General features: G+C 44.1%; 2 non-coding genes and 6 pseudogenes across 2 annotated transcripts; all 8 read right to left on the reverse strand.

The window, feature by feature from the left end:
• Positions 1-17191: 17191 nt before the first annotated feature.
• On the reverse strand, positions 17192-20426 carry LOC149573832 (25S ribosomal RNA). Its single transcript, XR_016361079.1, has one exon. It is a non-coding gene; the product is annotated as a 25S ribosomal RNA (ribosomal RNA).
• Positions 20427-20645: 219 nt separating this feature from the next.
• Positions 20646-20799, reverse strand: LOC149573833 (5.8S ribosomal RNA). The gene has a single exon (XR_016361289.1). It is a non-coding gene; the product is annotated as a 5.8S ribosomal RNA (ribosomal RNA).
• Positions 20800-21642: 843 nt separating this feature from the next.
• LOC149573834 (18S ribosomal RNA) lies at positions 21643-22685 on the reverse strand (annotated as a pseudogene).
• A 1247-nt stretch (positions 22686-23932) lies between these two features.
• On the reverse strand, positions 23933-25153 carry LOC149573835 (25S ribosomal RNA; annotated as a pseudogene).
• A 651-nt stretch (positions 25154-25804) lies between these two features.
• On the reverse strand, positions 25805-27607 carry LOC149573836 (18S ribosomal RNA; annotated as a pseudogene).
• A 17329-nt stretch (positions 27608-44936) lies between these two features.
• Positions 44937-46401, reverse strand: LOC149573837 (25S ribosomal RNA; annotated as a pseudogene).
• Positions 46402-46620: 219 nt separating this feature from the next.
• On the reverse strand, positions 46621-46774 carry LOC149573838 (5.8S ribosomal RNA; annotated as a pseudogene).
• Positions 46775-47478: 704 nt separating this feature from the next.
• On the reverse strand, positions 47479-49276 carry LOC149573839 (18S ribosomal RNA; annotated as a pseudogene).
• Between the last annotated feature and the right edge of the window lie 11672 nt (positions 49277-60948).

Below are 60948 nucleotides of genomic sequence, written 5' to 3' on the forward strand. Positions count from 1 at the left end.
TGATGAACGGACTTAAAGAGTCAACTTGGTGAGAGTACTTGGTGGTGTGACCTGATGAGAAGACTTCAAGAGTCAACTTGGTGAGAGTACTTGGCAGGGTGAACTAATGAACAGACTTAAAGAGTCAACTTGGTGTGAGTATATGGTGGGCCATCATTGTTGGGTGACTTGATGAACAGACTTAAAGAGTCAACTTGGTGAGAGTACATGTTCTAGTGACTTGATGAACGGACGTAAAGAGTCAACTTGGTGAGAGTACTTGGTGGGGCGACTTGATTAGAAGACTTAAAGAGTCAACTTGGTTAGAGTACTTGGTGGGGTGAACTGATGAATCAACTTAAAGAGTTGACTTGGTGAGAGTACTTGGTGGGCCGACCTAGTGGGGTGACTTGATGAATCGACTTAAAGAGTCAACTTGGTGAGAGCACTTATTTAGGTGACTTGATGAACGAACTTAAAGAGTCAACTTGGTGGGGTGACTTGATGAAAGGACTTAAAGAGTTGACTTGGTGAGAGTACTTGGTGGGGTGACTTGATGAACAGACCTAAAGAGTTGACTTGGTGAGAGTAGTTGGTGGTGTGACTTGATGAAAAAAGTTAAGGAGTCAAATTGCTAAGATTACTTGGTGGGGTGACTTGATGAATGCATTTGAAGGTTCAACTTGGTGGGTTGACTTGATGAAATAACTTAAAGAGTCAACTTGGTGAGAGTACTTGGTGGCACGACGTGATGAGCGAACTTAAAGAGTCAACTTGGTGAGAGTACTTGGTCGGGTGAACTGATGAACGAATTTAAAGATTTGAGTTGGTAAGAGTACTTGGTGGGCCAACCTGGTGGGATGACTTGATGAATGGACTTAAAGAGTCGACTTGGTGAGAGTACTTGTTATGGTGACTTGATGAATGAACTTAAAGAGTCGACTTGGAGGGGTGACTTGATGAAAAGACTTAAAGAGTTGACTTGGTGAGAGTACTTGGTGGGGTGACTTGATGAATGGACTTCAAGGGTTGACTTGGCGGGGTGACTTGATCAATGGACCTAAAGAGTTGACTTGGTGAGTGTACTTGGTGGGGTGAGCTGATGAAAAGACTTAAAGAGTCAACTTGGTGAGAGTACTTGGTGGGGTGACTTGATGAATGCACTTGAAGAATCAACTTGGTTAGAGTACTTGGTGGGATGACTTGATGAATTGACTTAAAGAGTCAACTTGGTGAGAGTACATCGTGGCTTGACTTGATGAGAAGAGTTAAAGAGTGAACTTGGTGAGAGTACATGGCAGGGTGAACTGATGAACGGACTTAAAGAGTCGACTTGGTGAGAGTACTTTTTTTGGTGACTTGATGAACGAACTCAAAGATTTGACTTGGCGAGAGTACTTGGTGGCTCAACTTGATGAAAAAACTTAAAGAGTCCACTTGGTGGGGTGAACTAATGAACAGACTTAAAGAGTCAACTTGGTGGGAGTACTTGTTGGGCCGACCTGGTGGGTTGACTTGATGAATGGACATAAAGTGGCAACTAGGTGAGAGTACTTGTTCTGGTGACTTGATCAAAAAACTTAAAGAGTCGACATGGTGGGGTGACTTGATGAAAGGACTTAAAGAGTTGACTTGGTGGGCCAACCTAGTGGGGTGATTTGATGAACGACATAAATAGTCAAGTTGGTGAGAGTACTTATTTTGGTGGCTTGATGAACGGACCTAAAGAGTCAACTTGGTGGGGTGACTTGATGAAAGGACTTAAAGAGTTAACTTGGGGAGAGTACTTGGTGGGGTGACTTGATGAACAAACTTAAAGGGTTGACTTGGCAAGGTAACTTAATGAATGGACCTAAAGAGTTGACTTGGTGAGATTACTTGGTGGGGTTACTTGATTAAAAGACTTAAAGAGTCAACTTGGTGAGAGTACTTGGTGGGCTGACTTGATGAATGCACTTGAAGGGTTAACTTAGTTGGGTGACTTGATGAATGGACCTAAAGAGTTAACTTGGTGAGAGTACTTGGTGGGGTCACTTGATCAACATACTTAAAGAGTTGAATTGGTGAGAATACTTGGTGGAGTGACTAGATGAATGCACTTGAAGAGTCAACTTGGTTAGAGTACTTGGTGGGGTGAGTTGATGAACGGACTCAAAGAGTCAACTTGGTGAGAGTACTTGGTGGCTCAACTTCATGAGCACACTTAAAGAGTCAACTTGGTGAGAGTACCTGGAAGGGTGAACTTATAAATGGACTTAAAGAGTCAACTTGGTGAGAGTACTTGGTGGGCCACCCTGGTCGGGTGACTTGATGAATGAACTTAAAGAGTCGACTTGGTGAGAGTACTTGTTCTGGTGACTTGATGAATGAACTCAAACAGTTGACTTGGTGAGAGTACTTTGTGGCTGGACTTGATGAGAAAACTTAAAGAGGCCACTTGGTGAGAGTACTTGGTGGGGTGAACTAATGAACAGACTTAAAGAGTCAACGTGGTGGGAGCACTTGGTGCGCTGAACTTGGTGGGGTGACTTGATGAGCAGACTTAAAGAGTCAACTTGGTGAGAGTACTTGTTCTGGTGACTTGATGAATGGACTTAAAGAGTCAACTTGGTGGGGTGACTTGATGAAAGGACTTAAAGAGTCGACTTGGTGAGAGTAGTTGGTGGGGTGACTTGATGAACAAACTTAAAGGGTCGACCCTATAGGGTGACTTGATGAATGGACCTAAAGAGTTGACTTGGTGAGATTACTTGGTGGGATGATTTGATGAACAGACCTAAAGAGTCGACTTGGTGAGAGTACTTGGTGGGGTGACTTGATGAACTTACTTGAAGAATTGACTTGGTTAGAGTACTTGGTGGGGTGACTTGATGAATGCACTCAAAGAGTCGACTTGGTGGCTCGACTTGATTAGCAAACATAAAGAGTCAACTTGGTGAGAGTACTTGGTAGGGTGAACTGATGAACAGACTTAAAGAGTCGACCTAGTGAGAGTACTTGGTGGGCCAACCTGATGGGGTAACTTGATGAATGAACTTAAAGAGTGGACTTGGTGAGGTGACTTGATGAAAGGACTTAACGAGTTAACTTGGTGAGTGTACTTGGTGGGGTGACTTGATGAACGGACTTAAAGGGTCAACTTGGTGGGGTGACTTGATGAACAGACCTAAAGAGTTTACTTGGTGAGAGTACTTGGTGAGGTGACTTGATAAGAAAACTCAAAGAGTTGACTTGGTGAGAGTGCGTGGTGGGGTGACTTAATGAACACACTTGAAGAATTGAATTTGTTATAGTACTTGGTGGGGTTACTTGATGAACAGACTCAAAGAGTTGACTTGGTGAGAGCACTTCATGGCTTGACTTGATGAGCAGACTTAAAGATTCAACTTTGTGAGAGTACTTGGCAGGGTGAACTGTTGAACTGACTTAAAGAGTTGACTTGGTGGGAGTATTTGGTGGGAGGACTTGGTGGGGTGACTTGATGAACGAACATAAAGAGTCAATTTGGTGAGAGTACTTGTTCTGGTGACTTGATGAATAGACTCAAATAGTCAACTTAGTGGGGTGACATGATGAAAGGACGTAAAGAATCAACTTGGTTAGAGTACTTGGTGGGGTTACTTGATGAACGGACTTAATGGGTCGACTTGGCAGGGTGACTTGATGAACGGACCTAAAGAGTTGACTTGGTGAGAAAAGTTGGTGTGGTGACTTGATGAACAGACTTAAAGAGTCGACTTGGTGAGAGTACTTGGTGGGGTGACTTGATGAATGCACTTGAAGAATCGACTTGGTTAGAGTACTTGGTGGGGTGACTTGATGAACAGAATTAAAGAGTCAACTTGGTGAGAGTACTTGGTGGTGTGACTTGATGAGCGAACTTAAAGAGTCAACTTAGTGAGAGTATTTGGTGAGTGAACTGATGAATGGATTTAAAGGGTCAATTTGGTGGGAGTACTTTGTGGGCTGACCTGGTGGGGTCACTTGATGAACGGACTGAAAGAGTCAACTTTATGAGAGTACTTATTCTAGTGACTTGATGAATGGACGTAAAGAGTCAACTTGGTGAGAGTACTTGGTGGTGCGACTTGATGAGAAGACTTAAAGAGTCAACTTGGTGAGAGTACTTGGTAGGGTGAACTGATGAACGAACTTAAAGAGTCAACTTGGTGAGAGTACTTGATGGGCCGACCTGGTGGGGTGACTTGATGAACAAACTTAAAGAGTCAACTTGGTGAGGGTACTTGTTCTGTTGACTTGATGAATGAACTTAAAGAGTAAACTTGTTGTTGTGACTTGATGAAAGGACTTAATGAGTTGACTTGGTGAGAGTACTTGGTTGGGTGACTTGATGAAAAGACTTAAAGAGTTGACTTTCTGAGAGTACTTTTTGGGGTGACATGATGAACGGACCTAAAGAGTTGACTTGGTGAGAGTAATTGGTGGGGTGATTTGATGAATAGACTTAAAGAGTCGACTTGGTGAGAGTACTTGGTGGGGTGACTTGATGAACGCACTTGAAGAATTGACTTGGTGAGAGTACTTGGTGGGGTGACTTGATGAATGCACTTCAAGAATCGACTTGGTTAGAGTACTTGGTGGCGTGACTTGGTGAGAGTACTTGGTGGCGCGACTTGATGAGCGGCCATAAAGAGTCAACTTGGTGAGAGTACTTGGCAGGGTGAACTAATGAATGAACTTGAAGAGTTAGCTTGGTGGGAGTACTTGGTGGGCCGACCTGGTGGGGTGAATTGATGAACAAAATCAACTTGGTTAAAGTACTTGGTGGGATGACTTGATGAATGGACTTAAAGAGTCGACTTGGTGAGAGTACTTGGTGGCTCAACTTAATGAGCAGATATAAAGAGTTAACCTGGTGAGAGTACTTGGTGGGGTGAACTAATGAACGAACTTAAAGAGTTGACTTGGTGAGAGTACCTGGTGGGCCGACTTGGTGGGGTGACTTGATGAACGGACTTAAAGAGTCGAGTTGTTGAGAGTACTTGTTCTGGTGACTTGATGAACAGACTTAAAGAGTCGACTTGGTTTGGTGACTTGATGAAAGGACTTAATGAGTCAACTTGGTTAGTGTACTTGGTGGGGTGACTTGATGAACAGACCTAAAGGGTCGACTTAGTGCGATTACTTTATGAACGGACCTAAAGAGTTCACTTGGTGAGAGTACTTGGTGAGGTGACTTGATGAACAGACTTAAAGAGTCGACTTGGTGGGAGTACTTGGTGGGGTGACTTGATGAACGCACTTGAAGAATTGACTTGGTGAGAGTACTTGGTGGGGTGACTTGATGAACGCACTTGACGAATCGACTTGGTGAGAGTACTTGGTGGGGTGACTTGATGAATAGACTTAAAGAGGTGACTTGGTGAGAGTAATTTGTGGTGCAACTTGATGAGCGGACTTAAAGAGTCAACTTTGCGAGAGTACTTGGTGGGGTGAAATGATGAAAAAACTTAAAGATTCGACTTGGTGGGCCAACCTGGTGGGGTGACTTGATGAACGGACTTAAAGAGTCAACTTGGTGAGAGTACTTGTTGTTGTGACTTGATTAACAGACATAAAGAGTCGACTTGGTGAGAGTTCTTGGTGGCGCGACTTGATGAGCAGACTTGAAGAGTCAACTTGGTGAGAGTACATGGTGGGCTGACTTGGTGGGGTGACTTGATGAATGGACTTGAAGAGTCAACTTGGTGAGAGTACTTGTTCTGGTTACTTGATGAATGGAATTAAAGAGTCAACTTGGTTGGGTGACATGATGAAAGGACTTAAAGAGTCGACTTGGTGAGAGTACCTGGTGGGGTGACTTGATGAACAGACTTAAAGGGCCAACTTGGCAGGTTGACTTGATGAACGGACCTAAACAATTGACTTGGTGAGAGTACTTGGTGGGGTGACTTGATGAAAAGATGTAAAGAGTTGACTTGGTGAGAGTACTTGGTGTAGTGACTTGATGAATGCACTTGAAGGGTCGACATGGTTAGAGTACTTGGTGGGGTGACTTAATCAACATAATCAAAGAGTCAACTTGGTGAGAGTACTTGGTGGCATGACTTGATGAGCAGACTTGAAGAGAAAACTTGGTGAGAGTACTTGGCGGGGTGAACTAATGAATGAACTTAAAGAGTCGACTTGGTGGGAGTACTTGGTGGGCCGACCTGGTGGGGTGACTTGATGAATGGACTTAAAGAGTTGACTTGGTGGGGTGACTTGATGAAAGGACTTAAAGACTCGACTTGGTGAGAGTACTTGGTGGGGTAACTTGATGAATGAACTTAAAGGGTCGACTTGGTGGGGTGAATTGATGAACAGACCTAATGAGTTGACTTGGTGAGAGTACTTGGTGGGGTGACTTGATGAACGCACTTGAAGAATTGACTTGGTTAGAGTACTTGGTGGGTTGACTTGATGGACTGACTCAAGGAGTCGATTTGGTGAGAGTACTTGGTGGCACGAGTTGATGAGAAGACTTATAGAGTCAACTTGGTGAGAGTACTTGGCGGGGTGAACTGATGAATGGATTTAAAGAGTTGACTTGATGGGAGTACTTGGTGGACCGACCTGGTGGGCTGACTTGATGAACGGACTTAAAGAGTCAAATTGGTGAGAGTACTTGTTCTATTGACTTGATGAATGGACTTAAAGAGTCAACTTGGTGGGGTGACTTGATGAAAGGACTTAAAGAGTCAACTTGGTGAGAGTACTTGGTGGGGCGAATTGATGAATGGACTAAAAGTGTCGACTTGGCGGGATGACTTGATGAACGAACCTAAAGAGCTGACTTGGTGAGAGTATTTGGCGGGGTGGACTGATGAACGAACTTAAAGAGTTGACGTGGTGGGAGTACTTGGTGGGCCGACGTAGTGCGGTGACTTGATGAACGAACATAAAGAGTCAACTTGGTGAGAGTACTTGTTCTGGTGACTAAATGAATAGACTTAAAGAGTCAACTTTGTTGGGTGACTTGATGAAAGTACTTAAAGAGTCAAATTGGCAAGAGCACTTGAAGAATCAACTTGGTTATTATACTTGGTGGGGTGACTTGATAAATGGACTTAAAGAGTCAGCTTGGTGAGAGTTCTTGTTGGTTTGACTTGATGAGCAGACTTAAAGAGTCAACTTGGTGAGAGAACTTGGTAGGGTGAACTGATGAACGGACTTAAAGAGTCGACTTGGTGGGAGTACTTGGTGGGGTGACTTGGTGGGGTGACTTGATGAACAGACTTAAAGAGTCGACTTGGTGAGAGTACTTGTTCTAGTGACTTGATGAACGGACTTAAAGAGTCGACTTGGTAGGGTTACTTGATGAAAGGACATAAAGAGTTGACTTGGTGAGAGTACTTGGTGGGGCAACTTGATGAATGAACTTAAAGGGTTAACTTGGTAGGGTGAGTTGATGAACAGACCTAAAGAGTTGACTTGGTGAGAGTACTTGGTGGGGTGTACTAATGAGCTGACTTAAAGAGTCAACTTGGTGGGAGTACTTAGTGGGCCGCCCTGGTGGGGTGACTTGATGAACAGACTTAAAGAGTCGACTTGGTGAGAGTACTTGTCCTAGTGACTTGATGAACGAACTTAAAGAGTCAACTTCGTGAGGTGACTTGATGAAAGGACTTAAAGAGTCGACTTGGTAAGAGTACTTGGAGGGGTGACTTGATGAAATAAGTTAAAGGGTTGACTTGGTACGGTGACTTGATGAATGAACCTAAAGAGTTGACTTGGTGAGAGTACTTGTTGGGGTGACTTGATGAATGAAATTAAAGAGTCGACTTGATGAGAGTACTCGGTGGCACAACTTGATGAGCGGACTTAAAGAGTCAACTTGGTGAGAGTACTTGGCAGGGTGAACTGATGAATGGACTTAAAGATTTCACTTGGTGATAGTACTTAGACGGCCAACCTCGTGGGGTGACTTGATGAACGGACTTAATGTGTCGACCTGGTGAGAGTACTTATTCTGGTGACTTGATGAACAAACTTAAAGAGTCAGCTTGGTGGGGTGACTTGATGAAATGACTTAAAGAGTCGACTTGGTGAGAGTACTTGGTTTGGTGACTTGATGAACGGACTTAAAGGGTTGACTTTGTCGGGTGACTTGATGAACAGACTTAAAGAGTCAAACTGGTGAGTAATTGTTTTGGTGACTTGATGAATGGAATTAAAGAGTCAAGTTGGTGGGGTGACATGATGAAATGACTTAAAGAGTCGACTTGGTGAGAGTACTTGGTGGGGTGACTTGATGAATGGACTTCAAGGGTTGACTTGGTGGGGACACTTGATGAATGGACCTAAAGAGTTGACTTGGTGAGAGTACTTGTTAGGGTGACTTGATGAACAGACTTAAAGAGTCGACTTGGTGAGAGTCCTTGGTTGGGTGATTGATGAACACACTAGAAGAATTGACTTGGTTAGAGTACTTGGTGGGGTGACTTGATGAACAGACTCAAAGAGATAGTACTTGGTGGCTTGACTTGATTAAAGAGTCAACTCGGTGAGAGTACTTGGTGGCTCAACTTGATGAGCATACTTAAAGGGTCAACTTGGTGAGAGTAATTGGGAGGGTGAAATGATGAATGGACTTAAAGAGTCAAATTGATGGGAGTACTTCATTAGCCAACTTGGTGGGGTGACTTGATGAACAGACATAAAGAGTCAACTTGGCGAGAGTACTTGTTCTAGTAACTTGATGAACAGACTTAAAGAGTCGACTTGGTGGGGTGACTTGATGAAAGGACTTAAAGAGTCAACTTGGTGAGATTAATTTGTAAGGCAAATTGATGAATGGACTTAAAGGTCAACTTGGCAGGGTGACTTGATGAATGGACCTAAAGAGTTAACTTAGTGAGAGTAATTGGTGGGATGACTTGATGAACAAACTTAAAGAGTCAACTTGGTGAGAGTACTTGGTGGGGTGACTTGATGAACGCACTTGAAGAATCAACTTGGTGAGAGTACTTGTTCTGGTGACTTGATGAATGAATGTAAAGAGTCGACTTGGTGAGAGTACTTGGTGGCACGACTTGATGAGCGGACTTAAAGAGTCAACTTGGTGAGAGTACTTGGCTGGTTGAATTGATGAACAAACTTAAAGAGTCGACTTGGTGAGTGTACTTGGTGGGCCGACCTGGTGGGGTGACTTGATGAAGGGACTTAAAGAGTAAACTTGGTGAGAGTACTTATTTAGGTGACTTGATGAATGGACTTAAAGAGTCAACTTGGAGGGGTGACTTGATGAGAGGACTTAAAGAGTCAACTTGGTAAGAGTACTTGGTGGGGGGACTTGATGAACAGAACTAAAGAGTTGACTTGGTGAGAGTACTTGGTGGGATCACTTGATGAACAGAGTTAAGGAGTCGAATTGGTGAGATTATTTGGTGGGGTGACTTGATGAGCTCACTTGAAGGGTCGACTTGGTGGGGTGAAATGATGGATGGACCTAAAGAGTTAACTTGGTGCAAGTACTTGGTGGGTTTACTTGATGAACAGAGCTTAAGAGTCGACTTGGTGAGAGTACTTGGTTTGGTGACTTAATGAATGCACTTTAAGAATTCATGTGGTTCGAGTACCAGGTGGGGTGACTTGATGAAAGAACTTAAAGAGTCGACTTGGTGAGAGTACTTGGTGGCACGACTTGATGAGAAAACTTAAAGAGTCAACTTGGTGAGAGTACTTGGTGGGGTGAACTGATGAAAGAACTTAAAGATTTGACTTGGTAAGAGTACTTGGTGGGCCAACCTGGTGGGGTGACTTGATGAACGGATTAAAGAGTTGACTTGGTGAGAGTACTTGTTATGGTGACTTGATGAACAGACTTAAAGAGTTGAATTTGTGGGGTGACTTGATGAAAGGACTTAAAGAGTTGACTTGGTGAGAGTACTTGGTGAGGTGACTTGATGAATAGACTTAAAGGGTTGACTCGGCGGGGTGACTTGATGAACGGACCTAAAGATTTGACTTGGTGAGAGTACTTAGTGGGGTGAGTTGATGAACAGACTTAAAGAGTCGACTTGATGAGAGTACTTGGTGGGGTGACTTAATGAACGCACTTGAAGAATCGACTTGGTTAGATTACTCAGTGGGGTGACTTGATGAATGAGCTTAAAGAGTTGACTTGGTGAGAGTACTTGGTGGCTTGACTCGATGAGCAGACTTAAAGAGTCAACTATGTGAGAGTACTTGCTGGGGTGAACTGATGAACAGACTTAAAGAGTGAACTTGGTGAGAGTACTTGGTAGGCCGCCCTGGTGTGGGGTTAAAGAGTCAACTTCATGAGAGTACTTATTCTGGTGACTTGATGAACGAGCTTAAAGACTCAACTTCGTGAGAGTACTTGGTGGCTAGACATGATGAGAAAACTTAAAGGGTCCACTTGGTGAGAGTACTTGGTAGGTTGAACTGATGAACGAACATAAAGAGTTGAATTGGTGGGTGTATTTGGTGGGATGACCCGGTGGGGTGACTTGATGAACAGACATAAAGAGTCAACTTGGTGAGAGTACTTGTTTTGGTGACTTGATTAATAGACTTAAAGAGTCGACTTGATGAAAGGACTTAAAGAGTCGACTTGGTGGGCCAACCTGGTGGGGTGACTTGATGAATGACATAAAGAGTTGGCTTGGTGAGAGTACTTGTTTTGGTGACTTGATGAATGGACTTAAAGAGTTAACTTGGTGGGGTGACTTGATGAAGGGACTTAAAGAGTCAACCTAGTAAGAGTACTTGGTGGGGTGACTTGATGAATGAACTTAAAGGGTCGACTTGGCAGGGTGACTTAATGAACATACCTAAAGAGTTGACTTGGTGAGAGTACTTGGTGGGGTGACTTGATGAACAAACTTAAAGAGTCAACTTGGTGAGAGTACTTGGTGGGTGACTTGATGAACGCACTTGAAGGGTCGACTTGGTGGGGTGACTTGATGAACGGACCTAAAGAGTTGACTTGGTGAGAGTACTTGGTGGGGTGACTTGATGAACAGACTTAAAGAGTCAATTTGGTGAGATTACTTGGTGGGGTGACTTGATGAATGCACTTGAAGTGTCGACTTGGTGAGAGTACTCTGTGGGCCACCCTGGTGGGGTGACTTGATGAACGGACTTAAAGAGTCAACTTAGTGAGAGTACTTGTTCGTGTGACTTGATGAATAGACTTAAAGATTCATCTTGGTGAGAGTACTTGGTGGGGTGACTTGATGAATGCACTTGAAGAGTCAACTTGGTTAGAGTACTTGGTGGGGTGACTTGATGAACAAAATCAAAGAGTCAACTTGGTGAGAGTACTTGGTGGCTCGACTTGATGAGTAGACTTAAAGAGTCAACTTGGTGAGATTACCTGTTAGGGTGAGCTGATGAACAAACTTAAAGAATCAACTTAGTGAGAGTACTTGGTGGGCCACCCTGGTGGGGTGACTTAATGAACAAACTTAAAGAGTCGACTTGGTGAGAGTACTTGTTCTGGTGACTTGATGAACAAACTCAAAGAGTCAACTTTGTGAGAGTACTTGGTGGCTCGACTTGATGAGAAAAATTCAAAAGTCCACTTGGTGAGTGTACTTGGTGGGGTGAGCTGATGAACAGAATTAAAGAGTCAACTTGGTGGGAGCACTTGCTGGGCCGACGTGGTGGGGTGACTTGATGAACAAACTTAAAGAGTCGACTTGGTGAGAGTACTTGTTCTGGTGACTTGATGAACAGACTTAATGAGTCAACTTGGTGGGGTAACTTGATGAAAGGACTTACAGAGTGAACTTGGTGAGAGTACTTGGTGGGGTGACTTGATGAATAGACTTAAAGACTTGACATGGTGAGAGTACTTGGTGGCGTGACTTGATGAGTGGACTTAAAGAGTCAACTTGGTGAGAGTACTTGGTGGGTGAACTGATGAATGGACTTAAAAAGTTGACTTGCTGGGAGTACTTGGTGGGCTGACCTGGTGGGGTGACTTGATGAACAGACTTAAAGAGTTGACTTTGTGAGAGTACTTGTTTTAGTGACTTGATGAACGGATGTAAAGAGTTGACTTGGTGAGAGTACTTGGTGGCGCGACTTGATGAGCGGAGTTAAAGAGTCAACTTGGTGAGAGTACTTGGTAGTGTGAACTAATGAACAAACTTAAAGAGTCAACTTGGTGAGAGTACTTGATGGGCAGACTTGGTGGGCTAACATGATGAACAGACTTAAAGAGTCAACTTGGTGAGAGTACTTATTCTGATGACTTGATGAACGGACTTAAAGAGTCAACTTGGTGAGAGTACTTGGTAGGGTGACTTGATGAACGGACTTAAATGGTTGACTTGGCGGGGTGACTTGATGAACAGACCAAAAGAGTTGACTTGGTGAGAGTACCTAGTGGGGTGACTTGATGAACAAACTTAAAGAGTTGACTTGGTGAGAGTACTTGGTGGGGTGACTTGATCAATGGGCCTAAAGAGTTGACTTGGTGAGAGTACTTGGTGGGGTGACTTGATGAACAGATTTAAAGAGTCGACTTGGTGAGAGTACTTGGTGCAGTAACTTAATGAATGCACTTGAAGAATCGTCTTGGTTAGAGTACTTGGTGGGCTGTCCTAATGAATGAACTCAAAGAGTTGGCTTGGTGAGAGTACCTTGTGGCTAAAGAGTAAACTTGGTGAGTGTACTTAGCGGGGTGAACTGATGAACGAACTTAAAGAGTCGACTTGGTGAGAGCACTTGGTGGGGTGATGTGGTGGGGTTACTTGAGGAACGGTCTTAAAGAGTTGACTTGGTGAGAGTACTTGTTCTGGTGAGTTGGTGAATGGACTTAAAGAGTCGTCTTGGTGGGGTGACTTGATGAAAGGACTTAAAGAGTTGACTTGGTGAGAGTACTTGGTGGGGTGACTTGACTAACAAACTTAAAGGGTCAACTTGGTAGGGTGACTTGATTAACAGACCTAAAGAGTTGACTTGGTGAGAGTACTTGGTGGGGTGACTTGATGAACAGACTTAAAGAGTCGACTTGGTGAGAGTACTTGGTGGGGTGACTTGATTAATGCACTTGAAGAATCGACTTGGTTAGAGTACTTGGTGGGGTGACTTTTTGAACGAACTTAAAGAGTCAACTTGGTGGGAGTACTTGGTCGCTCGACTTGATGAGCAGACTGAAAGAGTCAACTTGGTGAGAGTACTTGGTGGGGTGAACTGATGAACGGACTTAAAGTGTCAACTTGGTGAGAGTACTTGGCGGGCCGCCTTGGTGGAGTGACTTGATGAACAGACTTAAAGAGTCGACTTGGTGAGAGTACTTTTTCTGGTTACTTGATGAACAAATTCAAAGAGTCGACTTGGTGAGAGTACTTGGTTGCTCGACTTGATGAGAAAACTTAAAGAGTCCACTTGGTGAGAGTACTTGGTGGGGTGAACTGATGAACGAACTTAAAGAGTCAACTTAGTGGGATTACTTGGTGGGCCGACCTAGTGGGGTGACTTGATGAACAGATATAAAGAGTTGACTTGGTGAGAGTACTTGTTTTGGTGACCTAATGAATAGACTTAAAGAGTCAACTTGGTGGGGTCACTTGATGAAAGTACTTAAAGAGTCAACTTGGTGGGCTGACCTGGTGGGGTGACTTGATGAATGGACATAAAGTGTCGACTTGGTGAGAGTACCTATTTTGGTGACTTGATGAACGGAGTTAAAGAGTCAACTTGGTGGGGTGACTTGATGAAAGGACTTAAAGAGTCAACTTGGTGAGAGTACTTGGTGGGGTGACTTGATGAATGAATTTAAAGGGTTGACTTGGCAAGCTGACTTGATGAATGGGCCTAAAGAGTTGACTTGGTGAGAGTACTTGGTGGGGTGACTTGATGAACACACTTGAAGGGTTGACTTGGTGGGGTGACCTGATGAACGAACCTAAAGAGTTGACTTGGTGAGTGTACTTGGTGGGGTGACTTGATGAACAGACTTAAAGAGTCAACTTGGTGAGAGTACTTGGTAGGGTGACTTGATGAATGCACTTTAAGAGTTGACTTGGTTAGAGTACTTGGTGGGGTGACTTGATGAACGGACTCAAAGAGTCAACTTGGTGAGAGTATTTGGTGGCTCAACTTGATGAGCAGACTTAAAGAGTCAACTTAGTGGGAGTGTTTGGCTGGGTGAACTGATGAACAGACTTAAAGAGTCGACTTGGTGAGAGTACTTGGTGTGCCGCCCTGGTAGGGTGACTTGATGAAAAGACTTAAAGAGTCAACTTGATGAGAGTACTTGTTTTGGTGACTTGATGAACAAACTCAAAGAGTCGACTTGGTGAGAGTACTTGGTGGCTCAACTTGATGAGCAAACTTAAAGAGTTCACTTGGTGAGAGTACTTGGTGGGGTGAACTGATGAACGGAATTAAAGAGTTGACTTGGTGGGAGTACTTGGTGGGCTGTCCTAGTGGGGTGACTTGATGAACGGACTTAAAGAGTCAACTTGGTGAGAGTACTTGGTAGGGTATTGCCAAGCTAACTCAAGGCATTACGACTAGCTAGCCAGATTCGAGGTAGGGTAGCCGAAATGATCCGATTTGAGAATTTTATTTATAAAAAGAGATCATGATAGGCTCCATAAGGCAAAAAAGAATGAAATTTTTGGTGTTCAAAAAAAAAACATTGCCCGATTTTGGATCGCGCACAGGGCTTGGTTCACGTAGCATCGAGGTGCCCTGGGTGACATGATTCAAGTGAAAACTCAATGGTGGCATGAGTCATGCAAAAACCTTTGGAGGACATTAAGGATCGAGGTGCTTTGAGTCAAGTTTTTCGAGGCGGGTTGGGTTGAAAACTTTGGGCATTAACCAAAAAAAAAGAGTTAACCACTTTTGGATCATGTACACGGCTCGAGGCACTTAGAATCAAGTCAAGCATGGTGACATGAGTCGTGCGAAAAATATCGAGACAACTCGAGTTGAGGTATCTGACTCTATTCAAGTTTAAAACTTTGGGACTTGACAAAAAAAAGAAAAAAGAAAAAAGAAAAAGTTACCCAATTTTGGATGACGTAAGTGACTCGAGCCACTCAGAATCAAGGCGAGTGCGGTTACATGAGTCAAGTGAAAAAAAATTGGAGGCGGTTAAGGCTCAAGGAAATTCGAGTCAGGGTAGCTAAGTCGATTTGAAAACTATGGCCATTAGCCAAAAAAAGAGTTAATTTCTTTTGGATCATGTACATGACTTGGGGTGCATAGAATCAAGTCAAGCATGGTGACATGAGTGGTTCGAAAAAATTATAGGCGATTTGAGTCCGGGGTTGCTGACACAATTTCGGTTGAAATCTTTGGGTGTTAACCAAAAAAGGAAGAAGTTAACCACTTTTGGATCACATACATGACTCGAGGGACCAAGTCAAGCATGGTGACATGAGTCTTGCAAAAAACTATAGGATGTTAAGGCTCGAGGCGATTCGAGTTGGGGTTGCTGACACAATTTGGGCATTAACCCAAAAAAAAGTTGACCACCTTTGGATCATGCACATGACTCGGTGCACTTAGAATAATGTCGAGCATGGTGATATAAGTCATGCAAAAAAATTGGAGGCAGTTAAGGCTCGGCACGATTCGAGTCAGGGTTGGGGTAGTTGGGGCAATTCGTGTCGAGGTTGCCGACACGGTTCGAGTTGAAAACTTTGGGCATTAACCCAAAAAAAAGTTGACCTCTTTTGGACCACGTACATGACTCGGGGCACTTAGAATCAAGTCGAGCATGGTGACATGGGTTGTGCAAAAAATTTCAAAGCGATTCGAGTTAAGTTAGCCAACTCGATTTGAGTTAAAAACTTTGGGCGTTAACCAAAAAAAAAAATCAACCGATTTTGGATCACGTACATGAGTCGTCTACCCTCATGAAAATTACAAAACCCCATGCATCTGGAATTTGCAGTCGAAAGATTTTTCTACCCTCACAAAAATTTACAAACCCCACTTGCTCGAAATTTGGACATGGAAGATTTTTCTACCCTCATGGAATTTACAAACCCCACCCACTCAGAATTTGGCACTTGGAAATTATGAAACCCCACCCGCCTGGAATTTGGACTTGGAAGAGTTTTCTGCCCTCAAAGAAATTGCAAACTCGACTTGGCTAAAATTGCACTAATTCCAAACCCGAACCACATGGAAATTGCACTTGGAAGACTTTTTCACCCTCGAGGAAACTTTGGCACTCGAGAGATTTTTTTGCACTCGCAAAAATCACGAAATTGCACCTGCCAGGAATTTGGCACTTGGGAGATTTTTTTCCATTCCAAAAATTGCAAACCCCACCAGCTCAGAATTTGGGACTTGGGAGATCTTTTTTCCCCCTCGTGGAAATTTTACAAAACCCCACTCCCCCGAAATTTGGCACTCGGGAGATTTTTTTGCCTTCGTTGAAATTTCTACAAAACCCCTCCCTCCTGCCCAAAATTTGGCACTCAAGAGATTTTTCTACCTTGGCAGAAATTACAAATCCCACCTACTAAGAATTTGGCACTGGGAGATTTTTACGCCCTCACAAAAATTGCAAACCCCACCCGCCAAGAATTTGGCACTTGGGAGATTTTTTCCTTGTCGCAGAAATTGCAAACCCCACCCACCCGAAATTTGGCACTTGGGAGATTTTTTTGCCCTTGCAAAAATTTTTACAAAACCCCACCTACCTAGAATGTGGCACTTGGGATATTTCTCCGCCCTGGCAGAAATTACAAACACCACCCATCGGGAATTTGGCACCTGGGAGATTTTTTTGCCCTCATGAAAATTGCAAACCCCACCCGCTCGAAATTTGGCACCTAGAAGATTTTCCCACCCTCGTGCAAATTAAAAACCCCACCCACTTGGAATTTGGTACTTGGGAGTTTTTTTGCCCTCACAGAAATTTTTACAAAACCCCACCTGCCGAGAATTTGGCACTTGAGAGATTTTTTTGCCCTCGTGGAAATTTTCACAAAACCCCACCCCCTCAAAATTTGGTACTTGGGAGATTTTTCCATCCTAGTATAAATTACAAACCCCACCTGCCAAAAATTTGGCAATTTGGAGATTTTTTTGCCCTCGCAAAAATTTTTACAAAACCCCACCCACCTGGAATTTGGCACCTGAGAGATTTTTAAGCCCTTGCGAAAAAATTTGCAAACCCCACCCATCTGGAATTTGGCACTTGGAAGATTTTCTCACACTCACACAAATTACAGACCCCACCCACTTTAGAATTGAAAAGGGTTTTATGAATTGAGGCAAAAGAGGGCTGAACCTCAGTGGATCATGGCAGTAAGGCCACTCTGCCACTTACAATTCCCCATTGCTTATTTAAGTCATCTGCAAAAGATTCTTCTCGCTAACTGCTTGAAATTAATATCCAAGGTCACGATGCAGCTGGAGAGAGATATGCATCGCATCTAGCAGGGATTTTGACTTAGAGGCATTCAGTCATAATCTAACACATGGTAGCTTCACACCACTGGCTTTTCAACCAAGCGCGATGACCAAATGTGTGAATCAACAGTTTCTCTCGTACTAAGTTGAATTACTATCATGACGTGGATCATCAGTAGGGTAAAACTAACTTGTCTCATGATGGTCTAAACCTAGCTCATGTTCCCTATTGGTGGGTGAACAATCCAACACTTGGTGAATCCCTATGGTAACTTTTTTGATACCTCTAGCTTCAATTTTCAAAAGTCTAAAGGATCGATAGGCCACGCTTTCACAGTTTGTATTCGTACTAAAAATCAAAATCAAATGAGCTTTTACCCTTTTGTTCTACATGATATTTTTGTTCTTTTTGAGCTCATCTTAGGACACCTGTATTATCTTTTAATAGATGTGCCACCCCAGCCAAACTCCCCACCTGACAATGTCTTCCACCCAAATCAACGCACCTAGATGCACCTTAAGGCAAAAAACAGAGACATTGCCCCATCTTTGCCTCACAAAATAAGTAAAATAACATTAAAAGTAGTGGTATTTCACTTGCGCCTGAAAGCTCCCACATATTCTACACCTCTAAAGTTATTTCATAAAGTCGAACTCGAGTCAAGCTGAATAGGGTCTTCTTTCCCCTCTGATTCCGCCAAGCCTGTTCCCTTGGCTATGGTTTTGCTAGATAGTAGATAAGGATAGTGGGAATCTTGTTAATCTATTCATGAACATCACTAATTAGATGACAAGGCATTTGGCTACCTTAAGAGAGTCATAGTTACTCCTATTGTTTACCCACGCTTGGTTGAATTTCTTCACTTTGACATTTAGAGCACTGGGCAGAAATCACATTGCATCAGCATCTGCAAGGACCATTGCAATGCTTTTTTTTAATTAAGTACTCAGATTCCTCTTGTCTTTACTAGTTCTAAGTCGACTATTCACTACCTAGGGAAAGCCCTATAAAGGGGGCATCCTATGTCCATCGCCTGATCAGCATGCGACGGCCCACCATTGCTGCGGGAGCAGCTCAAGAAGGCTGCCAATAGCCCATGAGTTTGGGGTGCAGATCCCTAGGCCCAACCCTCAGAGCCAATCCTTTTCCCAAAGTTATGAATCCATTTTGTCAACTTCCCTTACCTACATTGTTCTATTGACCAAAGGTTGTTCACCTTGGAGACCTGATGTGGTTATGAGTATGATCGGGCATGAACGGTACTCGGTCCTCTAGATTTTATAGGGCCACTTAAAGTGCACCAGACACTGCAGGATGTGTGGTGCTCTTCCAGCTACTGGACCCTATCTTTAGTTGAACTAATTTTAGGGTGGGCAGGCTGTTAAAAAGAAAAGATAACTCTTCTCGGGGCCCCCACCGATGTCTCCAAATTTCTTAACATTGTCGTCTACCACCACGTCTCACTTTAGGAATATTAACCCAATTCCCTTTCAATGATCATGCAAAGTGTGAACTCGAAATAGGGTTTCCCCATCTCTTAGGATCAACTAACCCATGTCCAAGTGTTGTTCACATGGAACCTTTCCCCACTTCAGTCTTCAAAGTTTTCATTTGAATATTTTCTACTACCACCAAGATCTACACCAGGGGTCAGTCCTCCTAGGCTCACACCCAAGGTTTTGCAACAGCCCCCATGTCCTCCTACTCATCGGAGCCTGGCACTTGCCCTAACGGCCAAGTATAGGTTGCGCGCTTTAGCACCATCCATTTTCAGGGCTATTTGATCTGACAGGTGAGTTTTTACACACTCCTTAGCAGATTTCAACTTCCATGAGCATCATCCTACTATCTTAATCAACCAACACCCTTTGTCGGATCTAGGTTAGTGCATAATTTGGCACCGTAACTTGGCTTTCAGTTCATCCCGCATTGCCAGTTTTGCTTACCAAAAATGGCCCACTTGGAGCTCGTGATTTTGTGGCACGGCTCAATAGAGCAGTTGTGCTGACTTACCTATTTAAAGTTTGAGAATAGGTCAAGGGTGTTATGCCCCCGATGCCTCTAATCATTTTCTTTACCTGATAAAACTCGCACGTGAGCTCCAGCTATCTTGACAGAAACTTCAGAGGAAACTAGCTAGTAGATGGTTCGATTAGTGTTTCACCCTTGTACCCAAGTCAGATTAATGATTTGCACGTCAGTATCACTACGGGCCTCCACCAGAGTTTCCTCTAGCTTCACCTTGCTCAGGTATATTTCACCATCTTTTGGGTCCCAATAGGTGTGCTCAAACTCAAACCCTTCATAGATGATTATGGTCAGTCGGTGGTGCACCCCTCGAGAGGGGATCTTGCCAGTAAGCTTCCTTGTGTCTCGCAAGTTTTCCCAACCCACCAAGTCACACACATGTTAGACTCCTTGGTCTGTGTTTCAAGATGGGTCAAATAGAAAGCTCGCTGGCCAACATGACGAGCGCACAGGTGCCTGAGAGCCTACCATAAAGGCGCATGCTTGGCTCCTCGACCACTATGAAAGAAGTATTTGTGTGACCAGAAGGTCATGCTTGTGCCACCATGACAGCCACACTAGCACATCCCCCAAAGCAAGTGGCAGACCAACTCACACTATTTTGCATCCGACCGAGGCACATCGTCGGCCTCCATTTGCTTCCCTCTCAACAATTTCAAGCACTCTTTAACTCTATTTTCAAAGCCCTTTTCATCTTTCCCTCATGATACTTGTTCGCTATCGGTCTCTCACTCGTATTTAGCCTTGGATGGAATTTACCACCTAATTAGGGCTATATTCCCAAACAACCTGACTCGTCGATAGCGCCTCATGGTGCGACAGGGTCTAAGCCCAACAGGGCTCTCACCCTCTCTAGTGCCCCCTTCTAGGGGACTTGGGCCTAGTTTGTCGCTGAGGATACTTCTACAGACTATAATTTGACAGGCGCATCCATTGATTTTAATGCTAGGCTCATCTCGGTTCACTCGTTGTTACTAGGGGAATCCTGGTAAGTTTCTTTTCCTCCACTTATTAATGTTTTTAAACTCAACAGGTATTCACACTTGACTTGGGGACATGATAGAGATGCAGCATGTCCGCAATGCGATGGGCTACTGAACCCAGAATAAAGTTCCTCGTGAGGAATCGTTCGATCAGTGCAAACCAATGTCAGCCTTTGCGAGCCACCGCTCGTCGCGACGGATCGACGAACCTTGTGCTCATTTTAGTCAACCATGCCACTTGTAAACATGGATGGCCATCTTTGCTCCTCATTGGGGAGGGCAATTTTGTAGTGTGACACCCAAGCAGTCATGCCCTTGGCCGACGCCTTGGGCGCAACTTGCATTCAAAGACTTGATGATTCATGGGATTATGCAATTCACAATAAGTATCATATTTTTCTACATTCTTCATCATGGCAAGAGCTGAGATATCCATTGTCGAGAGTCATGATTTTGTTATGTTTTTGTCTTTCAGTGACCCAAGCATGCAAGGCACTAGAACATGCTTCATTCTTTGTATTTCTAAGGTGCACGATGCACCCGTGTGTTGGTTGTTGGCACATCCTGAACCCCAAGCACCCAATCGGTGTGACGAGGAATGCTATGGTGTGTCCCTGCCCCATCACCTCACAAAGGTGGGAGTCAATGCATGGGAGAACCATGTCAATAGAAGCGGCCCCTACCACACAAATCATGTGAGTGCACCCATCCTAAACATAGAATGCTCCAAGCGACAAGTCAACACACCTGGGCAAGGCAACGGGGGGTTGCGGCAGTCCTGACTTACCACCTTCAAAATGATGGATCCCTAGCATAGAATCACACACGCGATAGAACCATGAAATCTCAATGAGGGATGAGGCCCTAACGCCCTTTGAACTACAACCGAGTAGAGACCTCTCTCTATGACGTAGACATCATTCAAAGGCACCGATCCTAACCTAGAACATCTAAGGGCATCACAGGCCTGTTATTACCTCAAACTTCCATGGTCTAGGAGGCCATAGTCCCTCTAAGAAGCTGGCCATGAAGGGGAACCTTTGCATAGCTAGTTAGCAGGCTAAGGTCTTGTTTGTTAATGAAATTAACCAGACAAATCGCTCCACCAACTAAGAACAACCATGCAACACCACCCATAGAATCAAGAAAGAGCTCTCAATCTACCAATCCTTACTATGTCTGGACCTAGTAAGTTTCCCCATGTTGAGTCAAATTAAGCCATAGGCTCCACTCCTGGTGGTGCCCTTCCATCAATTCCTTTTAGTTTTAGCCTTGCGACCATACTCCCCCCAGAACCCAAACACTCTGATTTCTCAGAAGGTGCTGGCAGAGTCCTTAGAGAAACATCTGCCAATCCCTGGTCGGCATCATTTATGGTTGAGACTAGGATGGTAACTGATCATCTTTGAGCCCCCAACTTTCATTCTTGATTAATGAAAACATCCTTGGCAAATGCTTTCGCAGTGGTTCGTCTTCCATAAATCCAAGAATTTCACCTTTGACAATGAAATATGAATGCCCCTGACAGTCCCTATTAATCATTACTCTGGTCTTGAAGGCCAACAAAATAGGACCAGAATCCTATCACGTTATTCCATGTTAATGTATTCAGAGTATAGGCTTGCTTTGAGCACTCTAATTTTTTCAAAGTAATAGTGCTGGAACCACGAAGGTGGACCAACCATGATGACCCAAGGTCCAACTATGAGCTTTTTAACTGCAACAACTTAAATATACACTATTGGAGCTAGAAATACTGTGGCTACTGGAACCAGACTTGCCCTCCAATGGATCCTTTTTAAGGGATTTGGATTGTACTCATTGCAATTACCAGACTGGATGAGCACAATATTGTTATTTATTGTCGCTACCTCCCCATGTCAGGATTGGGTAATTTTCACACTTGCTGCCTTCCTTGGATGTGCTAGTGGTTTCTTAGGCTCCCTCTCTGGAATTGAACCCTAATTCTCCATCACCCATCACCACCATGGTAGGCCTCTATCCTACCATCAAAAGTTGATAGGGTAGAAATTTGAATGAAGCGTCGCTAGCACAAAGGCTGTGTGATTTGTCAAGTTATCATGAATCACTGGAATAGCGGGTGAGCCCACATTGGCCTTTTATCTAATAAATGCATCCCTTCCAAGAGTCAAGTTTTGGTGCATGTATTAGCTCTAGAATTACTATGGTTATCCGAGTAGCAAAGTACCATCAAAGAAACTATAACTAATTTAATGAGCCATCTGCAGTTTCACAGTCTGAAATAGTTCATACTTAGACATGCATGGCTTAATCTTTGAGACAAGCATATGACTACTGGCAGGATCGACCAAGTAGCCTCTAACAACAAGGGGACCCCCAAGACCTACTACAGCCAAGGGATGCCCGCCGCGATGGGAAACCAAAATTTGCATTCGCTCCGTCATGCATCCAAACATAATCCGCCGCACAAGCAACAAGAATGACATTCACAGCACATGCAAGACTCACAACGCTCAAATATTTTGCACAAGAGGAAAGTGTCCCATCGTCGACCGAAGAGGGCCAAACAGGGAGCCTCGGTTCATAGGCACCTGGGAAGAACATCCCGTACGGAACCCTTTACCCTCGAACTTGCTGCCACCACTACTCGAAAAGAAGCCTCGAGTCTGTATGAGATGCACCGCGCACGTAGCCACCTCAATTGTAAGGCCACTCAGAGACATCCATTTCCCAGGCATATGCCTCCTACACGCCTGTTGAGGTGCACCCGCACAAACAAAATCCTTCTCGATCGCAACAAACGTTCTTGCTGAGCTCATCTTAGGATACCTACGTTATCTTTTAATAGATGTGTCACGCTAGCCAAACTCCCCAGTTGACAATGTCTTTCACTCGGATCAGCGTGCCTAGACCCACCTTAAGGCATAAAATAGGGGCATTGCCCCATCTCTGCCTCACAAAATAAGTAAAATAACATTAAAAGTAGTGGTATTTCACTTGTGCCCAAAAGCTCCCACTTATTCTACACCTCTCAAGTCATTTCACAAAGTCAGACTAGAGTCAAGCTCAACAGGATCTTCTTTCCTTGCTGATTCTGCCAAGCCCGTTCCCTTGGCTATGGTTTCGATAGATAGTAGATAGGGACAGTGGGAATCTTGTTAATCCATTCATGCATGTCACTAATTAGATGATGAGGCATTTGGCTACCTTAAGAGTCATAGTTACTCCTGTCGTTTACCTACACTTGGTTGAATTTCTTCACTTTGACATTCAGAGCATTGGGTAGAAATCATATTGTGTCAGCATCCACAAGGAGCATCGCAATGCTTTGTTTTAATTAAATAGTTGGATTCCCCTTGTCCGTACTAGTTCTGAGTCGACTGTTCATTGCCTAGGGAAAGCCCTCCAAAGGGGGCATCTTGCATTCATCGCCTGATCGGCACACAACAGCTTGCCCTCACTGTGGGAGCTGCTGGAGTAGGTCACCAATAGCCCACAAGTTCAAGGCATAGACCCCTAGGCCTAGCCCTTAGAGCCAATCCTTTTCCTGAAGTTACAGATCCATTTTACTAAATTTCCTTACCTACATTATTCTATTGACCAGAGGCTGTTCACCTTGGAGACTTGATGCAGTTATGAGTATGACTAGGTGTGAATGGTACTCGATTCTATAGATTTTCAAGGGCTACCAAAGGTGCACTAGACACCGTGGGACGTGCAGTGCTCTTCCAGCCGCTAGACCCTATCTCCAGTTGAATCAATTTCAAGGTGGGCGGCCTGTTAAAAAGAAAAGATAACTCTTCCTAGGGCCCCCACTGACATCTCCAGATTTCCTAACATTGTTGTCCGCCGCCATGTCCTAGTTCAGGAAAATTAACCTGATTCCCTTTCAATGTTTGCACAAAGTGCACCCTTGAAAAAGGGTTTCCCCATCTCTTAGGATTGACTAACCCATGTCCAAGTGCTGTTCACATGGAACCTTTCCCCACTTCAGTCTTCAAATTTCTCATTTGAATATTTTCTACTACCACCAAGATCTGCACTGGGGGCCGGTCGAACTAGGCTCATGCCCAAGGTTTTGCAACAAACCCCATGTCCTCCTACTCATCGAAGCTTGGCACTTGCCCCAATGGCTGAGTATAGGTTGTGCGCTTCAACGCCATCCATTTTCGGGGCTAGTTGATTCGACAGGTGAGTTGTTACACACTCCTTAGTGGATTTCAACTTCCATGACCATCGTCCTGCTATCTTAATCAACCAACACCCTTTTGTAGGATCTAGGTTAGCACACAATTTGGCACTATAACTTGGCTTTGGGTTCATCCTACATCGCTAATTCTGCTTACCAAAAATGGCCCACTTGGAGCTCGCAATTTCATGGCACAGCTCAACAGAGTAGCCGCATTGACTTACCTATTTAAAGTTTGAGAATAGGTCGAGGGTGTTACACCCCTGATGCCTCTAATCACTTGCTTTACCTAATAAAACACACATGTGAGCTCCAACTATTTTGAGGGAAACTTCAGAGGAAACTAGCTACTAGACGGTTTGATTAGTCTTTCGTATACCCAAGTCAGATGAACGATTTGCACGTTAGTATCGCTATAGGCCTCCACTAGAGTTTCCTCTAGCTTCACCCTGCTTAGGCATAGTTCACCATCTTTCAGGTCCCAACAGGTGTGCTTGCACTTGAACACTTCACAGAAGATCAGGGTTGATCGGTGGTGCACCACCTGAGAGGGGATTTCACCAGTTAGCTTCCTTGTGCCTCGCGAGTTTTCCCAACCTGCCAAGTCACACACATGTTAGACTCCTTGGTTTGTGTTTCAAGATAGGTCAGATTGAAATCCCGTTGCCTAGTGCCACGAGCGCACAGGTGCCCGAGAGCCTACCGTAAAGGCACGCGCTTTGCTCCTCCACCATCGCGATGGAAGAATTTGTGTGACTAGAAGGTCATCCTTCTGCCACCATGATAGCTCACTTCCCTCCCAGCAATTTCAAGCCCTCTTTAACCCTCTTTTCAAAGTCCTAAACACAAAATGCTCCAAGCAATGAGTCAACACACCTAGGCAAGGCAACGGGGTGTTGCGATAGTCCTGACTTGATGCCATCAAAATGACAGATCCCTGGCACAACACCGCACATGCAATAAGACCATGAAATCTTAATGGGGGATGAGGCTCAGACCCCCTCTGAACTACAAATGAGAAGAGACCTCTCGCTCTGACATAGACATCATTCAAAGGCATTAAAACTAATCCAGATTGCATCTGAGTCTCTTCTTCGCCTTACGGGGAATCCACACTTTTAATCACGACATTTGATATGACCCTCGACCTCGACGGCACTTGACCCATAGCTTGGCCATCCAGAACATCACTACAGGACCAAGTGTTTGCATGTCACCAAGATTTTAGGGGCAAGAAGGAGGCCAGCTCCATCCCCTACATGATTCAGGGTCTCGAACTGATAATGATCCTACCGCAAGTTCACCTATGGTAACCTTGTTATGACTTCTCCTTCCTCTAAATGATAAGGTTCAAGGAACTTCTTTTTATGTCACCAATAGGAACCACCGTCATCACTACAATTCAAACACTTCACCGGATCATTCAATCAGTTGGAGTGACGGGCGGTGTGTACAAAGGGCAGGGACATAGTCAATGCAAGCTGATGACTCGTGCTTACTAGGAATTCCTCGTTGAAGATCAATAATTGCAATGGTCTATCCCCATTACAATGCAATTTGGAAAGATTTCCCAAACCTTTCAGGCCAGGGAGAGAAACTCATCGGTTGCATCAGTGTAGTGCGCGTGCGGCCCAGAACATCTAAGGGCATCATAGACTTGTTATTGCCTCAAACTTCCATGGCCTAGGAAGCCATAGTCCCTCTAAGAAGCTGGCTACGAAGGGGAGCCTCCATGTAGCTAGTTAGTAGGCTGAGGTCTCATTCGTTAATCGAACTAACCAAAAAAATCAATCCACCAACTAAGAACGGCCACCACTCATAGAATCAAGAAAGAGCTCTCAATCTGTCAATCCTTACTATGTTTGGACCTGGTAAGTTTCCTCATGTTGAGTCAAATTAAGCCACAAGCTCCACTCCTAGTTGTGCCCTTTCATCAATTCCTTTAAGTTTTAGCCTTGCGACCATACTCCCCTCAAAACCCAAACACTCTAATTTCTTAGAAGGTGCTGGCAGAGTCCTTAGAGCAACATCCACCAATCCCTAGTCGACATCCTTTATGGTTGAGACTAGGATGGTATCTGATCATCTTTGAGCCCCCAACTTTCATTCTTGATTAATGAAAACATCCTTTGCAAATGCTTTCATAGTGGTTCATCTTCCATAAATCCAAGAATTTCACCTCTGACAATGAAATACGAATGCTCTCGACAGTCCCTATTAATCATTACTCTTGTCCCGAAGGCCAACGGAATAGGATCAGAATCCTATTGCCTTATTCCATGCTAATGTATTCAAGCATAGGCTTGCTTTGAGCACTCTAATTTTTTCAAAGTAACAGTGCCAAAACCATGACCTAGCCAATTAAGGCCAAGAACACACCACTGGCAGAAGGGATGTGAGGGCCAATGCACACCCAGAAGGCAGACCGACTGTGATGACCCAATGTCCAACTACGAGATTTTTAACTGCAACAACTTAAATATATGCTATTGGAGCTAGAATTACCATGGCTATTGGCACCAAAATTTCCCTCCAATGGATCCTTGTTAAGGGATTTAGATTGTACTCATTCCAATTACTAGACTCGATGAGCCCAGTATTTTTATTTATTGTCACTACCTCCCCGTGTCAGGATTGGGTAATTTGCACACCTGCTGCCTTCCTTGGATGTGGTAGCCATTTCTCAGCCTCCCTCTCTGGAATCGAACCCTAATTCTCTGTCACCCATCACCACCATGGTAGGCCTCTATCCTACCATCAAAAGTTGATACGGCAGAAATTTGAATGAAGCGTCGCCAGCACAAAGGTCATGCGATCTGTCGAGTTATCATGAATCACCAGAATAGCGGGCAAGCCTGCATCGGCCATTTATCTAATAAATGCATCCCTTCCAAAAGTCAATATTTGGTACACATATAAACTCTAGAATTACTATGGTTATCTGAGTAGAAAAGTACTATCAAAGAAACTATAACTGATTTAATGACCCATCTGTAGTTTCACAGTCTGAAATAGTTCATACTTAGACATGCATGGCTTAAACTTTGAGACAAGCATATGAATACTGGAAAGATTGACCAGGTAGCTTCTAACAATGAGGGGACCCCCCAAGACCTATTACAACCAAGGGATGCCTTCCATGATGGGAAAACAAAATTTGCATTCGCTCCATCATGCATCCAAACATAATCCACCGCACAAGCAACAAGAATGATGTTCATAGCACATGCAAGACTCGTGATGCTCAAAGATTTCACACAAGAGGAAAGTGTCCCATCATTGACCAGAGAGGGCCAAACAGGGAGCCTTAGTTCATAGGTACCTGGTAAGAACATCCCGTATGAAACCCTTTACCCTCAAACTCACTGTCGCCACTACTCAAAAAGAAGCCTCAAGTCTGTATGAGATGCACCACGCACATAGCCACCTCAATTGTAAGGCCACTCAGAGACATCCATTTCCTAGGCATATGCCTCCTACATGCCTATTGAGGTGCACCTGGATAGACAAAATCCTTCTCGATTGCAACAAACATTTTCCCATGATGAAGAGCTGGTTGTCGAAGTGCCAACAGAGACCACCGTGCTGAAGGGTGAAGGGTCGTGCGAGTCAAAAACATGGCTAGTTATGCGATTGGTGGGGGCATCATTGTGCACACGACCACCTCAATTATAAGGCCGCTCAAGGGCATCATGTATAATACCCCCTAAGAACATTTATAAGTGTTGAGAGCTCACCTGCACACATAGACATGTCTAACCTCTGGAAAATATCTCCTTTCCTAGCACAGCCTCACTAACCATTCCCCGTGACATGTGATCTACCAGTGCAAGTACAAAAAAGTTCCTATGGGTAAACACTCACACTGGCATTGTCAGAAAAGCTTCAATCTCATGCACATGCACATACCGAAGAGCTGCACCATAAAGGAACCACCTACGAGAACCCACATCTCGGCAAAAAGAACTCATGCAATTTCTTCCCCTAGACAAACACGTTGGGTATGCACTTGTTGGAGCATTGCAAAGACTAGTGCTCTAGTTCATAGGAGCCTGAGAAGAACATCTCATACAAAACCCGTTCCCCCAAAATGCTTGAATCACAAATGCTCACAGTAGATTCATAATGCAAAGATGTACACCACACACATGATCGAGTAAGGAAACTTAGACACATCCATTTCCTAGGCATATGCCCCCTACACGCTTTTTGGTGCACCCTATACAAATAGCCATACTTCGAGAAGCCCTCCCAAAATTTTGCATCTAAAGAGAGATGAAATGCCTTTGGCTTTTTGTCCACACAATGCAAACACTGAATGCTCTCTTTAGCAGAAAGCTGAAGAAGAGTATCTCCCGCATAACCCATGAGCTGCAGCTATTCAGATTGCACAAGCAAGACAGGGCATGGAGAGTTTTTGCATCCAAACAAAAATTAAGGGTAATACTCTATGCTTCTACTGGCTTAGAACAAAAAAGTTGTCACGATAGTGCCATGCACTTCTGTAGGATGAGACAGTGAAGAGGTGAGCATACACCAAGAATGCACTAGCAAAAAAATTATGCAACAAAAAAACCTTTCGCCAGTCCCCCTCTCAATCCCAAGGCTCTACCAATCGGCAAAAACTTAGGGTGCAAATTGGACCCTTGATGAAATTAGGGACATTGAGCAATGCACCCGTGTAACCATCTCTTTCGTTCTTGTCATCTGGGCAGGATAAAAATGCAATGATAGAACGTGCCAAGAGACGAAGCCCTTAGCTAAAAGATACAACTCCATACACACTCAACAACAAGTGCATCTTAGAATCGAACACCAAATGTGCAGTGTGTTGCAAGGTGTGCAGACACCTACATATAGGGTATTGAACAAAATAGAGTGACAAGTACTTCCCACCAGCTCTGCCATTGCAATTACCGAATGGGATATACTCACCACCACAAATTAAAGAGAAATTACAAGGCCATCACAATGGCCCAAGGCCAATGCTCTGACTAAGTCAATTTTCTCTTGCAATCACCATGCCATCATTCACAGAGAGATCTCCCCATTCACTTGTGATGACTCACAATCCAAGTTCTAGACACGATCTTTCCCTTGAAAGACCACTTTCCAAGACATCCTGATGACAAATTGGAATGACAGCCGCTATCAAACCATTCCCAATGTTGTGCCGATCGAGTTGCACATAGGTGACCTTAGGGAGCTCCCACGTAGCAATTAGGATGTGCTTTCATACCTATCTCTCACAAAAAATAATGTTAGCTATGAACAAATTTAGAATCCAAGGCTCGTATCCATCGATATCATCGGCACTGGGTCTATATTCAAAGGCCATGGAGAGGTTTCGATAAGAGAAGCTCCCCTGCTCACTTGCACAAACATCCTAGACACGAGCTCCCAACCTTAGCATCACTCTACAAATCATTGCAATGAGACATTGGAATGACAACCACTGTCAAACAACTCCCAAATTTGTGCCGATGGAGTGAGAAAGAAGAGCAACTTTGGGGAGGCGCACATAGAAAATGGGTTGTTGGTTCATTCTGCTCTTATATAGATCTAATGTCGTTGATTTCATTTGGAATCTGAGGCTGCATTCGTCCTTGCTCACACAAGAAATGGCTGTTCTAATCCAATGGCTATGGGGAGCTTCCGATAACAAAGACTCCCTTGTCACTCGTGATGCGTAGCCCAACTGCTAGATGATGGCTCACCCTTTAGATCACTGCCCAGGCAACCACCACAACAGCACCATTAGAATGACAACTGTTGCCAAACCATTCCATAAATTTTGTGCCAAAGAAGTTGTTGCAAAGAGAAAAACTTTGGGGAGAGAGCCCTCACATAGCAATCGGGATGGCTTCATGGCCCTCCCAATAGAAATGATGTTGGTGCCAATATTTGAAATCCAAATAATGTGTCTTTCTCAAACACCAACACTGATTCTATTGGGGAGGGTCACTGAGAGATTTTGTTATCAAAGCTCCCATTATAGCCACGATAGGCACAAAAAAATTACTAGAGCACTGAGCACCCACCTCATGGCTAGACAAGGGCTCGCCATTAGATCAACTTTGAAATTGTTAAATAGACGCACTATAGAATGGCAACCACTACCAAGTGTCTTCTGTAATTGCGTCAGTCGAGTGATCGAAGAAGATGATCTAAGAGACAGTCCAAGGGTAGGCATTCATTGGGGGATTCGTGCCGATAGCAAAAATTTATACAATACTCGAGCAACACCGGACAGAGGTGCTAGACAAGGGCTCCCATTTTAGATCAAGTTTTAAAATCACCAAGTAGACATAGTGAGGGTTGGCAACCACTACCAAACCTTTTTCTGAAATTGTGTTAGTTGAGTGACAAGAAAAGATGATCTAAAGGAGAGTCGAGGAATATCACCTCGAGGGTTAGCTTCATGCCCCTCTAATTGATTCAATGTCGGCATCCACCGTTTCAAAATTTGACATATCTATCCACCTTGACACTGGCATTGAATCAATGAGAGGGGCACGAGAGAGGCTCGTGGCAACCACCTCTCCCATTGTAGTCATGAAAGGCACAAAAAAAATTGCTAGAGTGCTGAGCACCCACCTCATGAGTACACAATGGCTCGCCATTAGATAAACTTCAAAATTGCTGAACAGACACGCTGTAGAATGGCAACCGCTGCCAAGTCTCTTTCGTAATTGTGTCAGTTGAGTGATCAAAGAACATGATCTAAGAGAGAGTCCAAGGGTAGGCATTCATTGGGGGATTCATGATGATAGAAAAAATTTATGCAATACCCGAGCAACACCAGATGGATGTGCTAGACGAGGGCTCCCATTTTAGATCAAGTTTTAAAATCACCAAGTAGATGCAGTGAGGGCTAGCAACCAGTGCCAAACCTTTTTCCAAAATTGCACCAACTGAGTGACAAGAAAACATGATCTAAAGGAGAGTCAAGGAATAGCACCTCAAGGGTGGGCTTCATGCCCCTCTAATTGATTCAACGTCGATGTCCATCATTTCAAAATCTGACATATCCATCCGCCTTGACACTAGCATTGAATCAATGAGGGGGGCATGGGAGAGGCTCGTGTAAACCACCTCTCCCATTGTAGCCATGATAGGCACACAAAAAATTGCTAGAGCACCCAGAACCCACCTCATGGCTAGACAAGGGCTCGCCATTAGATCAACTTCAAAATCACTGAACACACACGCTATAGAATGGCAACCGCTGCCAAGTCTCTTCCGTAATTGTGCCAGTCGAGTGATTGAAGAAGGTGATCTAAGAGAGAGTCCAAGGGTAGGCTTTCGTTGGGGGATTCACACCGATAGAAAAAAATTTATGCAATACCCAAGCAACACTAGATGGAGGTGCTAGACGAGGGCTCCCATTTTAGATCAAGTTTGAAAATCACCAAGTAGATGTGGTGAGGGCTGGCAACTGCTACCAATCCTTTTCCCAAAATTATGCTAGCTGAGTCACAAGAAAACATGATCTAAAGTAGAGTCGAGGAATAGAACCTTGAGGGTGGACTTCATGCCCCTCTAATTGATTCAACGTCGACGTCCACCATTTCAAAATTTGACATATCCATCTACCTTGACACCAGCATTGAATCAATAAGAGGGGCATGGGAGAGGCTTGCGGCAACCACCTCTCCTATATAAGCTATTAGTGTGAGGCTCGCTCTGCATTAGAAATCAACAAACACATTGACAACTACCTTAAAAATCCAAATCGTTGAAAAATGTGACCAAACAGCCATCCACAACCCCATTTTTTATGAGGTCGGCAGAGGAGCAAAAGATTGTCATCGGTTAGGAGATGTGAATTCATGGAGCCAAGGTAGTGAAATGGCCAACTTTTGGAGATTGGGTGGAACAACTCAGCTCGGGTAGGATGACTCGATAATACCATTTGCCTCAGTGCCTTTTTTGAGATTTACTTGAGAGGAGCAGACACAATGTTGGCTTTGATCATCTAGGAGTCTGAGTAGGATGGCATGGTAATAATGGCTCAGCATTTGGAGTGTCTATGGAAGCTAAATGGGATTTATGATGTTAGGTTGATTGACATTGATAGAGGATGAGATCTGATCGACATTTGGAGTGTCCATGGTAGACGAATGGGGTTTGCAATCTTAGGTTGATTAACATTGACAGAGGATGAGACTGGCTTGGCATTTGGAGTTTCCTCGATAGCTTGTTGGGGATAGGTTGAATAGAAAAGACAGGGACAAAAGTGGCTTGCAGGGTTGTCGAGATCTTTTGGTATTAAAGTTCCCATGTAGCCCCGATAAGTACACCATGAAAAATTGCTAGAGCCCTGAGAACCCATAGAAAATTTCCATTATACCAAGAAACACCGGAGTGCTAGACAAGGGCTCACATTTAGATCAAGTTTTAAAATCACCAAAAAGACACGCCATGGATTGGCAACCACTGGCTCACCTATTCCAAAATTGAGTCATTAGAAAACATGATCTAAAGGAGAGCTGAGGAAAAGCACTTAGAGATTGCTTCATGCCCCTTTCATTGATTCAACATCAGCATATATAGTTTTAAAATCTAACAATTCGATCCACCTAGACACCAATGTTGAATCAATGAAAGGGGCATGGGAGAGGATCGTGACAACCAACTCTCCTATATAAGCTATTAGTGTGAGGATCCTTCTACATTTGAAATCTATGATAGCACAAAAAAATCCCATAAAAATCCAATTCAATGAAAAATGTGACCAAACATCCATCCATGACATCGTTTTTGGAGCTCGGCAAGATTGGGTCGACAAAAATGGCTAGGCCAGATTGGGTCGGCCAGCATGGCTCAGCCACCATTTTTCACTAAGAGCTTTCAATATTAAAGCTCCCATGTAGCCACAATAAGTACACCATGAAAAATTGTTAGAGCACTTAGCACACATAGAAAATTCCCATTATATCAAGCAACAACGGAGTGCTAGACAAGAGCTCACGTTTAGATCAAGTTTTAAAATCACCAAAAGGACACGCCATGGATCAAAAACTGCTACCTCACCTTTTCCAAAATTGAGTCATCAGAAAACATGATCTAAAGGAGAGCTGAGGAAAAGCACTCAGAGATTGCTTCATGCCCCTTTCATTGATTCAACATTAGCATACACCATTTGAAAATCCAACAATCCAATCCGCCTAAACACCAATGTCGAATCCATGAAATGGGCATGGGAGAGGCTCGTGGCAACCACCTCTCCTATATAAGCTATTAGTGTGAGGCTCCTTCTACATTCAAAATTTGTGGTAGCATGGAAAAATCCCTTAAAAATCCAATTGAATGAAAAATGTGACCAAACAGCCATCCACGACACTATTTTTGGAGCTCGGCAAGATCAGGTTGATGAAAACGGCTTGGCCAGATTGGGTCGGCCAGAATGGCTCGTCTAGATTGGGTCAGCCAGCATGGCTTGGCCACCATTTTTTCCTGAGAGCTTTCGGTATTAAAGCTCCCATGTAGCTAGGATAAGTCCACCATGAAAAATTGTTAGAGCACCAAGCACCCACAGCAAATTGCCATTATTCCAAGCAACGCCAGAGTACTTGATGAATGAACTTAAAGAGTTGACTTGGTGGGTCAAACTGGTAGGGTGACTTGGTGAGAGTACTTGGTGGGCTGACCTTGTAGGGTGATTTGATGAACGAACTTAGAGAGTCAACTTTGTGGGAGTACTTGGTGGGTCAAACTGGCAAGGTGACTTGATGAACGAACTTAAAGAGTCGACTTGGTGAGAGTACATGGTGGGCCGACCTGGTGGGGTGAATTGATGAACGAACCTATAGAGTCAACTTTGTGAGAGTACTTGGTGGGTCGACCTAGCAGGGTGACTTGATGATCGAGCTTAAACCGTCAACTTGGTGAGAGTACTTGGTGGGCCAACCTAGTGGGGTGACTTGATGAACAAACTTAAAGAGTCAACTTTGTGAGAGTACTTGGTGGGCTAACTTGGCAGGGTGACTTGATGAACGAACTTAAAGAGTCAACTTGGTGGGCCGACTTGCCAAAGTGACTTAATAAACAAACTTAAAGAGTTGAATTGGTGGGCCGACCTAGTGGGGTGACTTGATGAATGAACTTAAAGAGTCAACTTGGTGAGAGTACTTTGTGGGCTAACCATGTGGGGTGACTTGATGAATGAACTTAAAGAGTCAACTTGGTGAGAGTACTTGGTGGGCCGACCTGGTGGGGTGATTTGATGAATGAACTTAAAGAGTCAACTTGCTGAGAGTACTTGGTGGGCCAGCCTGGCGAGGTGACTTGATGAACGAACTTAAAGAGTCCACTTGGTGAGAGCACTTGGTGGGCTGAAGTGGCAAGGTGACTTGATGAATTAACTTAAAGAGTCAACTTGGTGAGAGTACTTGGTGGGCCAGCTTGGCCAGGTGACTTAATGAATGAACTTAAAGAGTCAACTTGATGGGTCAAACTGGTGGGGTGACTTGGTGAGAGCAATTGGTGGGCTGACTTGCCAGGGTGACTTGATGAAAGAACTTAGAGAGTCAACTTTGTGCGAGTACTTGGTGGGTCAAATTGGCAAGGTGACTTGATGAACAAACTTAAAGAGTCGACTTGGTGAGAGTACTTGGTGGGCTGACCTGGTGGGGTGAATTGATGAAAAAAACTAAAGAGTCAACTTTGTGAGAGTACTTGGTGGGCCAACCTAGCAGGGTGACTTGATGATTGAACTTAAAGCGTCAACTTGGTGAGAGTACTTGGGTGGCCGACCGTGCGGGGTGACTTGATGAAAAAACTTAAAGAGTCAACTTGGTGAGAGTACTTGGTGGGCTGACCTGGCAGGGTGACTTGATGAACAAACTTAAAGAGTCGACTTGGTGGGCCAACTTGGCAGAGTGACTTGATGGAAAAACTTAAAGAGTCAAATTGGTGGGCCAACTTAGAAGGGTGACTTGATGAATGAACTTAAAGAGTCGACTTGGAGAGAGTACTTTGTGGGCTGACCATGCGGGGTGACTTGATGAACAAACTTAAAGAGTCGACTTGGTGGGATGATTTGATGGGGTGACTTGATGAATGAACTTAAAGAGTCGACTTGGCGAGAGTACTTGGTGGGCCGACCTAGCGGGGTGACTTGATGAACGAAATTAAAGAGTCAACTTGGTGAGAGTACTTGGTGGGCCGAAGTGGCAAGGTGACTTGATGAACGAACTTAAAGATTCGACTTGGTGAGAGTACTTGGTGGGCCAACCTTGCGGGGTGACTTGATGAACGAACTTAAAGAGTCAACTTGGTGAGAGTACTTGGTCGTCTTACTTGGCCGGGTGACTTGATGAATGAACTTAAAGAGTCAACTTGGTGAGAGTACTTGGTGGGCCGACTTGGCCAGGTTAATTGATGAACGAACTTAAAGAGTCAACTTGGTGGGTCAAACTGGTGAGGTGGCTTGATGAACGTACATAAATAGTCAACTTGGTGAGAGTACTTGTTGGGCTGACCTAGTAGGGTGACTTGATGAATGAACTTAGAGAGTTGACTTTGTTAGAGTACTTGGTGGGCCAACCTGGTGGGGTGACTTGATGAGAAGACTTAAAGAGTCAACTTGGTGAGAGTCATTGGTGGGCCAACCTGGTGAGGTGATTTGATGAACGAACTTAAAGAGTCGACTTGGTGGGCTGACATGGTGGGGTGACTATATGAACAGACTTAAATAGTCAACTTTGTGAGAGTACTTTGTGCGGTGACTTGATGAACAGACTTAAAGAGAGGACTTTGTTAGAGTACTTGGTGGGGTGACTTGATGAACAAACTTAAAGAGTCGACCTAGTGAGAGTACATGGTGGGCTGACCTGGTGGGATGACTTCATGAACAAACTTAAAGAATCAACTTCATGAGACTACTTGTGGGCCAACCTAGTCAGGTGACTTGATGAACAGACTTAAAGAGTCGACTTGGTGAGAGTACTTGCTGGGCCAACCTAGTGGGGTGATTTGATGAACAAACTTAAAGAGTCGACCTGGTGAGAGTACTTGGTGGGCTGACCAAGTGGGGTGACCTGATGAATAGAATTAAATAGTCGACTTGGTGAGAGTACTCGGTGGGGTGACTTGATGAATGAACTTAAAGAGTCAAGTTGGTGAGAGTACCTGATGGGGTGACTTGATGGACGGACTTAAAGATTCAACTTGGTGAGAGTACTTGGTGAGGTGACTTGATGAACAAAATTAAAGAGTTGACTTGGTGGGGTGACATGATGAATGAACTTAAAGGGTCGACTTGGCAGCATGACTTGATGAACGGACCTAAAGCATTGACTTGGTCAGAGTACTTGGTGGGGTGACTTGATGAACAGACTTAAAGAGTTGAGTTGGTGAGAGTACTTGGTGGGGTGACTTGATGAACGCACTGGAAGAATCGACTTTGTTAGAGTACTTGGTGGCGTGACATGATGAAAGAACTTAAAGAGTCAACTTGGTGAGAGTACTTGGTGGTGCAACTTGATGAGCGGACTTTAAGAGTCAACTTGGTGAGAGTACTTGGCAGGATCAACTGATGAACGAACTAAAAGAGTCGACTTGGTGGGAGTACTTGGTGGGCCAACTTGGTGGGGTGACTTGATGAATGGACTTAAAGAGTCAACTTGGTGAGAGTAATTGGTCTAGTGACTTGTTGAACGGATGTAAAGATTCAACTTGGTGAGAGTACTTGGTCGCGTGACTTGATGAACGGACCAAAAGAGTTGACTTGGTGAGAGTACTTGGTGGGGGGAACTGATGAACGGACTTAAATAGTTGACTTGGTGAGAGTACTTGGTGGGGTGACTTGATGCACAAACTTAAAGAGTTGACTTGATGAGAGTACTTGTTCTTGTGACTTGATGAATGGACTTAAAGAGTTAACTTGGTGGGGTGACATGATGAAAGGAATTAAAGAGTCAACTTGGTGAGAGTACTTGGTGGGGTGACTTGATGAATAGACTTAAAGCGTCAACTTGGTAGGGTGACTTGATGAAAAAACCTAAAGAGTTGACTTGGTGAGAGTACTTGGTTAGGTTACTTGATGAACAGACTTAAAGAGTCGACTTGGTGAGAGTACTTGGTGGGGTGACTTGATGAACGCACTTGAAGAATCAACTTGGTTAGAGTACTTGGTGGGGTGACTTGATGAACAGACTCAAGGAGTCAACTTGGTGAGAGTAGTTGGTGGCACGAGTTGATGAGCGGACTTAAAGAGTCAACTTGGTGAGAGTACTTGGTGGAGTGAACTGATGAAAGAACTTAAAGAGCTGACTTGGTGGGAGTACTTGGTGGGCTGACCTGGTGGGGTGACTTGATCAATGGACTTAAAAAGTCGACTTGGTGAGAGTACTTGTTCTGCTAACTTGATAAACAGACTTAAAGACTCAACTTGGTGGGGTGACTTGATGAAAGGACATAAAGAGTCAACTTGGTGCAAGTAATTGGTGGGGCAACTTGATGAACGGACTTAAAGTGTCAACCTGGCAGGGTGACTTGATGAATGGACCTAAAGAGTTGACTTGGTGAGAGTACTTGGTGGGGTGAACTAATGAATGAATTTAAAGAGTCGACTTGGTGGGAGTACTTGGTGGGCCGACCTGGTGGGGTGACTTGATGAACAAACATAAAGAGTCAAGTTGGTGAGAGTACTTATTCTGGTGACTTGATGAAAAGACTTAAAGAGTCGACTTGGTGGGGTGACTTGATGAAAGGCCTTAAAAAGTCAGCTTGGTGAGAGTACTTGGTGGGGTGACTTGATGAAAAAACTTAAAGGGTTGACTTGGCAGGGTGACTTGATGAACAGACCTAAAGAGTTAACTTGGTGAGAGTAATTGGTGGGGTGACTTGATGAACAAACTTAAAGAGTTCACTTGGTTAGAGTACTTGGTGGGGTGACTTGATGAACAGAATTGAAGAATTGACTTGGTTAGATTACTTGGTGGGGGGACTTGATGAACTTAAAGAGTCAACTTGGTGAGAGTGCTCGGTGGCGTGACTTGATGAGCGGACTTAAAGACTCAACTTGGTGAGAGTACTTGGCGGGGTGAACTGATGAACAAACTTAAATAGTCGACTTGGTGAGAGTACTTAGCAGGCCGACCTTGTGGGGTGACCTGATGAACAGACTTAAAGAGTGGACTTGGTGAGAGTACTTGTTCTGGTGACTTGATGAATGGACATAAAGAGTCAACTTGGTGGGGTGACTTGATGAAATGACTTAAACAGTTGACTTGGTGAGAGTACTTGGTTTAGTGACTTCATGAACAGACTTAAAGGGTTGACTTTTTGGGGTATCTTGATGAATGGACTTAAGGATTCGACTTTGTGAGAGTACTTGTTCTGGTGACTTCATGAATGGACTTAAAGAATTGACTTGGTGGGTTGACTTGATGAAAGGACTTAAAGAGTCAACTTGGTGAGAGTACTTGGTGGGGTCACTTGATGAACAGACTTAAAGGGTCAACTTGGTGGGGTTATTTGATGAACGAACCTAAAGAGTTGACTTGGTGAGAGTACTTGGTGGGGTGATTTGATGAAAAGACTTAAAGAGTTGACTTGGTGAGAGTCCTTGGTGGGGTGACTTGATGAACGCACTTGAAGAATCGAATTGGTTAGAGTAATTGGTGGGGTGACTTGTTGAACAGATGTAAAGAGTCAACTTGGTGGTGCAACTTGATGAGCGAACTTAAATAGTCAACTTGGTTAGAGTACTTGGTGAGGTGAATTGATGAATGGACTTAAAGTGTCAACTTGGTGAGATTACTTGGTGGGGTGACTTGGTGAACGGACTTAAAGAGTCAACTTGGTGAGAGTACTTGGTGGGCTGACCTGGTGGGGTGACTTGATGAAAAAATTTAGAAAGTCAACTTGGTGAGAGTTCTTGGTGGGCTGACCTGATTGGGTGACTTTGTGAACGTACTTAAAGAGTCAACTTGGTGAGAGTACTTGGTGTGCTAACCTTGTGGGGTGCCTTGATGAATGAAGTTAAAGAGTCGACTTGGTGCGCTGACCTCATGGGGTGACTTGATGATTGAACTTAAAGAGTTAACTTGGTGAGAGCACTTGGTGTGCCGACCTGGGGAGCGAAGCTGGTGAGTTGAATTGGTCAATGAGCTTAAAAAGGAAACTTGTTTGGGAAAGTTGGCGAGGAGAGATGGTAGGCCAATTTAGTGAGCCAACATGTTGAGAAAACTAAATGAGTCAACTTGTTGAGGCTACTTGGTGGGGTGCCCTGGCGACCCCACTTGGTGAGGTGACCAGGTGAGCGAAGCTATCCAACCCTTGGTCACCAGCCCTATGGAGAGGCAACTTGATGAGCTAACTTGGTGAGCAGACTTAAAGAGTCAACTTGGTGAGGCAACTAGATGAGTTGGGTCATTGAGGTGACTTGGTGGGGTGACTCAATGAGCTGACCATGCGAGAAGACCTTGTGAGAGAACTAAAAGTGTCAACTTGGCAAGCGTGCTTGAATAGTCCACTTGTTGAGCTGACTTGGAAAGCTGACATGGTGAGCAGGGCTTAAGATGTGACTTGGTGAGGTGACGCAAGAAGGTCCCCTTAATACCATAAACTTATAATAGAACCATAGAAATAATAGAAAATGTGAGAACAAAATGTGGTCTTTTCATTTGGACCGCAAAAGTGGAATTGCATAATTCATAAGCACAATATGCTAACCCACACGGGCACCTTAACTGCAACAATCTACAAGACAAGCTGCCAGATATCACCCAAAGTTGTCCTAGACAACGTTTGGGCCTTTCTTAAATAGGCAATTGTATGCCAGCTGGGAAGGTTCTAGATGCTTCGACTTAATACCTATGGCTGGAAGACCCTGACAATACACATAAGTCTCCCTAATACATCTTTGACAAATTATTTTAGAAATTTGGTTAGCCTAACTTCTGAAGGCCATAACTCAACAATCGTTGCTCCGATTGGCTATTATAACCACTTTTCAGAAATGCCAGCTCCTGATCAACAGGTTCGAATGGGTGCATGCGCCCTTCCCTCTATTTATTGGACCTCATTCGGGCACTCTAACGCCTCCAACGGTGAGCCTGAAGATTTTTAGCATATTTTTCCATCGAAAATTTGCAATAACTTTTCTTCACTTATGCTTGAGCTAACTTGGTGAGTGGACTTAGAGAGTCAACTCATTGAGGCGACTTGGTGGGGTTGACCTAGCAAGGTGAAACCCACTTGGTGAGAAAACTGCAAGAGTCAGCTTGGTGAGCATGCTTGAATTGCTGGCTTGGCAAGCTGACATGGCGAGTGGGCTTAACAAGGTGAGTTGGTGGGGAAACTTGGCGAGTGGAATTAAAAAGCCAACTTGGTGAGGCGACTAGGTGAGTTAGTTCATTTAGATGACATGGTGAGCCAAACTAGGGAGGCAACCTAGCGAGCAAACTTGATAAGCTGACTTGGCGAGCTGAATTGGGGAGTCAACCTAGCAAGAAAACTTGAAGAGTCAACTCAGTAAGGCAACTTTGCAAGTCCACCTTGTGAGGCAACCTAGGGAGATGACCTAGGGGCAGACTTGGTGAGTGTGCTTGAATTGTCAGCTTGGTGAGTTACCATGAGGAGCCAACCTAGTGAACCAACATGGTGAGTGGGCCTAAGGAGGCAAGTTGGTGGGGTGACTTGGCGAGTGGAATTAGAGAGCCAGTGAAATAAGGTGACTCAGCGAGTTGGTCCGTTGAGATGACATGGTGAGCTAACTTGGTGAGTCGACCTGGAGAGCAAACTTAAAGAGTCAACTTGGAAATGTACTCGAGTTGACTTGGTGAGGCGACCTGGCGAGCGGGCTCAAAGAGTCAACATGGTGAGGTGACTCATTGAGTTAGCTCCTTGAGGCAAATTTGTGGGCCTACTTGATTAGTCGACTTGGTGAGCTGACCTGATGAGCTGACACGGAGATCAAGCTTAAAGAGGTGACTTGGTGGGGTAACTCAGAAAGACAACTTATCAAGGCAAGATGGTGAGTCAACTTGGTGAGCTGACTTGGTGAGTGCACTTAAAGAGTCAACTTTGTGAGGTGACTCAGCGAGTTAGCTTGTTGATGCGACTTGGGCGAGCCGACCTGGCGAGCGAACTTAAAGAGCTGACTTGGGTGGGCTAACCTAGTGAGAAAACTTAAAGAGTTGACTTGGCAACATACTTGAAGAACCAACTTGGTGAGCTGACATGGTGAGTGTGCTTAGAGAAGCAACTCGGTGGGGCAACTTGGCGAGCACACTTTCTAGGGCAAGGTGGTAAAATGACTAGGTGAGTCGACTTGGTGAGCTGACTTAGGGCACTGACTTGGTGAGCAAACTTAAGGAGTTGACTTTGTGAGGCAACTTGAATAGTCAACTCGGTGAGCTAACTTGGGGAGCTGACATGGTGAGCGGTCTTAAAGAAGAGGCAACCTAGTGGGGCAACCTGGTGAGGCGAGATGGTAAGTCATCTTGGTGAGCCGGCTTAATGAGCTGTGATCAGACTTAAAGAGTCAATTCTTTGAGGCAACTTGGTGGGGTAATTTGGGAAAGACCACATGGTCAGATGACCTGGTGAGCTAACCTGGCTAGCAAAATTGGCAAGCAAACTTATAGAATCAACTTGCTGTACCCAGCCAAGATCGCACGCCTGGGTCAACCCAACTTGGGTCACTCGACTGGGTCAACCTATCTTTGTCGCCCTAGCCTCGAGTGACCCGATTGGGTCACCAAAGTGGGTCGACGAGGAAAATAAAATAAAATAATGGGAGGCCCTGTATAGGAAAAAATGCTAAATTTTGGGCATTACAAAAAAAAAAAAACAAGTTACCCACTTTTGGATCACGCACAGGTTTCGGTTCACGTATTGCCAGGCCGACTTGAGGCATTATGCTTGGCTAGCCAGATTTGAGAATTTTCTTTATAAAAAGAGATCATGATAGGCCCCGTAAGGCAAAAAAGAATGAAATTTTGGGAGTTCAAAAAAAATGTTACCCAGTTTTGGATCACGCACAGCGCTCAGGTCACGTAGCATCGAGGTGCCCTGGGTGACATGATTCGAATGAAAACTTTGGGCGTTAACCAAGAAGAAAGAGTTAACCACTTTGGGATCATGTACATGGCTTAGGGCACTTAGAATCAAGTCGAGCACGGTGACATGAGTCGTGCAAAAAATTTGGAGACGACTCGAGTCAGGGTATCCGACTCTATTCAAGTTCAAAACTTTGGGACTTGAAAAAAAAAAGAAAAAAGAAAAAGTTACCTAGTTTTGGATCACGTAAGTGACTTGAGCCACTTAGAATCAAGGTGAGTGCGGTTACATGAGTCGAGCAAAAAAAAATGGAGGCGGTTAAGGCTGGAGGCAATTTGAGTCGGGGTAGCTAAGTCGATTCAAAAACTTTGGCTGTTAGCCAAAAAAAGATTTAATTGCTTTTGGATCACGTACATGACTTGGGGCGCATAGAATCAAGTCAAGTACGGTGACATGAGTGCTTCAAAAAAATTGCAGGCAATTAAGGCTCAAGGCAATTTGAGTCAGTGTTGCTGACATAATTCGGGTTGAAATCTTTGGGTGTTAACCAAAAAAGCAAGAATTTAACCTCTTTTGGATCATGTACATGACTCAGGGCACCAAGTTGACCATGGTGACATGAGTTCTGTGAAAAAACTTGAGGCGGTTAAGGCTCGAGGCGATACAAGTCAGGGTTGCTCACACAATTTGGTCATTAACCCAAAAAAAATGTTGACCACCTTTGGATCACGCACATGAATCAACACACTTAGAATCATGTCGAGCATGGTGACATGAGTCGTGCAAAAAAATTGGAAGCAGTTAAGGCTTGGCATGATTCTAGTCGAGGTTGGGGTAGTTGGGGCGATTCGTATCAAGGTTTCTGACATGGTTCGAGTTGAAAACTTTGGGCATTAACCCAAAAAAAAATTTGACCTCTTTTGGACCACGTACATGACTCGAGGCACTTAGAGTCAAGTTGAGCATGTTGACATGGGTTGTGCAAAAAATTTGGAGGTGATTCGAGCCGGGGTAGCCAACTTGATTTGAGTTCAAAACTTTGGGTGTTAACCAAAAAAATAAGTTAACCAATTTTGGATCACGTACATGAGTCGTCTTCCCTCGCAAAAATTACAAAACCCTACCCACCTGGAATTTGTAGTCCGAAGATTTTTTTGCCCTCACAAAAATTTACAAAACTCACCCACTCAAAATTTGGACTTGGAAGATTTTTCTGCCCTCACAAAATTTACAAACCCCACCTGCTTGGAATTTGGCATTTGAAAATTATGAAACCCCACCCACCGGAAATTTGGACTTGGAAGATTTTTTTGCCCTCACGAAAATTGCAAACCTGACCTGCATGAAATCACACTATTTACAAACTCAACCCACATGGAAATTGCACTTGAAAGACTTTTTCGCCCTCAAGGAAACTTTGGCACTCGGGAGATTTTTTTGTACTCGCGGAAATCACGAAACCGCACCCGCTGAGAATTCGGCACTTGGAAGATTTTTTTGCCCTTCCAAAAATTTCAAACTCTACCAGCTTAGAATTTAGGACTTGGGAGAATTTTTTCCCCCTCTTGGAAATTTTACAAAACCCCACTCATCCAAAATTTGCCACTCGAGAGATTTTTTTGCCCTGGCAAAAATTTCTACAAAACCCTTCCCTCCTGCCCAAAATTTGGCACTCGGGAGATTTTTCTGCCCTGGTGGAAATTACAAACCCCATCCACTAGGAATTTGGCACCTGGGATATTTTTATGACCTCACAAAAATGTCAAACCCCACCTGCCAAGAATTTGGCACTTGGGAGATTTTTTCACCCTCGCAGAAATTGCAAACCCCACCTACTCAGAATTTGGCACTTGGGAGATTTTTTTTCCCTCACAAAAATTTTTACAAAACCCCACCCGCCTGGAATGTGGCACTTGGGAGATTTTTCTGCCCCGACAAAAATTACAAACCCCACCCGCCGAGAATTTGGCACCTAGGAGATTTTTCCGCCCTCGTAAAAATTACAAACCCCACCCGCTTGAAATTTGGCACTTGGAAGATTTTCCCACCCTCGCACAAATTACAAACCCCACCTGCTGGGAATTTAGCACTTGGGAGATTTTTTTGCCCTCGCAAAAAATTTTACAAAACCCCACCCGCCGAGAATTTGGCACTTGGGAGATTTTTTCGCCCTCGTGGAAATTTTCACAAAACCCCACCCTTTGAAAATTTGGCACTTGGGAGATTTTTCCATTCTGGAAAAAATTACAAACCCCACGTACTGAGAATTTGGCACTTGGGAGATGTTTTTGCCCTTGCAAAAATTTTAACAAAAGCCCACCCACTGAAAATTTGGCACCTGAGAGATTTTTATGCCCTCGCGAAAAAATTTGCAAACCCCACCAATCCAAAATTTTGCACTTGGAAGATTTTCTCGCCCAACAAGGGCCCGGTCCACCGAGGCTATGCTCAAGGTTTTGCAACAACCCCTGCATCCTCCTACTCATCAGAGCCTTACACTTGCCCCAACGGACAAGTATAGGTTGTGTCCTTCAGCCCCATCCATTTTTGGGGCTAGTTGTTACGGCAGGTGAGTTGTTACACACTCCTTAGCAGATTTTGACTTCCATGACCACTATCCTACTGTCTTAATAAACCAACACCCTTTGTGGGATCTAGGTTAGTGCGCAATCTGGCTCCATAAATCAACTTTCAATTCATCCTACATCGCCAGTTCTGCTTACCAAAAATGGCCCACTTGGAGCTCGTGATTCCATGGCACAGCTCAATAGAGCAGCTGCGCTGACTTACCTATTTAAAGTTTGAGAATAGGTCAAGGGCATTATGCCCCTGATGCCTCTAATCATTTACTTTACCCGATAAAACTTGCACATGAGCTCCAACTATCCTGAGGGAAACTTCAAAGGAAACCAGCTACTAGATGGTTTGATTAGTCTTTCGCCCCTATACCCAAGTCAGACGAATGATTTGCACGTCAATATCACTACGGACCTCCACTAGAGTTTCCTCTGGCTTCACCCTGCTTAGGCATAGTTCACCATCTTTTGGGTCCCAACAGGTGTGCTCACACTCGAACCCTTCACAAAAGATCAAGGTCGGTCGACAGTGCACCCCTCGAGAGGGGATCTCGCTAGTCAGCTTCCTTACACCTTGCAAGTTTTCCCAATTTGCCAACTTGCACACATGTTAGACTCCTTGGTCTGTGTTTCAAGATGGGTCAGATGGAAAGCCTGCTGGCCAGTGCCACAAGCACATAGGTGCTTGAGAGCCCGCTATAAAGGCATGCACTTCACTCCTTGACCACTACGATAGAAGTATTTGTGCAACCAGAAGGTCGCACTTGTGCTGCCACGATAGCCCATGCTGGCACATCCCCCAAACTGAGCGACGGACCGGCTCACACCGTTCTACATCCGACTGGGGCACATTGTCAGCTTCCATCCACTTCCCTCTTAGCAATTTCAAGCACTCTTTAACTCTCTTTTCAAAGTCCTTTTCATCTTTCCCTCACAGTACTTGTTCGCTATTGATCTCTCGCTCGTATTTAGCCTTGGACAAAATTTACCACCCGATTAGGGCTGCATTCCCAAACAACCTGAGTCGATAACAGTGCCTCATGGTGCGATAGGGTCTAGGCCTGACGGGACTCTCACCCTCTCTGGTGCCCCCTTCCAGGGGACTTGGGCCTGGTCCATCACTGAGGATGCTTCTACAAACTACAATTTCACAAGTGCAGCTGTCAATTTTCATGCTACGCTCTTCCTAGTTCGCTTGCCGTTACTAGGGAAATCTTGGTATGTTTCTTTTCCTCTGCTTATTGATATGCTTAAAATCAGAAGGTATTCACACCTAACTTGGGAACATGGTAGAGATGCAACATACCTGCACTATGGCAGGTTGCTGAACCCAGAATAAAGTTCCTCGTGAGGAATCATTCGATCAGCGCAAACCAACATCAGCCTTTGCGAGCCACCACTCGTCGTCACATATCGATGAACCTCGTGCTTATTTCAGCCAATTGTGCCACTTGTGGACACGGATGACCATCTCTGCTCCTCGCTAGGGAGGGAAATTTTGTAGTGTGATGCCCAAGCAGATGTGCCCTTGGTCAAGGACTCAAGTGCAACTTGCATTCAAAGACTCGATGATTCATGAGATTTTGCAATTCACACTAACTATCAGATTTTGCTACATTCTTCATCATGGTGAGAGCCAAGATATTCATTTCCAAGAGTCATGATTTTGTTATGTTTTTGTCTTTTGGTGACCCAAGCATGCAAGGCATTGGATCATGCTTCATTTTTTGGATTTCTAAGGTGGGTGATGCACTTGTGTGTTGGGTGTTGACACATCCCAAACCTCGAGCACCAATGGGTGCGACGAGGAATGTTGTGGTGTGTCCCTGCCCCATCACCTTGCAAAGGTGGGAGTCGATGCATGGAAGAGTTGTGTCAGTGGACGGGGCCCTTGCCCTAAAAATCATGTGAGTGCACCCATCCTAAACACAAAATGCTCCAAGAGACAAGTCAACACACCTGGGCAAGGCAACGGGGGGTTGCGGCAGTCCTGACATGCTGCCATCGAAATGACAGATCCCTGGTACAGTGTTGTGTATGTGATCAGACCATGAAATCTCAATGGAGGACAAGGCTCAGACCCCCTCTAAACTACAACTAAGTAGAGACCTCTCACACTGACGTAGATTTCATTTGAAGGCACCAATCCTAATCCAGATTGCATCTGAGTCTCTTCTTCACCCTGCGAGGAATCCATGCTTTTGATCATAGCATTCAATGTGACCCTCAACCTCGATGGCACTTGACCCATAGCTTGGCTGTCTAACACATTGTTTCAAGGCCAAGTGCCCACATGTCACTGAGATTTCGAGGGTGGGGAGGAGGCCAGCTCCATCCCCTACACAATTCAAGGTCTTGAACCGAAAATGATCCTATCGTAGGTTCACCTACAATAACAACTTGTTATGACTTCTCCTTCCTCTAAATGATAAGGTTCAATGAACTTCTCATGACATCATCAACAGTAACCACCATTGTCACCGTGATCCAAACACTTCATCGGATCATTCAATCGATAAGAGTGATGGGCGGTGTGTACAAAGGGTAGGGACGTAGTCAACGCGAGCTGATGACTCGCACTTGCTAGGAATTCCTCATTGAAGATCAATAATTGCAATGGTCTATCCCCATCATGATGCAATTTAGCAAGATTTCCCAAACATTTCGGGCCAGGGAGAGAAACTCATTGGTTGCATCAGTGTAGTGTGCATGTGGCCCAGAACATCTAAGGGCATCACAGACCTGTTATTGCCTCAAACTTCTATGGCCTAGGAGGCCATAGTCCCTCTAAGAAGCTAGCCATGAAGGGGAACCTGCACATAGCTAGTTAGCAGGCTGAGGTCTCATTCGTTAATTAAATTAACCAGACAAATTGCTCCACCAACTAAGAACGGCCATGCACCACCACCCATAGAATCAAGAAAGAGCTCTCAATTTGTCAATCCTTACTATGTCTGGACCTGGTAAGTTTCCTCATGTTGAGTCAAATTAAGCTGTAGGCTCCACTCTTGGTGGTGCCCTTCCATCAATTCCTTTAAGTTTTGGCCTTGTGACCATACTCCCCCCGGAACCCAAACACTCTGATTTCTCAGAAGGTGCTGGCAGAGTCCTTAGAGAAACATCTGTCGATCCCCGATCGTCATCATTTATGGTTGAGACTAGGATGGTATATGATCATCTTCTAGCCCCCAAATTTCATTCTTGATTAATGAAAACATCCTTGGCAAATGCTTTTGCAGTGGTTTGTCTTCCATAAATCCAAGAATTTCACCTTTCACAATGAAATACGAATGCCCCCGACAGTCCCTATTAATCATTACTCCGGTCCTGAAGGCCAACGAAATAGGACCAGACTCTTATCACGTTATTCCATGCTAATGTATTCAGAGCATAGGCTTTCTTTGAGCACTCTAATTTTTTCAAAGTAAAGGCGCCAGAACCACGACCCACCCAATTAAGGCCAAGAACATGCCGCTAGCAGAAGGGATGTGAGGGCTAGTGCACACCCAGTGATGACCCAAGGTCCAACTATCAGCTTTTTAACTGCAACAACTTAAATATACACTATTGGAGCTGGAATTATCATGGCTGCTGGCACCAGACTTGTCCTACAATGGATCCTTGTTAAGGGATTTAGATTGTACTCATTCCAATTACCAGACTCGATGAGCCCAGTATTGTTATTTATTGTCACTACCTCCCCATGTCAGGATTGGGTAATTTGCACCCCTGCTGCCTTTCTTGGATGTGGTAGCCATTTCTCAGGCTCCCTCTCTAGAATTGAACCCTAATTCTTTGTTACCCATCGCCACCATGGTAGGCCTCTATCTTACCATCGAAAGTTGACAGGGTAGAAATTTGAATGAAGCATCGCCGGCACAAAGGCCGTGTGATCCGTTGAGTTATCATGAATCACCAGAATAACGGGTGAGCCCAAACTGACCTTTTATCTAATAAATGCATCCCTTCCAAGAGTTGGGATTTGGTGCATGTATTAGCTCTAGAATTACTATGATTATCCGAGTAGAAAAGTACCATCAAAGAAACTATAACTGATTTAATGAGCCATCCACAGTTTCACAGTCTGAAATAGTTCATACTTAGACATGCATGGCTTAATCTTTGAGACAAGCATATGACTACTGGTAGGATTGACCAGGTAGCTTCTAACAATGAGGGGACCCCCCAAGACTTTCTACAGCCAAGATTTGCCTACTGTGATGGGAAACCAAAATTTACATTCACTCTGTCGTGCATCCAAACATAATCCATTGCACAACCAACAGGAATGACTTTCACAGCACATGCAAGACTCACAACGCTCAAAGATTTCACACAAGAGGAAAGTTTCCCATCATTGATTGGAGAGGGCCAAACAGGGAGCCTCAGTTCATAGGCACCTGGGAAGAACATCCTGTATGCAACCCTTTACCCTCAAACTCGCTGTCGCCACTACTCGAAAAGAAGCCTCAAGTCTGCACAAGATGCATCGTTCACGTAGCCACCTCAATTGTAAGGCCACTCAGAGACATCCATTTCCGAGGCATATGCCTCCTACATGCCTATTGAGGTGCACTCACATAAACAAAATCCTTCTTGATTGCAACAAAAAAATTTCCATGACAAAGAGCTAGTTGTTGAAGTGCCAATGGAGACCACCATGCTGAAGGGTGAAGGGTTGTGCGAGTCAAAAACATGGCTAGTTATGCGATTGGTGGGGGCATCACTGTGCACGCAACCACCTCAATTATAAGGCCGCTCAAGGGCATCATGTATAACACCCCTATGCACATTTATATGTGATGAGAGCTCACCTACATACATAGACATGTCTAACCTCTAGCAAATATCTCCTTTCCCAGCACAGCCTCGCTAACCATTCCCCGTGACATGTGATCTGCCAGCGTAGGTACAAAAAAGTTCCTACAGGTGAACACTCACACAAGCATTGTCGGACAAGCTTCAATCTCATGTACATGCACATACCAAAGAACTGCATTGTGAGGGAACCACCCACGAGCAGACACATCTTGGAAAAAAGCATTCATGCAATTTCTTCCCGTAGACAGACACATTGGGCCTGCACTTGTTAGAGCATTGCAAAGACGAGTGCTCTAGTTCGTAGGAACCGGAGAAGAACATCTTGTACAAAACTCATTTCTCCAAAATGCTCGCAGTAGAGTTGTAATGCAAAGATGTACACATGCATGCAACCAAGTAAGGACACTCAAGGACATCCATTTCCAAGGCATATGCCCCCTACACACTTTTTGGTGCACCTCGTACAAATGGCCATACTTTGACAAGCCCTCCTAGAATTTTGCATCTGAAGAGAGATGAAATGCCTTGGGCTTTTTGTCCACACAATGCAAACACCAAACACTCTCTTTAGGGGGAAGCTAAAGAAGAGTTGCAATTAAAAAGACTGTCGCAATGGCCCAAGGCCAATGCTCTAACTAAGTCAATTTTCTCTTGCAAGACCACTTTCCAAGACATCCCAATGACACATTGGAATGACAGCCATTGTTGAACCATTCCCAATGTTGTGCCGATCAAGTTACATAGAGGCGACCTTAGGGAGCTCTTGTGTAGCAATCAAGATGTGCTTTCGTACCCATCTCTCACAAAAACCAATGTTAGCTGTGAACAAATTTAGAATCCAAGGCTCGTATCCATCGATATCGTCAGCATTGGGTCTATATTCAAAGGCCACAGAGAGGTTTCGATAAGAGAATCTCCCCTGCTCACTTGAACAAACATTTCAAATGCTAGACACAAGCTCCAACCCTTACCATCACTCTCTAGATCATCGCAAGGACACATTGGAATGACAATCGCTTTCGAACAACTCCCGAATTTGTGCCGATGGAGTGAGAAAGAAGAGAAACTTTGGGAATCCGTGCATAGTAAATGGGCTGCTACTTCATTTCACTCTTATATAGATCCAATGTCATTGATTTCATTTGGAATTCAAGGCTGCATTCATCCTTCCTCACACAAGCAATGGCTCTTCTGATCAAATGGCCATGGGGAGCTTCCGATAACAAAGGCTCCCTTGTCACTTGTGATGTGCAACCCAACTTCTCGACGATGGCTCATCCTTTAGATCACTACCCAGGAAACCACCACAATGGCACCATTGGAATGACAACTACTACCGAACCATTTTGAAAATTTTGTACCAAAGAAGTTGACAAAAAGAACAACTTTGGGGGGAGATCCCTCACATAGCAATCAGGATGGCTTCATGGCCCTCCCAATAGAAATGATGTTGGAGCCAATATTCAAAATCTGAATAACATGTCTTTCTCGAACACCAACACTGATTCTATTGGGGAGGGTCACCGAGAGCTTTTTTTATCAAAGCTCCCATTGTAGCCACGATAGGCACACAAAATTTGCTAGAGCGCCAACCACCCACCTCATGGCTAGACAAGGGCTCACCATTAGATCAACTTCAAAATCGTTGAACAGACAAGCTATAGAATGGAAACCACTACCAAGTCTCCTCCATAATTGCGTCGGTTGAGTGATTGAAGAAGGTGATCTTAGAGATAGTCCAAGAGTAGGCATTCGTTGGGGGATTCGCACCGATAGCAAAAATTTATGCAATACCCGAGCAACACTAGATGGAGTTGCTAGATGAGGGCTCCCATTTTAGATCAAGTTTTAAAATCACCAAGTAGATACGGTGAGGGCTGGCAACAGCTGCCAAACCTTTTTCCAAAATTGTGCTAGTTGAGTGACAAGAAAACATGATTTAAAGGAGAGTCAAGGAATAGCACCTCGAGGGTGGGCTTCATGCCCCTCTAATTGATTCAATGTTGGTATCCACCATTTCAAAATCTGACATATCCATCCCCCTTGACACTTATATTGAATCAATGAGAGGGGCATAGGAGAGGATCGCGGCAACAACCTCTCCCATTGTAGCCATGATAGGCACACAAAAAATTGCTAGAGCGCTGAGCACCCACCTCATGGCTAGACAAGGGCTCACCATTAGATCAACTTCAAAATCGCTGAAAAGATGCACTATAGAATGGCAACCGCTACCAACTCTCTTCTATAATTGCATCGGTCAAGTGACCAAAGAAGGTCATATAAGAGAGAGTGCAAGGGTAGGCATTAGTTGAGGGATTCACACTGATAGAAAAAATTTATGCAATACCCGAGCAACACTGCACGAACATGCTAGACGAGGGCTCCCATTTTAGATCAAGTTTTAAAATCATGAAGTAGACACGGTAAGGGATGGCAATCACTACCAAGCCATTTTTCAAAATTGTGCCAGTTGAGTGACAAGAAAACATGATCTAAAGGAGAGTCGAGGAATAGCACCTCGAGGGTGGGCTTCATGCTCCTCTAATTGATTCAACATCGATGTCCACCATTTCAAAATCTAACATATCCATCTGCCTTGACACTGGCATTGAATAATTAAGGGGGGCATGGGAGAGGCTTGAAGCAACCACCTCTTCTATTGTAGCCGCGATAGGCACACAAAAAATTGCTAGAGCACCTAGCACCCACCTCATGGCTAGACAAGAACTTTGAAATCACTGAATAGACGCACTGTAGAATGGCAACCGCTGCCAAGTCTCTTTCATAATTATGTCAGTTGAGTGATCAAAGAAGGTGATCAAAGAGAGATTCCAAGGGTAGGCATTCATTGGGGGATTCGCGCTGATAGCAAAAATTTATGCAATACGCGAGGAACACCGGATGGAGGAGCTAGACGAGGGCTCCCATTTTAGATCAAGTTTTAAAATCACCAAGTATATGTGGTGAGGGCTGGCAACCACTACCAAAATTTTTTCTAAAATTGTGCCAGTTGAGTGACAAGAAAACATGATCTAAAGGAGAGTCAAGGAATAGCACCTCAAGGGTGGGCTTCATGCCCCTCTAATTGATTCAACGTCGAATTCCACCGTTTCAAAATTTGACATATCCATCCAACTTGACACTGGCATTGAATCAATGAGAGGGGCATGGGAGAGGCTCACGACAGCCACCTCTCCCATTATAGCCATGATAGGCAAACAAAAAATTGCCAGAGCGCCAAGCACCCACCTCATGGCTAGACAAGGGCTTGCCATTAGATCAAATTCTAAATCGCTGAATAGACGCGCTATAGAATGGCAACTGCTACCAAGTTTCTTCTGTAAATGTGTCAGTCAAGTGATCGAGGAAGGTGATCTAAGAGAGAGTTCAAGGGTAGTCATTCATTGGGGGATTCACATCGATAGCAAAAATTTATGCAATGGCCGAGCAACACTAGAAAAAGGTGCTAGATGAGGGCTCCCATTTTAGATCAAGTTTTAAAATCACCAAGTAGATGCGATGAGGGTTGGCAACTACTGCCAATTTTTTTTCTAAAATTGCACTAGCTGAGTGACAACAAAACATGATCTAAAGGAGAGTTGAGGAATAGCACCTCGAGTGTGGGCTTCATGTTCCTCTAATTGATTCAATGTCGGCATCCACCATTTCAAAATCTGACATATCCATCCACCTTGACACCGGCGTTGAATCAATGAGAGGGGCATGGGAGAGGCTCGTGGCAACCACCTCTCCTATATAAGCTATTAGTGCAAGGCTCACTCTGCATTAGAAATTAGCAAACACACCAACAAATACCTTAAAAATCCAAATCATTTAAAATTGTGACCAAACAGCCATCCACGACCCAATTTTTTATGAGATCGGTAGAGGAGCAAAAGATTGTCATCAGTTAGGAGATGTGAATTCATGGAGCCAAGGGAGTGAAATGGTCATCGAGCTCATCTAATCAACTAGATGAATTTCACCTTGAATGAGCCCAATCCAAAAGTTCCAGAGGTCATCTCCTAGAACTGTCAAGAACAAGGCCAATCTTACATGCAAACTCTACTACTATGCAAACATAGGTTGCAATTAAAGAGAAATTGCAAGGCTGTCACAATGGCTCAAGGCCAATGCTCTGACTAAGTCAATTTTCTCTTGCAATCACCATGCCACCATTCACAGAGAGATCTCCCCATTCACTTGTGATGCGATGCACAATCTAAGTGCTAGACGCGAGCTCGCCCTTGAAAGACCACTTTCCAAGACATCCCCTGATGACACATTATAAGAACAGCCGCTATTGAATCATTCCCAATGTTGTGTTGATTGAGTTGGCATAGAGGAAAACTTAGGGAGCTCCCACGTAGTAATCGAGATGTGCTTTCATACCCATATATCACAAAAACCAATGGTAGCTGTGAACAAATTTAGAATCCAAGGCTCGTATCCATTGATATCATCAGCACTAGGTCTATATTAAAAGGCCACGAAGAGGTTCCGATAAGAGAAGCTCCCCTGCTCGCTTGCACAAACATCCCAAATTCTAGACACAAGCTCACGCCCTTAGCATCACTCTCCAGATCATTGCAATGACACATTGGAATGACAACCACTATCAAACAACTCTTGAATTTGTGCCGATGGAGTAAGAAAGAAGAGCAACTTTTGGGAGCCATGCATAGCAAATGGGCTACTACTTCATTCTGCTCTTATATATAGATCCGATGTCATTGATTTTGTTTGGAATCTGAGGCTACATTCATCCTTGCTCACATAAGCAATGGCTCTTCTCATCAAATGGCCATGGGAAGCTTCCAATAACAAAGGCTCCCTTGTCACTCGTGAAGTGCAACCCAACTGCTAGATGACGGTTTGCCCTTCAGATTGCTGCCCAGGCAACCACCACAACGGCACCATTGGAATGACAACCATTTCCAAACCATTCCAAAAAATTTATTCCAAAGAAGTTGTTTGAAAGAGAATGACTCTAGGGAGAGAGCCCTCACATAGCAATTGGGATGGCTTCACGGCCCTCCCAATAGAAACGATGTTGGTGCCAATATTCAAAATTTGAAAAATGTGTCTTTCTCGAACACCAGCACTGATTCTATTGGGGAGGGTTGCTTAGGGCTTTTGTTATCAAAGATCCCATTATAGCCGTGATAGGAACACAAAAAATTGCTAGAGCACCAAGCACCCACCTCATGGCTAGACAAGGGCTCACCATTAGATCAACTTCAAAATCGCTGAATAGATGCACTATAAAATGGCAACCACTGCCAAGTCTCTTTCATAATTGTATCAGTCAAGTGATCAAAGAAGGTGATCTAAGAGATAGTCCAAGGGTAGGAATTCATCGAGGGATTCGCACCGATAGCAAAAATTTATGCAATACTCGAGCAACACCGGATGGAGGTGCTAGACGAGGGCTCCTGTTTTAGATCAAGTTTTAAAATCACCAAGTAGATGCGATGAGGGATGGCAACCACTGCCAAACCTTTTTCTAAAATTGCACCAGCTAAGTGACAAGAAAACATGATGTAAAGGAGAGTCGAGGAATAGCACCTTGAGGGTGGGCTTCATGCCCCTCTAATTGATTCAACGTCGGCGTCCACCATTTCAAAATCTGACATATCCATCCACCTTGACACTGGAATTGAATCAATGAGAGGGGCATGGGAGAGGCTCGTAGCACCCACCTCTCCTATATAAGCTATTAGTGTGAGGCTCACTCTGCATTATAAATTAGCAAACACACTGACAACAGCCTTAAAAATCCAAATTGTTGAAAATTGTGACCAAACAGCCATCCACGACCCAATTTTTTATGAGGTCGACAAAGGAGCAAAATATTGTCATCAGTTAGGAGATGCGAATTCATGGAGCCAAGGGAGTGAAATGGTCATCGAGGTCATCCGATCAACTGGATGAATTTCACCTTAAAGGGGTGCAATCCAAAAGTTCCAGAGGTCATCTCCTGGAATTGTCAAGAACAAGGCCAATCTTACATGCAAACTCTGCTACTGCGCAAACATAGGTTGCAATTAAAGAGAAATTGCAAGGCCGTAATGACTTGAGGCCAATGCTCTGACTAAGTCAATTTTCTCTTCCAATCACCATGCCACCGTTCATAGAGAGATCTTCCCATTCACTTGTGATGCGATGCATAATCTAAGTGTTGGACATGAGCTCGTCCTTGAAAGACCACTTTCCAAGACATCCCTTTATGACACATTGGAAGGACAACCACTGTCAAACCATTCCTAATGTTGTGCTGATTGAGTTGGCACAAAGGAAAACTTAGGGAGCTCCCACGTAGCAATCAAGATGTGCTTTCATACCCATCTCTCACAAAAACCAATGGTAGCTATGAACAAATTTAGAATCCAAGGATCGTAAACATCGATATCATCAGCACTGGGTCTATATTCAAAGGCCATAGAGAGATTCCGATAAGAGAAGCTCCCTTTCTCGCTTGCACAAACATCCCAAATTCTAGATACAAGCTCCCGCCCTTAGCATCACTCTCTAGATCATTGCAATGACACATTGGAATGACAACCATTGTCGAACAACTCCTGAATTTGTGCTGATGGAGTGAGAAAGAAGAGAAACTTTGGGGAGCCGTGCATAGAAAATGGGCTACTAATTCATTCTGCTCTTATATATAGATTCGATGTCATTGATTTTGTTTGGAATCTGAGGTTGCATTCATCCTTGCTCACATAGGAAATGGCTCTTCTCATCGAATGGCCATGGGGAGCTTTCAATAACAAAGGCTCCCTTGTCACTCGTGATGTGCAACCCAACAGCTAGACGATAATTCGTCCTTCAGATTGCTGCCCAGGCAACCACCACAACGGTACCATTGGAATGACAACTACTGCCAAACCATTCCAAAAAATTTATTCCAAAGAAGTTGTTTGAAAGAGAATGACTCTAGGGAGAGAGCCCTCACATAGTAATCGGGATGGCTTCACAGCCCTCCCAATAGAAACGATGCTAGTGCCAATATTCAAAATTTGAATAACATGTCTTTCTTGAACACCAGCACTGATTCTATTATGGAGGGTTGCTAAGAGCTTTTTTTATCAAAGCTCCCATTATAGCCGCGATACGAATGAAAAAAATTGCTAGAGCGCTAAGCACCCACCTCATGGCTAGACAAGGGCTCGCCATTAGATCAGCTTCGAAATCGCTGAACAAATGCACTGTAGAATGGCAACCGCTACCAAGTCTCTTCCATAATTGCATTAGTCAAGTAATTAAAGAAGGTGATCTAAGAGACAGTCCAAGGGTAGGCATTCATTGGGGGATTCGTGTCGATAGAAAAAATTTATGCAATACCCAAGCAACACCGGACAGAGGTGCTAGACGAGGCCTCCTATTTTAGATCAAGTTTTAAAATCACCAAGTAGACACGGTAAGGGCTGGCAACCACTACCAAACCTTTTTCTAAAATTGCGCCAGCTGAGTGACAAGAAAACATGATCTAAAGGAGAGTCGAGGAATAAGACCTCGAGGGTGGGCTTCATGCCCCTCTAATTGATTCAACGTCAGCGTCCACCATTTCAAAATTTGACATATCCATCTGCCTTAACACCGGCATTGAATAAATGAGAGGGGCATGGGAGAGGCTCATAGCAACCACCTCTTCCATATAAGCTATTAGTGCTAGGCTCAATCTGCATTAGAAATTAGCGAATAGATTGACAACTACTTTAAAAATCCAAATTGTTGAAAAATCTGACAAAACAGCCATCCACGACCCCATTTTTTATGAGGTCGGTAGAGGAGCAAAAGATTCTCATTGGTTAGGAGATGTGAATTCATGGAGCTAAGGTAGTGCAATGGCCAACTTTTGGAGGTTAGGCGGAATAACTCGGCTCAGATGGAACACCTCGGGTAGGACGACTCGACAATACCATTTGCCTCGGTGCCTTTTTTGAGGTTTACTTGAGAGGAGCAGACACAATGTTGGCCTTGATCATCTAGGAGTCCGAGTAGGATGGCATGGTAACAACGGCTCAGCATTTGGAGTGTCTATGGCAGCTAGATGGGATTTGTGATGTTAGGTTGATTGACATTGATAGAGGATGAGATCAGATCGGCATTTGGAGTTTCCATGGTAGACAGGTGGGGTTTGCGATGTTAGGTTGATTAAAATTGATAGAGGATGAGACCAGCTCAGCATTTGGAGTTTCCTCGGTAGCTTGTTGGGGATAGGTTGAATAGCAAAGACGGGGGCAAAAAGTGCTTGCAGTGTCGTCGAGAGCTTTTAGTATTAAAGCTCCCATGTAGCCATGATAAGTACACCATGACAAATTGCTAGAGCACCAAGCACCCATAGAAAATTACCATTATACCAAACAATGCTAGAATGCTAGATGAGGGCTCACATTTAGATCAAGTTCTAAAATCACCAAAAAGACATGCCATGGATCGACAACTGCTGCCTCACCTTTTCCAAAATTGAGTCATCAAAAAACATGATCTAAAGGAGAGCCGAGTAAAAGCACTTAGAGATTGCTTCATGCCCCTTTCATTGATTCAACATCATCATACACCATTTGAAAGTCAAACAATTTGATCTTCCTAGACACCAATGTTGAATCAATGAAAGGGCCATGGGAGAGGCTTGCGACAACCACCTCTGCTATATAAGCTATTAGTGTGAGGCTCCTTCTACATTAGAAATCTATGATAGCATGAAAAAATCCCTTAAAAATCCAATTCAATTAAAAATGTGACTAAATAGCCATCCATGACACCTTTCTTGGAGCTCGGCCAGATCGGGTCAATGAAAATGGCTCGCCCAAATCGAGTCGTCCAGAATGGCTTGCCCAGATCGAGTCGGCCAGCATGGCTTAGCCACCATCTTTTGCTGAGAGCTTTTGGTATTAAAGCTCCCATGTAGCCACAATAAGTACACCATGAAAAATTGCTAGAGCACCGAGCACCCATAGCAAATTGTCATTATACCAAGCAATGCCGGAGTGCTAGACAAGGGCTCACGTTTAGATCAAGTTTTAAAATCACCAAAAAGACACACCATGGATCAAAAACCACTACCTCATCTTTTCCAAAATTGAGTCATCAAAAAGCATGATCTAAAGGTGAGCCAAGGAAAAGCACTCAGAGATCACTTCATGCCCCTTTTATTGATTCAACATCAGCATACACCGTTTGAAAATCCAACAATCTGATCCGCCTAGACACCAATGTTGAATTAATGAAAGGGGCTTGGGAGAGACTTGCGGTAACTACCTCTCCTATATAAGCTATTAGTGTGAGGCTCCTTCTACATTTGAAATTTGTGATAGCATGGACAAATCCCTTAAAAATCTAATTCAATGAAAAATGTGACCAAACAGCCATCAACGACACCATTTTTTGAGCTTGGCTAGATCGGGTCGACAAAAATGGCTAGGCTAGATTAGGTTGGCCAAAATGGCTCACCCAAATTAGGTCAGCCAAAACAGCTCAGCCAAATTGGGTTAGCCAGATCGGGTCGACCAGCATGGCTTGCCCAGATCAGGTCAGCCAGAATGGCTCACCCAAATCAGGTCGGCCAACATGGCTCGACCACAATTTTTTGTCGAGAGCATTTGATATTAAAGCTCCCATGTAGCCACGATAAGTACACCATGACAAATTGCTAGAGCATTGATTACCCATAGCAAATTTCCATTATACCAAGCAATGCCAGAGTGCTAGACAAGGGCTCACGTTTAGATCAAGTTTTAAAATCACAAAAAAGACACGCCATGGATCGGAAATAACTGCCTCACCTTTTCCAAAATTGAGTCATCAAAAAACATGATCTAAAGGAGAGCTGAGGAAAAGCACTCAGAGATTGCTTCATGCCCCTTTCATTAATTCAACATCAGCATACACCGTTTGAAAATCCAATAATTTGATCCACCTAGACACCAATGTTGAATCAATGAAAGGGGCATGGGAGAGGCTCGCGAGAACCACCTCTCCTATATAAGCTATTAGTGCAAGGCTCCTTTTGCATTTGAAATCTATGATAGCACGGAAAAATCCCTTAAAAATCCAATTCAATGAAAAATGTGACCAAACAGCCATCCAGGACACCATTTTTGGAGCTCGGCTAGATCGGGTTGACGAAAATGGCTCAGCCAGGTTGGGTCGGCCAGAACGGCTCACCTAGAATGGCTCACCCAGATCAGGTCAGCCAGGCTAGCTCGCCCAAATCGGGTCGGCTAGAATGGCTCACCTAGATTGGGTTGGCCAGGCTGGTTCGCCCAGATTCGGTCGACCAGCCTGGCTCGCCCACCATTTTTCAAGCACACTACCTCCCCTGTATAAGCTATTAGTGCAAGGCTTACTTTACATTAGAAATGTACATTCAGTGAACAAGTACCTTAAAACCCAATTCAATGAAAAATGTGATCGAATAGCCATCCACGACCCCATTTTTGATGAGGTTGTCAATGGAGACAAAGATTTGCATTGGTTAGGCGATTTCATTGCATTAGTCAGGGGAGTAAATTGATCAATTTTTGGAGACCGCCTAGAATGGCTCGATGACCATTTTATATTGGAAGCTACCCAATTTGAGAATTATGACTCAAGTAGAGTGGCTCGGGTACTTATTTTATATCGCAAACTACCCAAATTTTAAAATTATGGCTCAACTTGAATTTTGTATCGTAGCCAACCCAATTTGAAAATTATGGCTCGACTAGAATGGCTCAACTTCCATTTTATATCCAAGGCTACCCGATTTGAAAATTATGACTCGACTTTATTTCGAGCACACTACCTCTCCTATATAAGATATTAGTGAAAGGCTTGCTCTGCATTTGAAACTATGCATTCATGCAGACAAGTGCCTTAAAAAAATCAATTGATTGAAAAATGTAACCGAATAGCCATCCACGACCCCATTTTTGCTAAATTTGACAACAGAGCCAAAAATTGGCATCAGTTAGGTGGCATAATTTCATGAGCCATGGGAGTAAATTGATGGTGAGGAAA

Source organism: Cupressus sempervirens, chromosome 2 (assembly GCF_028749045.1).
Source record: "Cupressus sempervirens isolate cs-2001-9-10 chromosome 2, ASM2874904v1, whole genome shotgun sequence".
Classification (NCBI taxonomy): Eukaryota; Viridiplantae; Streptophyta; class Pinopsida; order Cupressales; family Cupressaceae; genus Cupressus; species Cupressus sempervirens.